This window comes from Myotis myotis, unplaced genomic scaffold (assembly GCF_014108235.1).
Source record: "Myotis myotis isolate mMyoMyo1 unplaced genomic scaffold, mMyoMyo1.p scaffold_m19_p_18, whole genome shotgun sequence".
Taxonomy (NCBI): Eukaryota; Metazoa; Chordata; class Mammalia; order Chiroptera; family Vespertilionidae; genus Myotis; species Myotis myotis.
In genome coordinates, this window is record NW_023416322.1 from 31,585,377 (window position 1) to 31,644,727 (window position 59,351).

Genomic DNA, 59,351 nt, shown 5'->3' on the forward strand with positions numbered 1-59,351 from the left:
CTCAGGGGATGTTGGAGAGCCGGTTTCGGCCTATCTCACAGGCCACTACCCTCGGGAGGGCGCCAGATGCTCTCCCTATTGGGACTGATTGGGCACGAGCCCACGGCATGTGCAGTGGGGCCGGGATGAGCGTGAATGGAAGGTAGAATGTGGGTTTCAGCCTGATCCCCAGAGGCCACCCAGAGGGACCCACCTGTGCACAAATTCGTGCACTGGGCTTCTAGTTTCTTTATAAGGAGAAGGAGGAGGAGGAGGAGGAGGAGAAAGGGGGGAAGACTCCTTTTTGTCTTAGTTACCATGACCTAAAAAACAATGTCAATTCTAATCTGTTTTCACAGTTTGTGAAATAAAGGTGAAGAAACATCAGACAAACTACAAAATACCTAACCAGCACTCCTCAACATGGTCAAGTTTAACAAAAACGAGCAAATTCTGAGAAGCTGTCATAATCTAGACAGGCCCAAGGAGACATAGCAACTAATGTGGCATCCTGAACAGGACACTGGGATGGAAAAAGGATGTTGGAAAAAAACAACAATTAAATCCAAATAAAGTATGGACATTAGTTAATAATATAGGCCAATACTGGTTCATTAATTGTGACAAATATACTACAATAAGGTAAGATGTTAACAATGGGAAAAACTGAGTGCAGGGTACATAGCAATGCTATACTATTTTACTATTTTGCAACTTTTCTGTGAATCTAAAACTATTCTAAAATTAAAAGTTTACTTTAAAATTTCTTGATTAAATAAGAAATAGCTTTCATGTTTCTAAGCAGGAAAATGCAAAAGCAGGAAAAATACCAATTCTCCCCAAATTAATTTATAAAACGAATGAAATTCTAATCAAAATAAGTATTCTTCTTAGAAGTGACAAAATTATTCCAGTTTATTTATACAAATAGTCAAATGATAATAGCCAAGAAAATATTTCCCCCCAAAAAATTAGTGGAAGGGGACTTGTACTGATAGACATCAAAGTGTTTTATAAAGCAATAAGAATTTAAAACACAAGCATAGAAAAAGACATAGAGATTAATGGAACAGAGGAAACAGCCAAGAAACCAACCAAGAATATAGAATTTAGTCTATCGTAATTAATTGACAAATAATTTTTTAAAGTGGGGAAGTTAACTATTAAAATTACAAATTAATTTTATTAAAAGTCTAAAGGTAAAAGTAAAAAATTATTAAAAAAATTAAAAATTGCAAAAATATAGGTAACATCTCATGGTAGGCTTTTCAGTGTATAGCACAGGCAAGAGCAACAAGGAAAAATACAATTTTCATGTCCATAGATAGAAAGAAAATTGAAGACCTTACTATATTAAAGAAATCCATAAGAAGTCTTGTACCCCACTAAAACAGGGGGGGGGGAAAGCATGAACAGAAAATTTACTAATGAATGAAGACATCAAAAAATGCTTATCACTAGTAATTAAAGCAGTAAAATTAAAGCCTATCAGATTGGCAAACAATGAAATAATAAGGAATGATAACACCCAGTATTGACAAAGGTGTGTGGAAATAAACGCTCATACAATGCTTGTGGGAGTTAAATTGGGACACTCTTTCAGGAGGACAAGTTGGCAATGATAACAACAATAATAATAGCTGAGAGTTTTGTGCTCACTGTGCACAGGCCAGGATCTAAGGGCTTACCATGTATTGAGCCATATGCATCGCATAGCAACCAACCCAGTAAAGGAGGTTGTTAGTATTCCAACTCACCAGGGAGGAAGCCACGGGCCTGCCAGGCCCTCCAAGGCCATGCGGCTGGCTGATGGCCAAGGGTGTCAGTCCTACGTGGTCTCATTCCAGAACCTGTGTCCTTGCCTGTGCATAAAACATATGGACGTGCTGTGACCCCGGGATCCTGCTTCTAGGAATTTACCCTAAAAAAACGATGGGCAATGTTGAAGAACTTAGATATATAAGGACACTTACTGCAACAACTGTATGAAAGCAGGGAAAAGGCAATAATGTAAACCATCAGCAATAGAACACTGATTAAATAAATTGAGGTATATCCGTGCAATGGAATATTATTCAATCATTAAAACATGGTATAGAAGAATTATGTTATTGTTAAGTGGCTCTTTAAAATAATAAATACAGAATTACATGCTCAAAAATAAACACCAGTGTAACTTAGGCCCACAGGCTTATTTTATTTTACATTGATGTATTCTATATTTTACAAAATGTTCTAAGTAAGCATGCAAAATGTTCTTTGTAATAGAAGGTTACATATACTTTGTTCATTGTTTTAAAATGATAAAGAAGCCCTAACCGGTTTGGCTCAGTGGATAGAGCATCGGCCTGCGGACTAAAGGGTCCTAGTTTCGATTCCGGTCAAGGGCACATGCCCGGGTTGTGGGCTTGATCCCCAGTGGGGGGTGTGCAAGAGGCAGCTGATCAATGATTCTTTCTCATCATTGATGTTTCTATCCCTCTCTCCCTCTCCCTTCTTCTCTGAAATCATTAAAAGTATATTTAAAAATAAAAAAGAGCCCTAGCCGGTTTGGCTCACTGGATAGAGCGTTGGCCTGGGGACTAAAGGGTCCCAGGTTCGATTCTGGTCAAGGACATGTACCTTGGTTGCAGGCACATCCCCAGTAGGGGATGTGCAGGAGGCAGCTGATTGATGCTTCTCTCTCCCTTCCTCTCTGTAAAAAAATCAATAAAATATATTTAAAAAATAAAAAATGAAACTGTTTGTTTCCTGTATCTGATCTGTCATCCTTTCTTTGGTTCTGGTTTTCTGTTTCTATTTCATAAATCTTGTAACATCAGCAGCCTTTGCTATGGGTTCGAGGACGGTATATTAGTAAACAAATAATAATAAACAGTTTTTGACTAAAGCATCACAAGAAACAAAGATAACCATTCATCACAGACACAAACCAGTGAATTCCAACTTAAGTCATGAATACCCCAGCTCTCCCCATGGGCTGCTTCTCAGCACCAAGGAGATGGGGCCAGTCCTCAGTCTCACCCCAGGATGAGGGGCTGCAGGGACCTGGCCTTCCTTTGCTAAGCATCCTCCCAGCCCAGGAAGGGCACTGTGGAAGGAGCTGAATGGGGTGAGGGGGGTGAACCCACACAGCTTGTGAAAATTGGGCAACCAGTAGTGTTCTGTCTGAAGGCCCAGATCCCCAGTCATCTGATTTAAGACCTGTGGTGGGGCAGTCACAAGTGACAGGTTTCCTAAACCACATGGGGTAATGTCATCCAACTTTTGAAGTGTACTGAGCCTTTACTCCTGCCAGGATGGCCCTAGAGCCGTGGTCAGCAAACTGCGGCTCGCGAGCCACATGCGGCTCTTTAGCCCTTGAGTGTGGCTCTTCCTAAGCCTTAGGAGTACCGTAATTAAGTTAATAACAATGTACCTACCTATATAGTTTAAGTTTAAAAATTTTGGCTCTCAAAAGAAATTTCAATCATTGTACTATTGATTTTTGGCTCTGTTGACTAATGAGTTTGCTGACCACTGCCCTGGAGACATGTGGCACTTTCTGGTCTATCAAATACACTGATGCCCATTATGCCATTAGATCCTGCACCAGATCCGCGTGGCCACGTTCTCTGCTGTCTTCCCAGCATCCAGAACTGCACCTGTGTTCATTGAATGGCAATGGACATGGCATCAGATGGACATTCATGGTAATGTGCATCATATATTGTTATCCGGCAAATAAAGAAATCAGTACTGCCCTAGCCGGTTTGGCTCAGTGGATAGAGCTACAGACTGAAGGGCTCCAGATTCAATTCTGGTCAAGGGCATATGCCCAGGTTGCAGGCTCAATCCCCAATAGGGAGCATGCAGGTGGCAGCCGATCAGTGATTCTCTCATCATCTCTCTCTTTCTCCCTCTCTGAAATAAAAAAATATATATTAAATAAATAAATAAATCAGTACCTACTTCTCAGGGTTATTGAGGAGACAAAATCAGGTCCAGTTGTAAAACCCTCATCAAGGTGGCTGGCACACTGTATGGGATAAGTTAAGGTATCAGAAGAACCAAAGAATTCGGGTAGAAGGCATCCCACTCTCCGAACCCCAGAGGTGCGGCTGCCTACAGAGTTCCCAAGACCCAGGGTCCTGCTACAGCAGGCAGCCCTGCAGGGTGGGGTGGGGCTGGACCCCATTTCACCATAGTCCCCTCCACCCATTGATTCCTACAGCTGAGTGGTTAAGAAATCCCTTTTTTTTTTCTCATCACGGAAACTGCAGAAGAAAGGCAGCCCCTGAGGGGCCAGGTTGCCCAACTGCTGAGTGTTACTGGCAGTCAGGCATGTCCTGGGAGCGGTTTTTCCAGAAGGAGAGATGGATATGTGCTGATCTAGGCTTTCCCTTGTGATGAAAGCCATGGGCCCCTCATCTCCCTACCAACCTGGGGGTCCACCCTGCTGCCTCCGCCCTGGGGGACAGGGAGCCTGGAAACACACAGGCTTCCTGGGCCTCCCCACACCCTCCTCCTCAGCAGACACCGAATGGGTATGAGAATGAGCATTCCGCAGCTGCCCAAGGAGATGCTCCAGGGGAAACTGGGCGTCATAAGCTCCACTCCCTTCCCCTGGCCCTCGAGGATGAGGACCAAGCCGGGGCCTGGACCCCTCAGGGCTCCACATGAACACGCACTCACACCTGCCCGGCCGGAGGCACCTCCTCAGCCACCCTGCGCCTTCATTTACTCAGCTGCACGATGGGAGAAGCAATGCCAAAATCACAAGTTAGTTTAAGGATTAAGTGAAGCAGCTCTGTGCTCGTCAGGACAAAGGCATTCAAGGATTTGTTTGTTCCACAGGACATGGTCAGACAGGCCAAGGTCACCAGTCAAACCCGGTCATCACTTCCTGGGGCCCCCGCCAGCCCTGCCTGGTCCCCAGCTCCACTGTGCTCTCTCTCTGACAAGCCCACTGCCACCTCATTCAGCTTTTCGCTGGGATGCCAATATTGGAAGAGACAGCTTGGTTTGGAAATTTAAGATATAATCATGCTTCTTTCTTTCCTAAAAGTCCTTGGTGGCTGTTTGTATCCTTGAAGGTAAAAGTCAAAACTCCTAAATATGGCTTTCCGCCCCCTCCGTGATACGACTTGCCTTGCTCTCCACCCAGGCATGTGCCCTCCCTAAGAGCTGTCCTGCAGGATCCTGCAGTGGCCTGTAGGTGTCCTGCTGCGTCACACCCAGGCCTTCGTGCCTGCTCTTTCCTCTGCCTCGAATTCCTCCCCCACCCTCATAGTCCCTCTGACATATTCTGGGCTCAAACTCTATAAGGACCCCACCACACTTTGTATGTCCTTGTGTGCCAACCTGTAGTGCAATCATTGTTCTAATGTCCATCCTCTGTGCAATAATGGGGGATCCTGGAGGGGTGGGGCGGAGAGAAGTGTGCCTTCCTCATGTCTATCTCCAGCTTCCATCCCAGAGTAAATGTTGTGAGGGCCTGGGTGCCATTTCCTCCTGGCCCCTGTAGAATTTGCTGGGTCAGAAGGCAATTCCTCTTTAGTCCGCCTCCAACACGCCAACAGCTCAACCCAAGATCTCTCACCTTCAAGTCTCAGGTACCGGGCCCCCCATCAGTCTCTTTCCTGGGCGCCCAGCATAACTCAGCTCCTCCCCCACCTGCTTCTGCTCCAGCACAAGTGGGAATTTCTATGCATCCATATTTGCATTTAACTATATTTGCATTTATGTTATGTGTGTATAGACACCGGGTTGCTAATTATGACAACCTATGTCCCCTCAAAGTTTAAGAATGTGGTCTGTGGCTATAGAACAGAATAGGGTAGATTGTTCAACCAAGGCTTGACATGCCAGTTTCCTTACCATTTTGTTAACAGAAGCAAAATGAACGCCCCAGACATGAGCTCCATCACCATCTGAGGGTAGTAAGAGTAAAGGTAACCATAATTCTCTGGCCCTAATCATCACCAATAGCCCCAGAATAATGCTAGCATTTATTGACTGTTTTATATGTGCTGATTGGAGTACTAAGAGGATACATGGACTGACTTAGCCTCCCCACCTGTGTAAAGGATCTGTCACTTAGGGCTTGAGACCCCAAGTAATTGCATGGCTTCTTTCTGCCTCCATTTCCTCAAGGGTAAAATGGGGACCCCGGTGGAGAGGTCACCCAGTAGGAGTGTGAGGCCATATCCCAGTGGTGGAAGAAGGCCTCACCAGCCACACCTGGCCCAACACCCCCACAGACACCGAGCCCTGCTGAGGGACACTTATCCTGTTCTGCCAGGCTCAGGAATCAGAAAACAATTTATTTAAAAGAAAAACAATCGTTGTGCCTCTAATGGCCTGTCCAAACAGAGTAAACACAACAGCCGTGGCATCTCTGGAACTCTGTGGCATTTCTGAGACTCATTCCAGCAAAGACAACAAATAATTTGGACTTGAACCAGGCTAATTCCATTTCCATCAGCCAAGGGTTTGGCTGAAGCACCTCTATTGTCTCATGTTTGATTCACTGGGGAATTAGGCACCATTAGCAGCAATTAATGTTACCCTGCTCTTGTGTCTTCCTGGTGCCTTCCTCTGGATTGTATTAGGTTTCCAAGACCTAATGCTACGCTGAAAAAGGCCTGGGTTAAGTGTGGCATCTACTCTTATATGTCCTGTCTGTAGCCTAGTCGTAAGTGGTGATGATAATGATGGTAGTGGCACCAGGATGGGCTCCCAAGCAGGGCTGGATGACTTCCTCACCAGGGCAAGCTCCTCTTCCAATGAAATAACATTCTCCTGGGACCAAACGCAGATACATCCTTGGTTATGATGTCCCCCATCAGTTTGTTTAACCCACACTTATAGGACACCACTGCATGATGGACACCGGACTAAGTACTAGAGGTCTGATGATCTAGAAGTTTCGGTTCTACCCTCAAGGAGTTCTTAGTCCAGTGAGGAAAACCTACACTAATATATATTGTAAATATATTATGAAAATGATTATTTTTCCTTAAATAATAAGCCCAGAATGTTATAAGGGCTCAGGAAGGAGTCACATAACCTAGTGTTGGAAGAGGCTTCTTGGAACAGGTAATACCACGCGTGGTGGGGAACCTCCTTTACATTCAACCCAAAGCAAGAGTAACTGGGAGTCCGAAAGCCTGGGCTTCCCCTGCTGACGGGAGGCCCAACAGTCTCCCCTATTCTATTATGGAAGCTTAATACACCAGCTTTAATTTCAGTTTCTTAGGGTTCCTCCGAGAGCTCGATCTGGAAGATCCCCAAGACTGATGGACCAAACCAGCAAAGTGACCTTCGGACCCAAAGTTGTCTTGGGCTGAACTCTCTACATGCTCCCTCAACCCAATGCCAGTGGCCTCAATGTGAGAAGATCCACCAAACAAGGGGCCAGTCAGGCTGTCAGCATTTTTGTGCGAGGAACTCTAGGATTTTGGAAACACTAGTTCTTCCCTCATGGAGTTCACAGTCCTACCAAAGCGAGGGGGAACTTTGGAGATGAGCCATTCCAGACCTCTCACAGTGTAGATGAGGAAGCTGAGGTCAGATAGTGTGGAGTGATCTGCCCAGCATTTACATAAAGCCCAGTCCTTGTCCCCACTGGGCTAGAATGCGTTTCACAAAGGCAGGGGAATGTCTGTGTGTGTGCATGCGAGTCTCTGTCTATACCAGCGGTTCTCAACCTGTGGGTCGCGACCCCTTTGGAGGTCGCACGACCCTTTCACAGGGGTCGCCTAAGACCATCGGAAAATACATATATAATTACATATTGTTTTTGTGATTAATCACTATGCTTTAATTATGTTCAATTTGTAACAATGAAAATACATCCTGCATATCAGATATTTACATTACGATTCATAAGAGTAGCAAAATTACAGTTATGAAGTAGCAACGAAAATAATTTTATGGTTGGGGGTCACCACAACATGAGAAACTATATTAAAGGGTCGCGGCATTGGGAAGGTTGAGAACCACTGGTCTATACGATTGTGTGACAGCTAGACAGCTCTCAGAAAACATCTGCTGACACTGACGCTGGTGCAGAATTGTATCGCACGGGATAACAGAGTTTCATAAGGATGGAGATGGGAGCCAGACAGACCTGGCTGTAACCCTGGCTCATTTACTTCTGAGCATATCACTTTGGGCAAGTTCTTTAAGCTCCTCAGACCTCACTTCTGTCATCTATAAAATGCAATACTAGTCCCACAGGTGCTCAGGGTTTTATTTTATTTTTTAAATCCTCTCCCAAGGACATGCTTAGAGAGAGAAAGGGAGGGAGGAAGGGAGGGAAGGAAGAAGGGAAGGAAGAAGAGAGAGAGAGAGAGAGAGAGAGAGAGAGAGAGAGAGAGAGAGAGAGAGAGAGACCAATCAGTTGCCTTCTGTAAGTGCTCCAACAAGGGATCGAACCTGCAACCTAGGTATGTGCCCTGACAGGAATGGAATCGGCAGCCTTTCAGTATACAGGACGATGCTCAACCAACTGAGCCACTCCGGCTGGGCGGTGATGAGGTTAAATGAAGTAACAGGTGGAGAGCAATTAACATAGTGCTTGGCACACAGTGTGTGCCCAACAAACAGTAGTTGCTGTCATTAGTAACAAAAGCACTAAGTACTGAATGAGTGCCTCAGAGAAGAGCATAGAAGAGAATTGGACAAAGGGGACAAGGCTAGCCAGACCCTTAATTCAACATCAACCACCGGGAAGGGGAAGGCAAACCCACTGGAGAAAATCTGCCCCTGAAACATTCCTTTGGTCAATTCTCCACCCTCAACCCCTCATGGACACCTGACATTTTCCCATAAGATCATCATCCTTTTGACTATAATTCTGAACCTTATAAATTGTGTGCCCCTGGATGAAGGCCCACTTTTGCTTGTTTGTTTTTCATTTTAAGAAACACATCAAAAAGAAATGCATTAGTTTTTTCAGCTCTTTCCATTTTAATTATTTTTCAATTATGAAGCCCCACTCTGAACTACTACCCAATGTCTACACTCTAATTTAAATACACTCAGTTCACCATCATTTAATTAAATACCTACTATTGTTCAGCAGTTTTTCTTAATAATAGACCTTGTTTAATCCTTATGACATCCACATAACATAGGCAAAGGAAATCCATTCTACACATAAATAGTTTCAGAAGGTTGAGTAACATGATGTGTGGGCCCATGGCTAGCGAGTGATAACACCAGGATTCCACCTGTCAGCTCCTGAATGGCCATCTCCCTCAGGTCCAGCGCCCATCTCAGCAGGGAGAGAGCTGGGCTTCTGAACCTTCCCCTGCCCACAGGTGAGCATGGGGTAGGACTCCTGCACCACAATCTGATTTCCCAAGGGGGTATCTGGAACCTCCAAAGGAAAACAGCAGGGCCCGTGTTGTAGTCGAGGGTTTTGGAAACCTCAGTCATTCACTTCCCTCCTTCAGTTTTTCCCATATTCCATGTACCACCTGTATTATTATTTAACACGTTTCTCTAGATCAACTCACTCTTTTTTTTCCTTCACTAAATTTATTTTATTTATTTATTTATTTTTTTAATATATTTTATTGATTTTTTACAGAGAGGAAGGGAGAGGGATAGAGAGTTAGAAACATCGATGAGAGAGAAACATCCATCAGCTGCCTCCTGCACATCTCCCACTGGGGATATGCCCGCAACCCAGGTACATGCCCCTGACCGGGATCAAACCTGGGACCTCTCAGTCCGCAGGCCGACGCTCTATCCACTGAGCCAAACCGGTTTCGGCCACTAAATTTATTTTAAAAGGTATATTACTGAAATATTATTCCTTTTACCTCATTCTAAGCAATAGTATCCATTAAAAGTATAAATGATAAAAGGTGTTTGTTCTAATACACATTAAAAGTGGTGCACTGGGCCCGGGCCAGGTGGATCAGTTGGCTGAGCATCATCCCATACACCAAAAGGTTGCAGATTTAATCCCCGGTTGGGTCACAGGGAGGCAACCAATTGATGTTTCTCACATGTTTCTTTCTCACTTTAATGTTTCTTTCTCTCTCTCCCTCTCTCTCTAAAATCAATTTAAAAAACACACCAAAAGCATATCCATGGGTGAGGATTTAAAAAAGTGGTGCATAGCTATAAACATTTCTGGAAAATATATCAAATTTTATAAAAATATCACCTTTATATACTATTCACGGCTTGAAGAGATAATAAAGTTTTACTTTGACAATCTATCCACATTAACAAATAAATGAAAATATTAAACCCATTAAGATCTTTCAAAGATCAAAAATAACTTTTTAATAACATTTTATTCATTCCCTTTGCAAAGTACCATCCATTATTTTACATGTGTAAAATAATTGTTTTCTCCCTCTATCCACAGTCTTCAAATGTAAATAAATCCTTTTTTAAGGGAGGGGCAATGGGGAGGACTCTTTTTTCCTCCCTATTCATTCTCAAATGCTCAAATGAGTGGTTTATATTTCCAGATTCCATTTCCTAATCTTTTCTCCCAATTAGAAATGTCCACTCCATAGCCCAGGGTTGGAATTTAGTTCTCTCCTATATTGACCCAATAATTGTGAGGTTGGTATTATTTTATATCCTGTTTTTTGATTGGATTTATTGGGTGGCATTGGTTATATAGGTTTCAGGTATAGGATGCTATAATACATCATCTGTGTGTAAATTGTATTGTGTTCATTGCCCCACATATTCTGCATTAAGGTCACGTACTTGCTCCAAATTCCAAGACTAACAAGAAAAGAACTCAGGATTCAAATACCTGTTCTAGCACAAACTCTACTGTTCTCCTAAAGAAAATAAAAGAAGTGATGCAGAGCTATTAAATAAGGAAGGCTGTGATTCGCCCGGGCAAAGCACACCTCACTTTATGTGACTCTTCCATAATCCAGGGGGATTATGAGGAATGAAATGTCCTAATTAATCATGGAGAGCAATTAAAACCATGAGTAAGTCAGTCAGATGTTAATATCACAGTCATCTTGATAATCAAACCACACCAATAATTCAGAAAACCTTTCTGACATCCATGTAAAAACTTCTAAAACTATGTAGTCTCGATTATCTCCCCCCTTTGGGGACCAAACAGGCCCTATAAAATTTTGGAGTTGCCAGAATTAGATCAGAAAACCCACAGTTGGGGAGGATGGGAAAGTCATTTATTCTCACTAAACTTGAACCAGTGGCGTTACAAATCCTGAAACAAATCTGTCCTTCCTCTCCCTCCCTCTCTTCTCTACTTCTTTCTATCTTTAAATTTTCTTTCCCAAACACAGTTTACATCCAATATTATTTTGTATTAGTTTCAGGTGTACAGCAGAGTGGTCAGACAATCATATACTGTACAAAGTGTTTCCCCTGATATTTCCAGTACCCACCTGGTACCATCCATATTTATTACAATATTGTTGACTATATTTCCTATGCTATCTTCCTTCCTTCCTTCCTTCCTTCCTTCCTTCCTTCCTTCCTTCCTTCCTTCCTTCTTTCTTTCCTTCCTTCCTTCTTTCCTTCCTTCCTTCCTTCCTTCCTTTCTTTTTCTCTCAATGAATATTGACTCAGTGCCTGGTATGTCCACAGGCTCCAGGTTTACCAAGAGCTGCAGGCCACTCCTGCCCTCCAGGGGCAAACAATCTTGTCAGGGAGGTGAAAATAGGACAGGCGCTTAATGTCCTCCCCACCTAGATTAAAATACCTGACATCCAGGCCACTGAGGATTCCAGAAGTAGGCATTCATTCATCCATCCATCCTATCAGCATTCACTGTGGGCTGCGCCAGGCCTTGTGCTGGATGCTGGAGATGCAAGACAATGATTGAACAAGGTTGCCCTTCCAAGGAGACCTCAGTCTAGTGGAAGACAGGATCCCTGTGCTGGAAGATGCTCTCTCCATCAAACTGGGTGTTAGGAACGGCTTCTTAGAGGTGATATTGGGTGCTGTATTGAAAGTCAGTCGAAGTTAGACAAATGAAGGAAAGAAGACATTCACAGATTCGAGGAAAAGCTATGAAGGCATTGAGTGCAGCCTGGCTCAACGGGGGTATGGGTTGTCTGGAGCAGAATGCTCCTGTAGGGAACTAATCAGACGTGGGCAGAGCCTGGGCCACAACGGGCCTTTAGGACTAAGAAATCTGGGTTTCAATCTAATGTGGGGGCACTAACGATGTTTAGCAGAAGAATGACATAATCAGGGCAAATCCACTGCCACGGAGAATGATGTGAGTTAGTTCCACACAATGCAGTTGCTGTGGGCACCGAGGGCTGGCTGACAAGTGAGAATCAGAGAGCATCCCTGGGGCTTGGGAAGAGTGCCCGCAATCCCGTGTCTTCCCAGGAAAGGGGGGGCAGGTTCTGTGAGAAAGAGTCGGGTGTGAGGAGAGATATTAAACCCTATGGAGGGCAGGGCTTTGGAGGAGAGAAGACAGACCTACATATACACACATCACACACACACTTACACACATACTCACATGTACACACAACACATAGATATATACATATGCACACATATCACATGGAAGCATACATATGCATACATATAATGGCAATATGAGAGCCAAAGTCCAAACCCGGCCAAACCTGCCCACAGTTTTCCCTGCTTTCCGATCCTCACTCTAAGCCCGCTTCTTCCAAGGTGCTCCCAGTTGCTCTTTTCTCTGCATCTCCTTGTCCCGTTGGCTCTTGGCTGGCATTGCACTCAACATCCTACCTGACTTCTCCAAATTCCTACTGAACTGTTGACTCCTTCTCTGCCCCATCCCCATACCTCCTCACATACACTAAACAGTTGCTTCTGACCACACAACCCTAGGAAATCCTGGACCGGAAGTCTGTGAAGAGATGGCATTTGAGGAGACAAGATGAAAACAACCTTTGGGGGAAAACGATGACTCTGTGGTCTTAGAGAGTCTTGGGGAAACTGAGTCACCAGGTTCTGCACAAGGAGAATCAGGGGAGACGAGAAGTAAAGGGTTGGGGGTTCCTCATATAACAAACCTTTCTCCTCACTTACTATGTGGCCACACTGTGCACCTGAAGGAAGATAAAGTCCCTGAGAGACAACCATGACATAACGAAATTCAATAACAAGTCCTCAAGGGTACAGAGGTCAAGGGACAACTGGAAGGTCTAAGTGCTAACAACAGGAGTGGGCACTAGAGCACAACCATTAAAATGAATGGTTACAGAGACTATGAAGGGACATAGAAATATGGGGGTCACATGGAAAATGTCACATGGAAAATCAGCACCCAAAATCGAGCGTTTATATATAGGGGAAGTATGCATAAAAAGAAAAAAAGAGCAATGTAAAAAGAGTTACCTAAACTTTAACATCAGTTGTATTTGGATACTGGAATTATGAGTGACTTTTTTTTCTTTGCTTTTCAGTTTGTACTGAGGCCACCTTTTCTTTCTTTACATTTTTACAGCAGAATGACCTCCTAGAAGATTAGGGGGCAGTTCCCCCCACCCTAGGGGAATCACTGCCAAGGAGCACTGAGGAGCCAAATTAATCCTTCTCTGGATTCAAAATGACATAGACTAATTATAGGAAAATCTAAAGCAACCCAGCCTGCCCACATGCCTTTCTTAACCCCCTGCAATTATACCCACCTTGGGTAATGACACTCTGCAAGGTTGCTCATAACCCAGCCAACTTTCCTCACCGGTCCCCTTGCTGCACCCTTCCCTCCTCCTCCACACTCAGCTCTGGCCAGGAATCCTCTTGGAGAGAGAAGTCCCCCTAATGCCCCTGATTTGAGCCCGAGGTTGGCGCCTGGGGAGGATGAGAGTCTGTGCTCTTTCCCAGCAGCTCATGGTCTTGTCATCCCATCTGGTTCCTTCCTTGTCACTGCCTCTGCCCCTCCTCATCTCTCTTTCCTCTGTTTAGAGAGGGGCCATGGGAGGAGGGGCCCAAAGGAAACCTGCAGGGAATAAGTCAGATGGCCTTCATAGGTGAAGACGCTGAGGCCTGGGAGACAGCGCCTTGCCCAAGCTCGCAGGCCATTGGCGCTGGGGCCGGGTTTAGAGCACAGGCCCGACAGGACCCCAAAACCTTCTCAGAAGAGAGAAGATTCTGATCCCTCCCGTTCAGAACACACCGGAGGCTAGCAAACCTCACAGCCTCCCTGGTGCTGCTTCAGGTCCGGCCAGAAAGCTGACCACTGGGCCGTGGGAGGACAGCGTCACTGGAAAGCCATGATCCAAGAGATACTCTGAAAAACAGGAAGCAGAGACAATGGGAGAATCAGGCACTTTGGGTGAAAGGTGGGGGATGGACAGGGAGAGCAGTTTGCCATGGACAATTGATTTAAGCTACTTTCCATGGAAAACTAAATCAGATTACATTTGTCCTTGGATATGAGACCAAATTCTCGTCACCTCTTTGGCTAATCAACAAATATTTAGCAAATATTCACGTGGAGGCCCAGCCCTGAGTTAGATTGGAATAATAAGATTTAAACAGGATCTGCTCTTGCCTGGATGGCCCTTTTAGCCAGAAGGGAAGGCTCTAGAAATCTGTTCCATATTTGGGCAGTGGCTTCATAGGCCATCACCTCAGAAGTCTCTGAGCACATGGAGAAACCCAAAGGAAGTCCATAAAGACCTAGCAACCAAGTCATTACAGTTTCCACCCTGTTAAGCAGTGGGAAGATTTGTCCCAAGTCATCTACCTAACTTCCACAAGTTCAGCTATTGAAATAAGGAGTATCATTTGAAGAATGAAGGATAACCAGCAAGTCAGAGGAACAAGGTTTACTGGTCAAGACACAGACTGGATCCAGATTCTGGTTTTCAGTAGTAAATTCTAGTTACCAGTCGGTGGGTGAGAGAGGAGTCACACCACAGCCCACAGCAGCCTCAGGGGGATTCCCAAATGCAGCACTTAAGGATCAAAGTTGACTTATGACCTACCCAAAGGTCATGACTACAGGGATGATAACAGTCTAAACATTTTTATTCATTTTCTTTTTGCTGGACAACTACCAAATGCTGTGGTTAATTTTTGACATCTTCCTTCTCCAAAACAGATATTCCTAATAGGAAGCCTGTAATAATTGAATGTGCTCATCTCATTTGCTTCTTTTTTCCCCAAGAGGGCCACAGTGGGAGGAAGAAAATGAATTAAGAACAAAAGTGAAAGCATTCCATGGGTGTTTGTGTGAGAACAGAGAATAAAAATGTAAGAAAAGGGGGAAAAACGTTGTGAACTTCAGAGATAGAAGAGAGCGAACATCGCAGTGTGGTATAGAGATTCGGTGGCATTTTTATTTCTTTTGTGAATCCCATTTTACATCTTAAGAGAAGTCCAGGCTTCAATCAGTTATACTTATCTCCATCATTCAAGGCATTTGCATCTTTTTTAAAAATTGGGTTTGAAACCAAAACAGAAAGGGCACTTGTCTTGTCAGTGACCCAGCAAAGGAGAAGCACATTGACGTTAGTTATCTCTGTTAAAGCTTTAAGCCGAAGAGCCTAAAAGGCGATGGGTTTCAAGTGTTTGTGCTTTTTCTTTTGTCACATTGATTACCAGATTCCATTGCCTCGGGATCCAATTAAAACAGCATGGATTAGCCACCCCTGGATTTCAGTGGACTGGCTGGTCAAGGACTGGCTGGTCAAGGAGCCAACATTCTTGGACCACCCTGCACACAATCCTGCGAGGCCTCATGAGACCCTGCCTGACCAAGAGCAGGACTGGAGCCCACAAGGACTGCTCACTGCTCCTCCCTGTTGGTAAAGCTTGCGTATGAGCTCAGGAGGTAGGCCCTGAGCCTTCAGGCTCTCCGCAGTTGCCCATCTGTGAAAGGGCCTTGTGAAATCAGCAATTTACTTCCAGGCCCAGAGGCTAGAGCGCCCAGGCCCAGCTCATCAATAAATACTTTTACTGTCATTTTTAACTACTCCCTGGTCTCGCTGCCAACACTGGAAGTTCTCTTGCCAGGAGAAAGCAGAAAGTCACACCCTGAATCTATAGTGGATCTCGGGGAAGGAGGGGGAAGGAGGAGGTGCTGGGGAAGGGGAGCTGAGATCCTGGTTTAGTCTTAGCTTTGGGAAGTAGTTTAGCCTGTCTGGGCCTTGAGTTTTTCATCTATCTTTGCAAATGTTGGGCTTTCTTGGACGATCTCTGCATGTCCTTCCAGCTCCTGAGTCTCCCAGTGCATGGAATTGTCCCTCAGGAGCTGGGAGCATCCATGAGAGCAAATTCTGTTCCCTGTCTCCCAGAGGGCAAGGACTGGAGCCCGACTGGGCATCATCCCTTCATTCTGCCTATACTGTACTGACCTAAAAAGAAGAGCTACAGAGTGCTTGCAAAAAATGCAAAGTTTAAGATCAGAAGATATGAGTCTGAATTCTGGCTTTGCCACTTCACGGCTGTGGGAGTTTGAGAATCCCATTAGCCTCTATGAGCCGCTTCCCATTTGGGAAATGAGGATATAATATCACTGAGCACACAGGACTGTTGTGAGGAATAAACAAGACACACATGTGACAGCAGTCCATGAACTGAGAGTCTGTCCACATGGGAAGCAGCTGAGCCAGGCAAGCACGTCCCAGGGGCACTGCTCACCCTGCATGCTAGCCCACAAGCCATGTGGGAACTCATGAACCACTCAGCTGTGGTCCTCCTCCACGCAAAGAGCCACGGGAGAACCTGAAAGGGTCTCAAGAGTCCACACGTTCTGGTCAAGCCCCAGGGGGTATAAACTCTATGAAACTTAGGCCGCAGAGTAAAGAACCAATGAAGACCATCCTCTCAAGGACAGTTATAACTTGAAAAAGGAGACAAGGCTACTCTGGGTGTGTGATTTGCAGGCTGGAACCAGTACACTTGTTCCTTACAGTCCTGAAGAGGGAAAGTGGCCAGGGAGATGGAACCAGTGGGTGGGATGAACCTCTCAGGAAGCTTCCTGGGGAAGGAGTTCCAGAGCTGTCAGCCACTCGGGACCTGGCCTCTCCCAGACCTCTAAGCTGCTCTCCCCACTTAGCCACTGTTATGCCCAGATTTCAAGACCCCCCAAAGATCCACCAGGGAGCACCAAATCCGATGCAAAAGCAGAGAGTCTTTAATACAAGCTCGCTTGGTCCCCTCCCCCCCCCCCCCCGCCTCCATTACTGGATGCAAGAGAGAGCCCCGAGTTCCAAGAGAACAAAGGTTATATAGGGCTAGTTATTTGGGTGGGCTTAGGGGGTGACGTGGGTTACAGAGATTGGTCATTTAGGTCAGGGTTTTTCATCAGGGTCTTACAGCACAAAGGTCAGGAAGTTCTGAGGCTTGGGCCGTCCCCCACTATAGCCTTATCAGGACTTTAGCTGCATTCCTGGAGCTTCATTGGTCCACTCAGGTGGTGGTTGGGGAAGTTAGGTCAATACCGGCATTCTTGTGGTCACTCAGAAAAGGAGGGGGCTTGGGCTGAGGGCCCAGCCCTACAAGGCAAGATAGGGGAGAGAGAGGGGAGTATGTTTCTGCTTTGTCCTTTCACCACCAGAGTCAGCCACCTCTTCACACTGCTCACCCAGGAGGGCTGGAGAGAGGGGAGACAGGGAGCCAACAGGGGGCCGAGCTCTGAGATACCTCTCAGGCCCAGCGTCTAAGAGAAATAAACGATGCTACAGGCTTGCAAACTCTACGCCTGCCCTGTGTTCATTTTCTTTACAAACCACCTGTTGCCATTTTCCCCTCAATTACGACTTTGTGAGCATTCGTGCATAGCTTTAGATACTCAAAGACTGTGATGAGTGGGCTTCTATCAGATTGAGGGTCCCCAAACTTAAGAGCTGTAATCGTCCCTCAGACAGAGGATTGCCTGGGCACAGTGACCATGTGTCCCTCAAACCCGGGCTGTTAGCCAACGGGAAGCCAGAATCCCCTTCAACTCCACCAGGTTTTACAGAGCGCCTATGAATGCCTCGCACCACACAGGGCACTGTGAAACATCTGCTTTACGGCTGTCCCCTCTAAGGACACATGTCCAGGCAGGAATTGTGTCCTCCTCTGTCAGGCTGCAGCTCTCAGACATGCCCGCAAGCACATTGTAAGGTTACATGTCTAAAGGCCATACGTCGTAAAAGCCTGGCCTGCCAAGTCTTACAAAACTTCAAATACCTAAGTGTAGTAATTCTACAAACTCCCATCATTTCCTCACTGATATGCTGCAATGAGATCACCAGTTGCTGTCCACATAGATGGCCCATTGGGACTTCTGGTCCAGAGGGTAAAATGGGGAAGCAGGGTCGTGTAGTCACAACCCAGGCAAGGTTAACTCAGGCTGAGAGCCACAGGGCCAGCACTGCTCTCGGCACTATGTTATATCAGCCTTTTCTGCAAGTTAACAAAGTAAATGGACTAGTTAGGTTTTTCTTATTATATGCTCTGTAGGGTGGCAGAGGCACACAAGGAGTTACCCCCTACCCAAATATACCAAGGAGATCCATGCACAGCTTTGAAAGCCTTCGGCCTCTTCCCTGATGCTTAGCGTAGTGCCCAGTATACTGGCGTTGGCTATACTCATGAAAAAGCATTAGGCTCTTCAACCTGATAGAATTAAAAAAAAAAAAACACACATATCTTTCTTAGAACATAAATCCTCCAAATTAGCATGGGTAGTTTGAAGATTATTAGCTCTTTGAGGTCACCTGCACTTGAGGTGCCTAAACTTTTTAAAAAATATATATTTCTTTATTCATTTCAGAGAGGGAAGAGGGAGAGAGAGATAGAAACATCAATGATGAGAATCATTGATCAGCTGCCTCCTGCACGCCCCCTACTGGGGATCGAGCCCACAATCCAGGCATGTGCCCTTGGCCAGAATCGAACCTGGAACCCTTCAGTCCTCAGGCCGGTGCTCTATCCACTGAGCAAAACTGGCTAGGGCAAGGTGCCTAAACTTTGCAATTTCATAGAGAAATAACATCACTCTCAATATATATATATAATTTTTTTCATTTTTGACAAGGACATGAAAGAAACAAGTACAATTTCCTAACACTTTTAAAAGAAATGATATTTTAACAACAAATAAAGGTAGGAAGGCCATGATTTCAGAATGAAAGGTTTTCCTTCTCAAGCACGCACTGCTGACTATTCTTTCCCTTACATTTCCCTGAGAACTAAAGAACACACAAAGGGACAACATGGGCCCACAGAGCAGTACTAGAACCATGGTTCACACAGGCTCCTCTCTCCAGTACAGCCCAACTGAAAAAACTGTTTTGTACCCATGGCAATCATCTATTTGGCAGCTGTTTCCCTCCAAAATCTCCATGTGCTTCAGCTACAAACTAAGAAACCTGCCTTTTCAACAGGCCCTACCATCTCCCTCCTGCCATTATCTAAGGAGGGAGTCCCTGTGTTCACCGGGGTTCGTGCTGTCCACACGAAAACGGGTGCCACCAGTTTCTAAAGGTCTTAATCAGGATCATTTGCTTCATTAAAACTCCACCTTAATTAAGCACCAATTTATTATTGGAGCTGTCATTGCAACACATATTGGGTGGAACAAAGTTCAAATGCGGCATCTTAAACAATAGCAATTGAGTTCCAGTGATGAAAGAAGGGGGAGCATGCTGTTCTGCATACACAGAGCGATGGTACCGGCCCAGGGTCAAGAGGAAAGTTTTATTTTCCTAGACAAGAGCTTGCCTCAAGTCATCCACGGACTCCCTCCTGAGCTGGGGGTCCAAGGGTAGTCCAAGTTAGAGGTAAGAATGTGTTGTTATGAGAGGAAACAATAAAAAGAACAGCATCACCCCCACACTTTGCATACAACTATGTTCTCTTGACAAGCCTAGGAAACAGGTGTTACTATTCCTATCTGATGGGCAAGGTAACTGAGCGTGTTCATTCAACAAATACTTACTCAGAGTCTCCTGTGTATGCAGGCGCCAGATAAGGTGCTGTGACTTTGTCAAGGTGACACAGCTGGCAAGTACCAAAGGGGGCACCTAAACCCAGACACCTAACCCCAAGTTTATTCATTCCATGGCTGTCTCTTAGGCTGAGGTCATTGTTGCCACACAAGACCACAGGACACCAAAGCCAAAGGGCTGTGGTGGCAAGGACCACATGGTTGATCTCTAGCTGGCTCCTTTGCAAGGAAAGTCAGTATCGATTACCAATTGTCCCAGGAACAAACCGAAGTAGCCACCAATGTCCCATTACAGTGGGGCCTTGACTTACGAGTTTAATTCATTTCGTGATGGAGCTCATAACTCAAATTACTCATATGTCAAATCACAAAGTGAACGAGTGAGACACGTGATGCTGGGCTGATGTTGTGGCGTTCACTGTGACGTTTGCTGCGCCAACTAGCGGTGGGGTATCTGAAGCTGGCTGGTAACCCGAATTTTAGCTCGCAACTCAAAGCAAAAAATCGGCCGAGAGATGGCTCATATCTCGAAAAACTCGTTAGTCGGGACACTCGTAAGTCAAGGCCCCACTGTAGTTACAGCAGTATCCACGGTGTACAACCCCGAATTGGGTGCAAGGATTTCATTCACTGTCTCAAGCCGGTGGGCAAGACAGAAACATCCCAGCAAAGCACAGGAGACCCTGGGGGAGAAACATTTGTCAAAAGAGGAGCAAGCTCTCTTTAGAGTTATGAAGGTTTCCTAGCAATGGGATCAGAAGCCAAACTGTGGGATTTGAAAGGTCCCGCTCCTTCGGCCAAAGACTGAAATCTCCAGTGTGATTCCCTTAGGCCATGTCAAGAGGCAGTCAGGGACATACTCCTCAGGCATGGCCCTCTGGTGATGGCATGCACCCTGGGCCAGAGGATTTGAAAACAATGTCAGTCATCCACTCCGGCTGGCCGTCCCCCTGCCCAGCCTGCGGCACAGTTGCATCAGAAAGGGGGCCAGTCACTCACTAGGCTGCCCATTTCAAGAATGCCAAAATCTCTATGAATGTGTGCAATCACAGGGGGGTGGGGCGACAACCTGGGTCACGTAACAGGCCAAACACAAGAGACTGGCCCCGATCAATAGATGAGTCACAGCTAGAGTATAAAACCTCAGAAGCTCCAGTGTTCCTCACACAGCCAGCATCTCCCTCTTCTCACTCACCTTCCTTTGGGTAAGTGTGGGTTTACTGGCCCTGGTCTTTTCAGCGGGTCTGGACCAGGCCTGCATAGGCCAGAGCAGGGGATGGACAGGCGAGGTCTCTCTTTGCTTTGGGAGCTACTGGACCTCTGGCTTCCCAACTGCATTCGTGCTTAGAGGGGATTCAGGCAGGAAAGAAAGGGGGGTTGGGTTGATGCTGTGGAGATGGTGTTGCTTGCCTTCTGGCCGGAATGTAAACTTCACAAGGCAAGACTATCTCCTGTCTCTCAGGCACCTCTGTAGGGGCCAGGCCTGGTGCTGGGCACAGGGAGACACTCTATGGAGACTGTCTGAGACGGCCTGGGACTGGGTTGTCAGGAGAGGCGGAGTCTACTCTCATGAAGTAGAGGGAGAATGAGTCAGAGAATGCTGCTGATGGGAGAGATTTTAGGAGCCATCAGAACCCCAAAGCTTGTTTTACAGAGAGGGAGATGACTTGTGAGATGCTGGGATCCAACTTCCTACTAGTCCAGGCCCCTAGACCAAGGTTGGACTGCACAAGTGGTAAAGGCGGTGGCTGACATCATCGGGTGAGAGATGGTGGTCCAAAGGACCAACGGAGTCCAGGCAGGACCACGGGGGAGCCTCCTTTTTCTGATAACTGTCCCAGATGATGGCCAAGCTCAGCGGGATAGACCAAGAGCTTGAACTAAAAGTTTTTGCAGAGAATATGCTACTGCAGCTTTCTGATTTTCCAACAAACCCTCTGTTGTGCAGGGGATGAGTAAAATCCCCACCCTATGTGAAGGTCTGTAGTATTCTTCTATTTGCACTTATTGATTCAGTGTTGGGACTGGAAGAGACCTGAGAGATGAAGTACTCCAACCCCTCACTTTACAGGAAGTGAGGAAATAGGAGAGAGTGTGGGTCCTTCGCTCCAAAATCACACAAGAGTCCAGAGGCAGAGCTGGGGAGAGAAGAATGGGCACCACTAACCAGGCTATATAGGTAGAGCTTGGAAAAAACCTCCTGCGAGAGGACGCAACTCTTTCCCAAAAAGCACCACTCCTAGGAATCCCAGCTGAGAGCTCTCCAGATCTGAACAAGGAGAGCATGAAGCCTGCTCAAGCAGGCTGCTCCTGGTGATGGGTTGCCATGGCTACAGCTGCCTCCTCCCCTTCATCCTCTCTCCACTGGTCCATAATGCTCTCTCTGCCCTCCTTCCAGGGTTTCCTTCCACCTCAGAGAAGATGTCTCAGAAAAAGCAGCCCACCCCCCAGTGCCCCGTGTTCTGCGGGAAATCCTCCGGCGGCGGCGGTGGCGGCGGCGGCAGCTCCGGTGGCTGCGGTGGTGGCGGTGGAGGCGGCTCCGGTGGCTGCGGCGGCGGCGGCAGCTATGGTGGCGGCTCCGGAGGGGGCATCAAGTATTCCGGGGGCGGCGGCTCCGGCGGCGGAGGCTCTGGCTGCTACTCCAGCGGCGGCGGCTACTCCGGCGGCGGAAGCTCCGGTGGCTGCGGCAGCAGCGGCGGCGGCGGCTCCGGAGGGGGCATCAAATACTCCGGCGGCGGCGGCGGCGGCGGCGGCGGCTCTGGCTGTGGTGGCGGCTACTCCGGCGGTGGCGGCTACTCCGGAGGCGGCGGCTCTGGAGGGGGCATCAAGTACTCCGGCGGCGGAGGCTCCGGCTGCGGCGGGGGCTCGTCCGGCGGCGGTGGAGGCTGCGGCGGCTACTCCGGCGGCGGCTCTGGCGGCTCTGGCGGCTGCGGCGGCTCTGGAGGGGGCATCAAGTACTCCGGCGGCGGTGGAGGCTCCGGCTGCGGCGGGGGCTCGTCCGGCGGCGGTGGAGGCTGCGGTGGCTACTCCGGCGGCGGCGGCGGCGGTGGCTCTGGAGGGGGCATCAAGTACTCCGGGGGCGGCGGCTCCGGCGGCGGCGGGGGCTCATCCGGCGGCGGTGGAGGCTCCAGCTGCGGTGGCTACTCTGGTGGCGGCGGCTCCGAGTGCGGTGGCTACTCCGGCGGCGGCGGTGGCGGCTCCGGCCAGCAGATCTGCCAGAGCTATGGAGGCGGCTCCTCCGGCGGCGGCGGCGGCGGCTGCGGGGGTGGCTCCTCCGGCGGCGGCGGCGGCGGCTGCGGCTACTCCGGTGGCGGAGGTTACTCCGGCGGCGGCGGCGGCGGCGGCTCAGGCCAGCAGATCTGCCAGAGCTATGTAAGCGGCTCCTCCGGTGGCGGCGGCGGCTGCGGGGGCGGCTCCTCCGGCGGCGGCGGCGGCGGCTGTGGCTACTCCGGTGGCGGAGGTTACTCCGGCGGCGGCGGCTGCGGTGGGGGCTCCTCTGGCGGCGGCGGCGGCTCTGGCGGCGGCTCTGGCGGCTACTGCCAGCAGACCTCGTGCGTCCCCCAGCAGTGCTACTACGGGGGGTCGTCTGGCGGCGGCGGCGGCGGCGGCTGCGGAGGCGGCTCCTCCGGGGGCGACTGCTACTCCGGCGGTGGGGGTGGCGGCGGATCCGGCTGTGGCGGCGGCTCCTCTGGGGGCGGCGGCGGCGGCGGCTCCGGGAGTGCCCAGTGCGTCCCGGTCTGCCACCAGACCCAGCAGAAGCAGGCGCCCAGCTGGCCATGCAAATGAGGCCCGCGGGACGCCACGGAGGCGCGGGAGCTGGAGGTGTTCTTCGTGGGCGCCGACGGGCTTAGTGTTCTCGTGATAATGCCATGAGGTTCCAAAGCCTCACCGTTTTAACCCCCCTGGAAGAAGCCATCGAACCCTCCAGCTGTATCTTGTTCTGCAGTTTTCCCCTTGGCTTCTGCACCACTACCTCCCAACCCCAGTGCCTCCTCAGCCAATAAATTTGCTGATCATGAGAATTTCTGGGTATCCATGAGTCTTTGTAGCTTCCAAGTTCATTCATTCTATTCTTCTTCTCTCTTTTCTTCCATTCACTCACCCATAGGTGTACATTCATTCAACACATCTATTTATTCTACTGGGGAAAAGGGACTGGATAGATGGGAGTCACCAGGGGTGGGAAGAATGCCTGGCAGCCAAAGATAGGAACTCTGATTTGGAGCTTAAGATCGAGAAGTGCTCCCCAAACACAAACATCTTGGGGAAAGGTTTCAATAAACAGCCCCTGTGCATTGAGTAGCCACCATGGGTCTCCTCATGGAGCCCAATGATTTTTAAAGACAGGGCTGCCCTGGGCAGATGCTCTCTCACAGTTCAGAGCCTACTCTGCAAGGTCTGAAAGCAGGGCAGCTGTACCGTGGGGCCACCAAGCTTATGCTACCCAGGAGAAGGCGTCATTGTGTCAGACGCTTATGAGCCTCTACAGTGTGAACACTGTTCCTGGGCACTTTAGGGACAACAGGTAGAGGAGCCCTTTCCTGCTGTCTTGAAGGAGCTTCACTGAACTTAGGAAAACACAATATAAGTGTGTGAGATGTTAAACACCAGAACCAGAGGGATCATGGGGAAACACGGGAAGCCTTCCACTTAGCAAGAAAGATGATACAGTGACTCTGTTAATTACGTAATACAGAACATCAAAAGGGATGGAGAACATCAGCCAGGTCAGGAACTTTCTAGGCCAGTGGTTCTCAACCTTGGCTGCACATTAGAATCACCTGGGAATCTTTTTAAAATCCTGACTTCTGGGCCTCATCCTCCGGAAATTCTGTCTCTTTGTTACTAATGTTGTGGCCTCAGCCCATAACAAAGAAACAGAATTTCCGGAGGATGAGGCCCAGAAGTCAGGATTTTAAAAAGATTCCCAGGTGATTCTAATGTGCAGCCAAGGTTGAGAACCACTGTTCGAGGCCCTATTCTATCTGCCATAAGTAAATGCCAATGTATTGACTTACTCAATGAAAATCACCTGCTACATGAATAAACCAAGGCATTCTTCCTACCCAATCACGGCTTGAGACAGAAAGAAAAATCACCCCTCCCCAGCTCTTTTATTTACAGTCACTGCCACTTTCATCATTTTACAACAGTCATTTATGGAGATCAAAACACATATAATCTTTAAAGATCAAATAGTCCAACCACTGCATTGGACTTCTAAATTTATTTAAAATTTACTTCTTTTATTAGGTTGTTAAGAGTTTTTATATGGTGGTTGAAAACTGAGGTGACACCATGGAGTTTGTTCTCTAATCTATGAATAGAGTGAGTTATATTAATATATTTTTTCCATGTTGAATCAACTTTGCATTCCTAGAGTAAAATTCAAGTTATTTTACATCGTTCTCATGCATTTTTGGATTTAGGTTAATAATTTCATTTAGTATTTTGCATCTGTATACATAAGAGATATTGGTTTGCAGTTTTTCTTTATTTTACTATTCATTTCTGGTTTTGGTGTCAAGGATAACAGGCAGCTTTACAAAATGCATTGGCATATGAACCTGTCTTTTTATACTCTGTAAGAATTTTTATACACCTAGAAAAGTCTATTTCTGGAACACTAGTAGAATTTGCAAATAAAACTGAGCTTGATGTTTTGTTTCATGGGAAGAGTTTAAATTCTTTGGTTATATAACCATTCAAAATTTTTATTCTTAATTCTGTTTTGAATATTTACATTTTTCTCAGAATATTTTCCATTTTATTGTTTTTATATTTGTTGACATAAGGTTGTTCATAATATCCACTTACTGTTTTAATCTTTGCTGCATCTTTAATTATATTTCTTTTCATCCCTAATAGTCATATATATATGACTTTTTAAAATTTATCTTCTGAAGATTAGTCTATTTTATTGGTCATTTCAAAGAACCAACTTCAGGCATTTTTAGATCTTCTGTCTTATATCTTTGTTTTTTTATTTCAATAATGTTTGTTCTCTTTATCATTTGCTTCTTATTTAAGTTTATTCTGTTGTTCCTTTTTAGACTTAAGTTATATAGCTAGTTTCATTATTTTCAATCTTACTTTTTTCCTAATGCAACCAATTAAGTCTTTATATTTCCCTCCAAGAACTGCTTTGTAGATAAACTGCTCTCTCAGAAAGCTTTCTGTCATTTTACTTTATCTTGGGAGTTCTGACATTTTATATGGATTTGTCTAGGTATTGGTCTTTTTATTATTATCATTAACATCTGATAGGCCCATTCAAACTGAAAACTCATATCTTTATTCAGCTCAACAAAATTTTCTTCTACTAGGTCTTCATTTAGTTTTCCCACCTTTCACTGCTTCTAGAAGTTCTATTAAACAGGTGTTACACTTTCTTGCTCTTTCCCCTATATCTCCAAATCTACTAACTTTTAGCTTAAATTTTCAATTGGGGGGGGGGGTATTATAAACTATACCTACAAGAGAATTTAATAAAAATTCATTAAAGTTTTATGAATACTAGAAAAATGGTGGCCTACGCTTTTCTGGGAGGCAGAGGCCCCCTTGCCCTGCAACCCTGTTCTTTATCCACATGGGGACTCTGCCTACTCTAGCCTCCAATCTCTCCCACCCCACAGACTTTTCAACTGCCTTCTGACTCCCACGAAGTGGTCACTTTCCCTGCCAGGTGTCCTTTGCCCTCTTGGCCTCTAAGTCCTATTGAGCTTGAAGTTCCCCAACTCTGAGGTACGTTGGGAAGTCCCCAGGTCTTAGTCCTAGGTCCCCAAATCTCAGCCGTTACAGACCATCCCACAAGTCTGAGCCCCTCAGCCAAATTCAACCAGCAAGTCCCCAGAGTCACTCTGGCTATCAGAGTCACATTTCTCCAAAACTCAAACTTTAAATCCACCCCAATCATAACCATAAATTTAGATTCCAGGTTCTGAGGTTACCAGATGCAGATGTCACCCTATCAACTACCAGTCCTCTTGACTCCATTCCAGTTTCTGCTCCCATACTTCCACGTTACAGCCCTAATCCTTTAATCTCACTGATCCGCTCCCCAATCTAGGTCTCAGCGTTCAGACCTTCAAAATCCTGAGCCCAACCCCAGGTTCATACTTTCAAATACAAACCTTAGTGGAGAGGCACCTTCCCTTTCCTATTTTCATCTTCATCTTCTTCTACCCATTCACCCCTTGCAGCGAGGCTCCTGGTCCTTGTTGCTTCCTCCCTCCCTCCCCACACTGGTGCCTTCACCGCCCCCCCCCCATGGGACACTTCCCCTTTCATCTTTGGCCTGAAGGATGCCATGGAGAAAGCAGGAGGACCCACAGGGCAGAGAAAATTCAAGGATGCCAAGTGGCTTATGAGATTCTCCAAGGCCTCTTTCATAAATAACCTGGAGAAGTTCCTTACCTGCCCCTCCTCATCTAAGAAGTCCCTCCATGCAGGCGTGTGGCTTTATGGAGAGCAGTACTCCAGCCTCCTCACCCCTGCCAGGGGCATGGCCTTGCATAGATTTATTCAGGTGGCTATGGAAAGGGGCAGAGGAGATGTTTTTTTGTGACAGACATTGACAGACTGCAGAGATAGCACCTTATTACTGGCCACCCTACAGAATTGCTGGGTCATAGAGTATGCATATGTATTTGTTTCTAGGGTTGCTGTAACAAAGCACCACAAACAGAATGGCTAAAAACCACGTACATTTATTTTCTCACAGTTCTGGAAACAAGAAGTAAAAAAAATCAGGGTGTTGACAGGGCCATAGTCTTTTAGAAATCTCTCAGAATGAACCTTTTCTTGCCTCTCCCAGTGTAGATGGGAGGACGTCACTGTTGTGCTTTGTGATCTCAACCTACCTGAGAGTCCCTGGCTCAAGAGTGCCCTGTGCCACCTGCATCGCACATGTGGTGAGCACAGGCAGGCTCTCGCGACCCCTGCTGGTGAGCAGCAGTACTGCACCTTATCCATAGCCGCTGGCCCTTTCCAACAGGAAGGTTTGAGGTTTCCTGAGTGAGCAAGCATCAGTCTTAGCTGCCCAGGTTGCCTTGTGGGTGATCCGTATTTTCTGAATCCCATCAGAGTTTCCACAAAAGAAGGGCACAGGGTCCCTGTATCTCTGGACATTAGACTACAGGGAAGTGCACTGACTTTGAAGTTAGGCAGGCTTGAGTTTGCAGGCCCTGCTCCGTGTCCTTACCAGCTGGGCCACCTTGGGCTCCTAATTGGCACTTCTTGGTTGTCACCTTTCTGAAGCCACTGGATCTTATAAGAAAATACCATAATATTAAGAGATAAAGTGTGTTAGTTGAAATCAGCAATTACGTATTATTACATATAATTTCATGTTATGAAATAAAAGACTCTCAGCCGTACGAGAAATAAAGAGCCTGATGTGACTAATGAAGAACTTGGGTAAGAAACGATGGCAACATTCACTCAGGCCATAGCATGGGGAAGGAAGGAAGGGACAGAGTCAGGAGCCATTTCTGAGATCAGAACCACGAGACTTGCAGCTAATTGCTTGCAAATTTTAGTTAGTATCTGTTGAGTAATGTTGGTTAACATTAGTCATTTCTTCTGCATTATCCCGTTCAATCTTCACTCTAGCCTTTTAAGTTGTGTATGTGTATAGCGCACTTTGCAGGTCTGGAAACTGAGATCTGGTCCCAGTTCTGTCCAGCTTCAAAGTACAAGCACTGAGCTAGTAACAATACTGCCTCCTGCGGTGGGTGTAGATGAAGAAGAGGAGGAAAGAGTGAGCTGAAGTTTTACTGCTTGGGAAAGGCTTTTGGAAAAAGGAGATACATTCACTGCTGGACATGTGGGAGCCGGGATGGCCATTGCACAGCCGTTGCATGTACGAATCTGCAGCTCTAAGGCCTTAGAGCTGGGAAGTTAAAACTATGATGGTGGATGAGATCATCAGCGAAAGAGCAGAGAACCAGAGAAGAGAGAGGAGGACAGAGCTCTGGGTGGAGGAAGAGCACCTGGTAGAAGAGTGATACGAAGAAGCCAAAGAGGCAAGAGGAAGGCCAGGCCCACCATGTTCCCTCCCTTCCAGTGGTTTTTGTGGAGTTGGGTTTTCTCTGCCAAGGAAAGCTTGGTTTACTCTGCAAACCTGGATTTCAGAATCCAGTTCCAACTGTCAATCAAATAAACAAAAAAACACATCTGACCTGACAGCCCCTTGCTGGTTCTCTTTTGCCCTCAAGATGGAATTTCAATGAAAACACTGAAATTACACCAGTCTAATTCCAGGGCTGATCTCTCAGAAATATCACTTTTTACTATGACCTCAAAGGTCCCACACAAACTGGCTCTGTTAGTTGGAGTCTCATCCCGTACACCAACAGGTTGTGGGTTTGATTCCTCATCAGGGCATATACCTAGGTTGCGGGTTCGATCCCTGGTCAGGACGCATATGGGAGGCAACCAATTGGTGTTTCTTTCTCACATCAATGTTTCTCTCTCTCTCTCCCTCCCTCCCTTCCCCTACAAATCCGTACAAACATATCCTTGGGTGAGGATTTTTTTTAAAAAAAAGGGGGGGAATTCCCAAGGGTGTGAAAAGGACCAGATCAAGGGAAGGAGTAGAAAAGTGGACCTTACAGAAGAGGGGCTCCTCACCTGCTGAGGCTGATGTGAAGAAAGCTCTGGGCATGTGGTCGCAGGAACATTTGTGAGGTCGCAGGAAGCTGAGAGAGGTCCTGCTGGTGGGCCTCAGTGTTCGCTGACAGCAAGAGGGTGGGGAGGGGAAGGAAGGGATATGTAGCAATATCTGCGAGGAGTGTGGGAGCAGGGGCTGACTAAGAGCGAGGGGAGATTTGTCCTCAGGCAGTGCTGGGCTCATCTGGGAGGCGGGCATGCCTCCTCCTCCACGTCTCAGGACAGGCTGCCTGGCCACTGGAGCCTGATGTGCCAAGAGCATTTTTGCGGGCAGAAGTACCAGGACACCAACACCTGGCACACTCCTGCAGCAAGTGCCCCAGCAAGTTTGCGTCTCCAGCCATTTCCCCCTCTTTCCTGTACACGCACCAGAAGGACATCCCGCCTCTTCACAAAGCAGGTCTAGGCAATCACCCCTGGCAAAGCTGCTCCACCCTACACTCACCAGGGCTTGCCCATTCCCAGCCCTGGTCTGGGAGCTGGCTCACCTGCACCACCTACTGGCCAAGTTAGGGCGGGGACTCCAGTTCTCTTCTGCTGTTCCCTAACCCACCTTACCCCCCAAACAACTGCAGGAGTGTGTGTGTGTGTGTGTGTGTGTGTGTGTGTGTGTGTGTGTGCGCGCGCGCGCGCGCGCGCGCTAAAGAATGAATAGAAATTGGCCAGGCAAAAAAATGAAGGGAGTGGGGGAGAACATTCCAGACATAGAGACAGAGCCCGGAGAAGGTCCACAGCCCATGGTTTTTAGGGCTCTGTCTCACCTCATGCTGGTTCCCTATGGGTCCTCCCCCTCACTTCATTCACACCCACCTCCAGTGAAAACCTCATTGGGAGAAGGCAACATTGGTTGCCATTACTCAGTGTGAGATCATATGGGTATTGTACACTTATTTGTCATTTTGCAAGTTTTGCCTTTCATCTTCAAATAGCAACCCAGAGAATTTCATCATGGCCTCAACTGGACAGAATAACGAACCAAGAGGGTTGAACAAGTATCTTTGGCTCCACTGGAACCAGAATGTAAACCAAGATTGTCGGTGATTTTAAGCAGCAACACCCCCTTAACTTCCTGACACCAGAAGTCTACAAATTGTTGAGTGTTTCCTTCCCACGTCCCGCGTGGTTCAGGGTTCAGGACCTGGAAGTGGAGCCGTACACAAATGAAAGAGAAGAGACAAGAGATAATTTGGGAATATTGGGGGGCCAGGCGGGCAAGTCCAACTCAAGGAGAAGGACTTCCACAGGTGCTCAGGCCTCACCAAGCTTTTTTTGATCTGGGATGCACCCATAGCATAGCCCTTAGGCAGGCGACCCCTGGCAACAGGCAGACTAGCCCATCAAGCAAGGATTTACATAATAATAAATGGGGAAGTTGCTTCAGCTACCACTGTCTGGACAAACAGAGGTGGCGCCTAGCTCCGACCTTTGCTAGGGCTTCAAAGGCACCCAGCCTTGGGGGGTGGGGGGGGAGGGAGTTTCTCTGTCGATGCTTATCAGATAGTGAAGGCAATAAACAGTTTCCCACAACAAATTACAAAGCTCTGTTCCCCCTCCACACGCCAAGCCAGTCAGAAAAGTCCTCTACTCCTCACCTTTGGGAACTATAGAAATACAACATCTCCTATGTGCCAGCTGGTGTGTCCAAGTTAACTCATAGGATTCCGCGGCCATACCCAGGTCAGATGGCCAGAATCCCAGAAGATGCACGGTTGAGATGTCAACCTCATTACATGTGTGTATAAAGACTAAGAGAGAGAGAGGGCCATGAAGAATGGAGTTCAAGGATACACTTGCCTTTTAGTGAAAAACAAGAATAAGAGTTTCAGATTGGAATTCATAAGAATATTGGTGATAACGGAAACGATTACTGTGGATGTTCAACAATAAAAGTGGATTGATTAATAGTAATGAACAGTGGCGTTTATACACCGCGTGCGCCCTTGTGCACACACACACGTATTTCACACAATCCCTCTCTCCCTCTGGCAGTCTCAGAATCACAGGAATCGAACGATAGATAGTTCCTGACAGATAGATAGTTCCATTGGTGGCCGATGCACCACACGCAGAGACCTGTGGCTGAGGGTCACTGTAATCCTAGACGTAGATTTCTGGAAAAACTATGCCAGGCAATGATGGTGCGGGGAGATGGGCGCGCAACCTGGGCTCTTGAGCACATGTCCTCAGTTACTCACCTGTGAAATGGGACCACAGTGCCCTGGGTTCTTGGGAGGGTCAAACGGGGCGATGCATGTGGGAGTGCCTGGTGCTCATTGCCCAACGTGTGTGAGGGATGGTAATGAAGGATTTGAATAAAAATGCTGAAGATAAAGAAGTGAGCGATAGCTCAGAGAGGATGACAAAATCAAATTCAGAAGGAGTTCAACACATTTTAAACGATGAGGAAACACTTCTCATGGGGCGCTTCATCAAGGCGAACCAGAGTCCCGCACGGGGGTGGAAACAGGGCCTGGTGATGCGTGATGGGGTGAGAGAAGGGGCGATAGCTGTTGTGATGGAAAGACCCACCAGGCCAGTGGGGCCGACCATGTGACCAAAGGGTACAGCAATCCCGGATTGCATCGCTATTATTATTATTATTATTATTATTACAACCTGAATTCAGAACTGGGCCATGTCCATGGGCTTTTACACGTATCGCCTTGTTCACTGAAGACTGCAATTGAATCGAGGGGAGTAATTACTTCCGTGAACTCTGAGTCAGGGAACCCCTTCCCTTGGTGTTCTGTCCACTTCCAGTCACCAGTTGTGAAACGAATGCGAGCACAGGAGGACAGCCCGACAGTGTGGGACCCGGGACAGAAGCTGCTGGGCACGGGCCTGCGCTCCCTAGCTGGGGGGCCTCACAGAGTGGCCTCATCTCTTCAGGCCGGGCCAGTTTCCTCAGCTGCCAGATTGGAACAGTAGCCCCTGCCCTGCTTGGATGAAATGAAATCACAGATACGTGCCCAGCGCAGAGTTTGCACAGAAAAATAAAGTCACTGTGCGTTATTAGGCATCAGCCCTCTCGATTATCCACTTACAATGTGCGCGCTGGGGGTCTGCTGTGCCCTGGTTTGATCCCAAGGGGCGTTTCCTTCCCTCCCTCCATCTTCACACCAGGGCTACTTCCCCTTCCCCACCCCTCCTCTCCCCCAGGGGATGAGCCAGTGGGAGCTCAGCAGGGACAGGCCAGACAAGCTACCTGCACTTGGCACCTGCTCCAGGACAAGTCAATAGACAATCAAATCATTGCACTGGCTCCCAGACTTTGTGATCACACCTGTCTAAACCCTCTGCTTAGCACCCACCGTGCTCCAGGAGCAGGCACGACATGAATGGTGAAAGCACGCTCCCTACCCTCGTGGCGCCTATAATCTAGTGGGAAAGTCAGACAATAAAAGCTGGAGAGAGAGAGAGAGAGAGAGAGAGAGAGAGAGAGAGAGAGAGAGAGAGTCAAAGAACAAGCGCCAAAGAAGAACAGAATAGGAGAATGCTCACCCAGGAGCGTCAAAAGCTAGACTCTTGGGAGAAGGAACCTGTGAGCTGAGCACTGGAGGATGAGCAAGAAATACGTCCCTCTTCCCTCACCTGGCAACATCAGTCTTGGGTACCAAGTGCTCTGGGCCATGCTGAGGGGGAATCCTCGGGTCCCTACCATGGTACCATGGGGAGGCACTTCTCACTCCAGCCCCCTGTGGAATGTCCCCCAGAGTTCCTGCTACACCTCCCAGGAGCTCCCGCCCCCACCACCCCTCCCAGGTAATAACACCCTCCCTCTTTGGGAACCTGCTCTTCTAACCAAGGCCCTGCCCTCAGCCAGCCCTGCCCAGCAGAACCTGCTGGGCCAGAAACACACCTGTCCCACTGCTGTGTGACTAAGCCTCTGGGAAATATGTACCTTCCCCAGAGCAGCCTCATCCTTGGCCTTCTGCCCCCCCTCCAACCCGCCCCCCCCCCGCCCCGCCCACATTCCTGGCAGCCCTGGGACAGGTAGGGCTTGGTTGGGGGGCTGAGTGAAGCCCATTGGTGGGAGTCCCAGCCCCCTTGTCCCACTGTTACTCCCATGCTGCCATATTCTAGATCAAAAGAGGGAGGCAAAGACAGGACCAGCCACAGCCGCAGAAGGGCAGGCAGAGAGGAGATGAGGAGCACTGAGGGGCAGCAGGTGAGGCAGCCTGAGAGGAAGAATGTGAGAGACAGCAAAGAGGTGCAAGGGAGGCAGAGGTAGAGACAGAGGCACTGAATGGGGCCTGAGATGTGGGCAGAAAGCCAAGGAGACAAAGGAAGAGCCAGTGGGCACAGGGAGAAGGCGGGCAGGGGCCTCCGGGGAAAACCTTTCCTGATGGGCCAGCTGCCACTGCTGCCTCCAGGCTGCGGTTACCGGTTACCATGGTTACCAGTTACAGGTGAGAAGGTCACAGAAACCTTTGATGGGAGTGGGGGAACCTGGGCCCCAGAGAGGGTCTTCCCTCAAGTCCCACACTGATGTGAGGGCCGGGGAGAGTGGGAGCGGTGGGTGGCCTGGAATTCGGATGGGACTGACCTGTGAGAAATCTGACAGGCCACAGTGTGGGTGGGTTTCAGGCAGCCTGCGGACACCTGGGATTTTCCACTCGGTGACAAATGTCCCAAGAACAGCTGGGGGAAGAACTGCCTCTGCTCACCCCACCCTGCGGGGTGGATCTTACCCCTCCATTGTGCAGACACATCGGTGACCTCCCCCCACTCCCTCGTGATCCAGGCCTGCGGTGGACCTGGGGATACAGCCACCAGGAAGGTGCAGGCACAGCCTTGAAGTCCAGGTCTGGAGGAGGATGCGTGACCAGAAGGACCAGGCCAAGTCCATGGGCACCCAGGGGAGGGGGTGTCATTTCCGGTCTGGAGGAGCAGGAAGCCTTCAGGAAGGGCTCCTGGTGGAGTTGGAGAGGCCAAGAGGGAGGCGGGACAGTGTGGGCCACGGCCCCAGTACTGGCAAGCCCAGGAGGTGAGCCGGTGAATTGCCCACTTGGGCTCACTCTGCGGAAAAGGAGGGGTTGGAGTGAGAGTGTGGAGAGACTTAAATGCTGCTAAGATGGTTTACTTCATTCTGCCATAAAAGGAGGGGCCATAAAGCGCCTTTGACCAGCGGGGTGCTAGGAATGTGCCGTGCCCAGAATCTGAGAGTTCCTCCCTTTCCTTAGCTCACTGGTGAGCTTGAGCAGGCCGTCTGTGCCCTTTGGGTGGGATTTTCTGTAAAATAGGGGGGCTTATCCAGGTTAGTGTTCTATTCTGGAACCAAAGAAAATTCATTTGGCATCATTTGGTTTTTCAAGCTTATGATTGTGAAAAACAACTGACAAGATGAGCTCTAGACACACACACACACACACACACACACACACTGACAGGGGCGCCCTGACACCTGCCTAACCTGTGGCCCCGCAGGCTGCCCCCTGCTCATATCAAGGTTAGCGTTCATCCTGCCAAACTCCCCCAGGGCAGCTGAGACAGGTGCCCACAAAGGCAAATCCTTCCATCCACAGGAGAGTTGTAGCAACAATCGCAACAACAGCAACAACAGTAACAATACCTCTGTTGACTTTAATGAAACCACTATTCTAGGCCAACTGAAAATTCTAAGACCCTAACACATTTAATTCACTTCATCCTCATAACAACCCTCTGGAGCAGGGTGATGGGGCCGGAGTTCAACACTTTAAATGATTAAGGGGACCTGGGCAGGATCTCTTTACACGAATGAGGCAGAAGAGGCAGCAGTGAGGCTGTGTGCTGAGTTTACTTTGACTGTGTCTTTAAGACCAATAAAAAGTGCATAACTTTGAGAGGACAGTATTGCAGACCATGCAGTGTTGTTGGTTTGAGGAGGCCTTGCTGAGTGCTGATGGAGGTGGAGAGTTCACGGCTTCCTTGACCAAAGCCTGCCGGGCCCTCACTGTTTGAAGTGAGGCCAGGTGCTGATGATGTTGTACAAAGCCTTCCCAGGAGACAGGATCTGGCTAACGTCACTGTGCCCCACCAGCAGGTAGTTGGGAGCCAGGTGCCCCTGGTCCACCGCACACTGGATCAGGCTCTGGGCCGCCTCCAGCGCTGCGGCATTGGGTGGCTTTTCTGCAAAAACACATACCCCACCAACCATCAGAGCCTTGCTTAGGGCAGGGGCAAGCATCTGCATTCCAATCTACCTCTGCCCAACCCCCACTCCCCGCCATAGCCAACAAATTCATCTGTGGCAGCCAGGCACAGAGAGAAAACAGGGTTACTGTGTTCCCTGATTCCTCTTTGCAAAGCTTCTTCTGGAAGGTTCAGAACTGCGCTGGGTGAGAACCACAGCACAGCACACCACCTCTCCACAGGCACCGTGAGGCAGACAGGGCACCACTGACTGTCCTCACTCTGCCATAGAAGGCAGTTATGCTCCTCAACACTGTTGCCATGGTTACCAAGGAAGAGGATGCATTTGCTGACTGAGCCATATAAGTACCAAAGTTTGCAAAAGATTATGTTCTAGGGCAGTGATGGCGAACCTTTTGAGCTCGGCGTGTCAGCATTTTGGAAAACCCCTAACTTAACTCTGGTGCCGTGTCACATATAGAAATGTTTTGATATTTGCAACCATAGTAAAACAAAGACTTATATTTTTGATATTTATTTTATATATTTAAATGCCATTTAACAAAGAAAAATCAACCAAAATAATGAGTTCGCGTGTCACCTCTGACACGCATGTCATAGGTTCGCCATCACTGTTCTAGGGCCTGGTTATAAAGACAGATGGAACTGGGAATGGGGATGGGTGGATTTGGGGGAAACTTTCTGTCCGGGAGGGACTCCTGGGTGACCTGCATCCTGTATTGAGTTCCTGAAAGCTAAAATTTACCCCTGACATTGTCAGGCACCACAAGGTTGCCTTTCCCCCCATGCTCCCCTGACATTCCACAGGAGGTTTCATTGCCCGAACCCCACTGCCCCATGCTCACACCTTACCTACAAAGTTGCCTATGAAGGCAATTCCTAGGGCGATATCATTGTATCCATAGGTGTGAGAGCCTTGGATATTCCAGCCAACGCCTTCATACACACCGCCATCCTGGCCCACCAGGAAGCTAGGAGTGGGCAAGAAAAATGGAGAAAGTCACTCTTGGAAGAAGAATTGGCTTCATTTACTCCTTGAATCATTCATTCATTCTCCCATTCATTTATCAAATGTTGACTGAACATTTCTTATGTGCCAATGTGCACAGAGACAAAACAGAGAAGCAAAAACCAAAAGACAATCACAATCTCTGAACCTGAGAAGTGAGGTCAGACCATGACAAGCAATAATAACAGCCACTTCAGTCCCCCACTGGAACATGGACTTTCTCCCCACAATGCCACGGAATCTGACCTCCCCAAGGTGACCAATGACCGCCTCAACGCTAGTACGGTGGAAACATATTTTTGATCCAGATTACACTGACCCACGTCACCACTCTCTTCTTGAAATGTCCTCTTCCCTGAGAATTTGCAAAAGCTGTTGTGATTAAGTCATAGATGAATGATTGCAATTTGTCATCCTCTAACCTTACATCCCTTCTATGAAATGCCAAGGCATCTTCTATTTAGCTTCTGCTATTCCATTAGCTCAATGAGTTTTTTATGATAGATCAGGCGTTAAAGGGACAAAAAGAGAACATTCTGATTTCGCTCTCTATCTTCAAGTAGATATGGTATCGTTTTCCCAATTGTAGAGACGAGGCTAAAGAGGCCCCGAGAGGTTAAAAGATCCCATGTGTATAAAGGGGAGTAACAGTACCAGAGGCATTGCAGGGTTCTAACATCAGAGGGGGCAAGTTGGGGTTGGGCCAGACGGAGGAAGAGGCTGAGCAGGGCCTGTGTCTCTCAGTGTTGGAAGGGGATACATAAAAAGGCACAACCCTTCAATGGTCTTCCATGAGGGGCTCACAGTTTTGCGTTTATCACTATTGCTTCTGATGTCTTCTTTTCAGAGTCTTCCCTAGAGGAGAATATTCCCAGGAGAGATAGCTAACCCTTAGCCATGTCTGAATGATAGCCCAGAGTCTTGCACAAATAAAAGACGCTGCCTTATGTAAAGCCCCTGGTACAAAGGAAGGGTTCAGTAATGTCGGTTCCTCCCCCAGCCTGCCTTCCTGTAGCCTTGACCTCACTTACTGATATCCAATGTCACAGAAGTCCAGTCTGTCCATGTGGTAGGACTGTATGTCTCGGACGCGAGTCTGACAGTCTGCGGATGTGTTGCAGGTCGTCCCAGCCGTGTGGATGATGATGACGTATTTGGCTGGGAGGCTCATTTGAGGGCAGTGTGTCTCTCTGGCTTCCCACTCTGACCGTGGGATGATGCTGGGGCAAGCTGTGGTGAGGTGAGAAACCAAGACCATGGGTGGGTGGAGGTGGTAGAGGGCATAGAAGGGATAAAAGATGATGGAAAAAATAAATTTAAAGTAAATTTGGAAAAAAAACACCCATAACAACAACAAAACCAAGGCCATGGGAATGCTCCTGTGCCCACACATGGACAATCATACCACTGCAGCCAGGGCTGCTCCTCGGTCTCCCCACCCTCGGGCACCAGGGGAATATCCTAACATGCGTTCAGCTGGGGGGCTCGGGAAAAGGCCACACAGGGATTGTCTGGGTCAAGGGGCTGTAGCCAATGGACAGAGGCAAAAATCTACAGGTTCTGATTACAACTATGGAAACCGGTGTGTGAGCAGAAGGGGAAGAACCGTTGATCGCAGCGTCATGGCCATTTTGTTCAAAAAGCAAAGTGCACCTCCATGCTTGAATATGCACTGCGAATACATGCAGTGCGTGTGCTTTTTATGTAACAGGACCAATATGCAGAAATCAGCATCTCTGAACTGATCACATGTATATGACAGTATTTTGAAATCTATAAAGAACTACAAATGTGAAGAGATTATCATTACTGAAGATAGCATTTGTCTGAAAGCAAGAAAAACTTTATTTAGAGATGTTCAATTAAAAAGAAAATAACAAAAATATCCTTGTCCTGGCTGGGTGGCTCAGTTGGTTAGAGTGTCATCCCAAACGTGGAAAGGTTGGGGGTTTGATTCCCAATCAGGACACACACCTAGGTTGCGAGTTTGATCCCAGGTCAGGACATGTATGGGAGGCAACCAATCGATGTTTCTCACATTGATGTTTCTCTCTCTCAATCAATCAATCAATCAATCAATCAATCAAACATATCCTTGAGTAAAGAGCAATATCCTATATAATAAGAGCCTAATATGCTAAGTGTCTGGTCATCCAGTCAGCTGTTCAACTAATCAAAGCATAATATGCTAATAATACGCAAAGGCCACTCAACCACTCATTATGACGTGTACTGAACACCAGGGGGCAGATTCTCTGACTGGTAGTTAGCTTGCTGCTGGGGTCTGGCCGATCGGGACTGAGCAAGATGGGCTAGACATTTCCTGGAGCCCTCCTGCAATCCCTCCCCAGCTGGCCAACCTCCTGCATCCTTCCCCGGCCCCAATCATGCACTGGTGGGTTGCCTCAGCCTGGCCCACTAGTGCACAAATTCATGCACTGGGCCTCTAATATACAGTATATATATATATATATATATATATATATATATATATATATATCTCCTTGAGTCCAAGAAAAGATCCACTTTAGCAGAGAATGTGCTAAGCTATTGAAAGTGCTTATTAATTGTACTGGTTTTAGGCTGCTACTTGCTCATTCCAAAATAGGTTATGATTTTTATTATCCAGTTTCTTGAAATATTCACTCTGATGTCAGCATAATCTGTGAAGTCAGGTTTTTTTCAATGTTGGGTCATGTTGCAGGTTGGCTGAGTTTTGCATTTAGAAAGGTGTGTTTGTGTGTGTGTGTACTCACATAGTATACACAAATATATATACATGTTTACTGCCCCATGACCATGCTTTGTTTTTCTCCATAGCCTTCCTGCCACCTGACATCATATGCATTTTACTTGTCAATTTCTTCATTTTGGGTCTTTCTTCACTGAAATGTGAAGCTGTCTGTTTTGTTCATGGTTGTATCCTCAGTACCTAGAAGAGTGTCTGGTATTCAGTAAATACCTGTTGATGGAGTGAAAATGTGTGCACTCATACTGGTGTCAAGAATGGCCCCATGGCCATATCATTCCAGTGGGAAGGAGAGGAGGCCAGGAAGGTACCCTCTCAGAACTTTCTGGATCTCGGCATGAGGTGTTCTGGGTCCCAAGAAATCGATGAACACCAACAGGAAAAAAAACCTTCCCTGGTGTCTGGGTGTCACTGGGAGGGGGAGGAGGTGGGATGGAGGACCTCACCTTTCCTGGGCATTGCTGGCTGCTGATAGGCCAGGCACATCTCTTCTTTCAAGAGTAGTGGCTGAATATACCAGGGGGACAGGTGTCCCTTCTGGATGGCGTAGAAGATCAGGTCCTCTGCGGCTGATAAGGCAGCCGGGCTGGGACTGTGGCCTGAAAAAGGATGACATGGATCACCAAACTGTCAGCAAGAGACTCCAATCTGGTCTAGATCTGGAGAGAGGGTGAGGTTACCTCCTGAGCCTGAATAACTGATGAATGGGAAGAGAGGAAACTGGTCCAGTAGCTAGGACAGCGGTACTAAGAGGCAAAGAACTACTTGGACACCTGTTGGAGGCCAAGTTTGTGACCTCTTTCAAGGGCCAAACTAAGACTTGTATCCACTCTGTCTCTAGGTGGAAGCGTTGGGAGGCAATACAATTTACATGCAAAGAGAGGCCCACCTGACCAGGTCAGGTACACCTCGCATGGAGAAAAGTGTGACAGTACTCACTTAGCAGCTCCCACAATCATGCATGTGGCAACTGCTCTTCTCACCCGTTCACTCATATAACTCTCACAGAAACACCTCTGTGGTCCATGCTGTGACTTCATCTACTAGCTCTCCACTCCACCTGGCCCTGCACTCTCCTCTGTTTTACAGAGTAAACACCTACAAAGGACATTCCTCAGACTTCCTTGCCTGCCTGCTTCTCGGTGGGTCCTCCCAAAGGGAGCCACTGGAGGAAGAGAGAAGGCTTGCTTTTCTGCCTCTGGGCAGGCTCAGTGTCACACAACCTCAGACACCGAGGTGACGGCAACACTGTGAGCTCACTGGTGGCGTCAGCAACCTCACAGAGTGCAGACCAGAGAAGTGGAAGAGGACATAAAGGACGCCACGCCATCGAGTCCAAGTGAGGAAAGGACTTCAGGAGAGTGTGGTGGAGGCTGAAACGACAGGCGTGCGGGGAACGTTTGAGATCTTGCTCCCCAGCAGAGGTGGTCAGTTTGGCTCAAATAAATTCTATAAAAAAATTTTTTTTAAAAAAAGAGAAAGAAAAGAGAGGAGTGTGGAGACGATGAGCGAAGGAAGAGAGTATAGATAACGCTCCAGCAGAGGGTCCAGGGGGAGGACTGTTACCTTCCTTGGTGCCAAAGAAGGCGAGGCCCAGGGAGACTTTGTTGTAGCCCTGGGTGTGCAAACCCTGGATATTCCAGCCGACACCTTCATACACCCTGCCATCGTCCCCAATCAGGAAGCTGCCAGGCAAGGACATGTGGATTGAATGGCCAATACCGGTCACAGGAACCCTCTCACCCATCCTCAGAAGGAGGGGCAGCTGTGTTTTAACATTTTGTACTTATTTTATTTAAAGCAACATGAAAGGGAAGATGGGAGAAGAGAGAAGCGCTGGTCAGAATCTCTTTGACTAGCGTAACTTGAGTATGGCTCTTACTTGTAGGCCAAGTCGCACCAGCCTTTGGTGTAGACGGAATGGGCCTGAAGGCCCCGTAGCTTCTCACTGCAAACGTTCTGCTCCTGGCACTCCATCCCCGTGAGCTGCTGTGTGATGACATAGGCCACAGGGGGGGTCAGCTGGGCCCAGCAAGTCTGAGATCTTGCTCCCCACTCCTTGCGGGAAACAATGGTGGGGGCATCTGCAGAGGGAACGAAAGGATGGCATGCAGCAGCTCTTACCCAGTTCCCCTGGCCCGCTGCCCACGCCACCCTCATCCTCCTGTTTCAGGGCCTCTCCTGCCCTTTGATGATGGGACAAGCCCTGGGGTAGGCCTTCGCCACCCACAGCCGCCCCTTGGCATCTCCATAGTCTGTTTAGGCTAAAAACATTCCTCATTGGACTCTGTATTCAGCGTGGAAGTCAGATTGCTTTGTTCTCCAAACACTGGCTTCTTGTGCTTCCCTGGAAGCTATCCACCCTTAACTCCTCTCTGGCCGGCTTCACCCTCCGCCTCAGAAAGCAGCCCCAGCAACACTCGCACCCAACCCTGGTCCTGAGCTGCCTTCTCTTGAAGGCCTCACGTAGATGCCTAGGGTGTGCTGTCCTCACTGGCACTGCCCGTGACTCTGATTGTGTCTCTGATTGTGTCTTTGGCCTGCCCCTCCCCCGCAAGGTGACTCTCAGGAAAGTCCGCCACTGCCCTCAAACTAGGGAGCCCCGGGTCCAGAGCGCCAGGAAGCCCCATGAGCATCAGGTATGTAGCTTCCTCTCTTTCAAATGAAAAGTCACTGCGGGCAGGGCTGTGAGAGGCCCACTAGGCCCCCAGGTTCCCCGAGGCTCCCTGTCTGTGTCCATCTTGGGGACTCCAGGAGCTCTCTGAGGGGCAGGGGGTCTCCACCCTACTGCTGGGTTCTGGGAACCAGGGCCTGATCTCTTCCCCAGGTCTTCTCCCCTGCCCGGACCTCACCTTTGCCTGAGGGCTCAAGTCCTCCATGCCACTCCTTGGCGAATGCCCCTCTTGGGACTCTACCCCACCCACCCACCAGCCGCAGGGAAGTCCTGAGGAACATTCTGGACACCTAAGAAGCCCCAGTCAACCCCAAGTCAGCTCACCATTGCGACCCTTGCGAATTAGCTGTGAGATGCCCACAAACAGGTCCACAAGCCGCTCTGACACTTCTCTGGCTTGGGTTTCATTCCAGGAGAACTGAGGGGAGTACCCTACAAAGGAACATTGTGCTTGGTGCTAGTTCTCAGAGAACACCTGGACCACCCCAGAGGCATGGGCTCTGCCTGCTCCCCCACCCCCCACCCCCCACCCCCCACCCACCCCCAGCACCCTCTCCCTTCCCCCCCAACCTTCCACAGTCCCCCTTCTCAGTCTCCCCAAGTCCCCTGACTTCCTCCAGGAAACAAGGCAGAAAGGTCTCAGGCCTCACCCTGCCTCAGCCTCTCACATCTGCCCCAGTGAGGCCTTCAGGTTCCCACCCTCCCCTAACCCTCCCCCTTTCCAGGGGCTCTGCAGTCTCTCCATCCCCTTATCTGAGTGGCTCAGCCCTTACCAGTTCACCTACTTACCTATTAATAGATCAGAATCTCTCTCTCTCTCTCTCTCTCTCTCTCTCTCTCTCTCTCTCTCTCACACACACACACACACACACACACACACACACACACACACAACCTATTGGTCCAGGCAAGGTTCTAGAAATATAGAGAATTTCCAACTGCTGTGACTGCCCTCACAAACTAGATGTTTTCGATAGGATTAATTGAGGGTTAGTCATTACAAACATGGCTCATCCCCCTCTGCCTGGCCAGCATCTGAGGTCATGGGATCAATAACCACTAGAACCAGCAATGTCACCAACATCACCTCCCACAGGCCAGCTCTGAAGGTTACCAAACATTTTCAAGGGCACTGTCAGGTTTGTGACTTAAAACAACTTTATAAGATAAGCAAAGCAACTTAGCTACTTCTTCTACACAGATGAGAAACTAAAGCTCAGAGAAATTAAATGACTTGTCTAAGATGATACAGGTTTTAAGCCATGGACTTGGATTCTGACCCAAGGTGCCTGGCTCCATAGCCATGTTCATAACCACTACACTCTGCAGCCTCCCCAAAGTTGTCAGACGACCATGGACAGATGCCCTTGTCACTGCCACAGTGTGGCCTGTTTCTCTGTCTATAAGACAAGGTCAGTAAGGGTCTCCACAGAGGCTGAGATCCTGCTCTTTTGTAAAGTCACACCCATGACCGTGACGCTGAAGATGAGGTGTGCTGGGCAGGCTGGGGAGACTGAGAACTAGAGCCCATCTCAGCAGGGAGGAGGGACCAGAGCTGAGCTCGAAAGGGGAACATAGGACTGGTGGGGAAGAGTGATAAGCCTGGAGAGGACAATTTGCAAGGGAAACCAGCTGGGGCTTATGCCAAAAGCACTTCTGACCCCACGAAAAAAACATACCCCAGGCCTGGAGACTCAGAGCCGAGAAGACAAGCAGCCACAGCAGCATCCCCACGTGGTCCCGGAACACCAATGAGAAGACTGTGGACCACGGCCCTGGGAGAGACACTGATGGTTAATCCAACCGCTCTCACTCTTCAAGTGGGGCGCACCATTGCATGGTGCCCTGTCTGCCTCCCAGGCCAGCACCTGGCCAGGCTTCTCATGGTCCCCAACACAGGGCCTGACCTTCAGCTGGGGATCAGGAAAGGTGAGGGCACCCATACCTCTGTCTAGCCACCACCTTCACCCACCACCTGTGACCCTGGGAGCTTCTGATGCCTCAGGGGAGCACAATGCCTCATCGTAGGCTTTCCAGTATAGACAATAACAGTTTCTAAAACCCTTTAGTAGCTGTAGATGTTTTTACATCTAGTTCTCTGATTTTATATTTAACCAGAGGCCCGGAGCCTGGATTTGTGCACTGGTGGGGTCCCTCTGCCTGGCCTGCACCCTCTCTCAATCTGGGACCCTTCAAGGGATGTAGTAATGCACCAAGCGGCAGGCGGCCTGGGAGGAGCCCGAGCCTGGGCTGGGCGCCATGCTGCTCCTATACATCCCGGCCCCACTGTGCCTGCCACTGCGGAGGTGAGAGAGGCTTGCTCTGCTGCAGCTGCACTTGCCAGCTGTGAGCCCAGAGTCTAGCGCCCTTGGTCAGCTGAGCAGTGCTCCCACTATGGGAGTGCACTGACCACCAGGGGGCAGCTCCTGCGTTGAATGTCTGCCCCCTGGTGGTCAGTGCACATCATAGCGACCGATCATTCAGTCGTTCGGTCGCTTAGACTTTTATATATATAGATCCTTAAAAGTTCCTATAAGATCTTATTAAGCCCACTTTTATAAGTGAACACAATGAGGCTCAGAAGCAGTAAACTATAAATAGGGGTAGGACTGGCTTCATCTCTAGCTCTATTTAAGAGTCAGAGTTATGGGGTACTTCACTCCCCAAAATTCTGACAGATGCTAATTACAGTAACAATTACCACTTACTGATCATATCCTATGTTCCAGGTATTTTGTAAAGACTCCACAGACATTTCATTAAATTTCCTCACAGTGCCCTACAATACCCGCTCTTACCATCAGGAAACTGGGCCTCAGAAAAGGAGGCAAGTAAGACATAATACATACAGATTCAGGGCTAGAGAGAAAGAGAAGAAATTGGGTAGCAGTAAACCCAGGACCCACAGCCAATAGAGAAAATTTTCTTTTTAGGAGAAAGGATTCAAGAGGGGAGGGAGATCAAGGCAGCTTTCTTCACTCTGTTAACATTTTAACCTGATAGAGTCCAGATCCTTTCAAGAAAGAACACTCGCACCCACACACAGAAATACCTGGGATCTCATGCAGCTCGGGGTGCAGGCAGCTCACCCCTTATTGGCTGGCAGCTCCTCTCTTTCGGGCTTGGCCTCTGCCCTGCCCTCCTTCAGCAGCTGCCTCCTCTGCCCTTCACTCTCCCTTCACTAGAGAGCTCTCCTCCTGGGGAGGGAGCCTGGGGCTCTGGCCTCCCAGAGAGGAGGAAAGCTAGGTCCCTATTGAAGGTGGAGAGAAGGGCAGAGTTCTGAGGCTCCGAGCCTGCTCCCTCCACAGCACTGAGAAGGACTGGAGAAGCCAGACTCGGTCGAGAGAAGGGACCCGCCCTGTGAATAAGCCAGGTGCCTCCTCCCTGGGAAAGAGCATGATTGCCCAAGCTCCCTGCGCTCCTTCCTCACCCCAGCACTCAGGAAGCCAGCCCACTGGGGATGCCCATGGGCCCTGGGAGTCCTGTCCCACATCTGGGAACTTCCTGCCCTGTGTATAGATCTGAAATGGGTCAGCATTGGAAATTAGAATAACTCAGTGAATGATCACTTCTCAAATGACCACCCATGAAGTTACAAAGTCATGCTTGGCTAAAGGACCTGTTCACATTTCCTGATAGACCAATGGATTCTAATTGGACAGAGAACAAAGGATTCATTGATATGGTTTCAGATGCCACATTGCACCTAACCTTTAAGAAACCTCCGCTTGTTGAGTTTGGGGGAATTATTAAAAATAATATCCATGATGATATTTAAAGACTATCTTACCTAATAATAGACAAACATGCAAATTGACCATACCTTCGCTATGCCCACCAGCCAATCAGATGAGTATGTAAATTAACCAAACAAAGATGGCTGCTAATTTGCATATGTCGGCACCCAGCGGCTATTGGAGCCTGCAATCAGAGCTGAGAGGTCCCTGCCCAGGCCTAACGCCTTGGCCAGAGGCCTTAGGCCTGGGCAGGGGTGAAGCCAGTGATCGTGGGGACCAGGAGCAGAGTTGGGGGTCCCCTGCCCAGGCCTAACGCCTTGGCCACAGGCGTTAGGCCTGGACAGGGACAGAGCTGGCGATGGCGGGGAGCTGGAGGTCCCCTGCCCAGGCCTAATGACTTGTCCACAGGCGTTAGGCCTGGGCAGGGGTGGAGTGGGAGGTTGCGGAGAGCTGGGGGTCCCCTGCCCAGGCCTAACGCCTCAGTCAGTGGCATTATGCCTGGGCAGGGGTGGAGCCAGCAATTGCGGGGAGCAGGGGCGGTGTCAGCGATCATGGGGAGCTGGGGGTCCCCTGGCCAGGTCTAACACCTCGGTCAGAGTCATTAGGCCTGGGCAGTGGAGGAGCCAGCGATGGTGGGGAGCAGGGAGGGATCCGGTGATGGCGGGGAGCAGAGGCAGAGCCAGGGATCATGGGGAGCAGGGGCGGAGCCGAGGATTGTAGGAGCTGGGGTCCCCTGCCCAGGCCTAATGACTCGGCCAGAGGCGTTAGGCCTGGGCAAGGGCCGAGCTGGCAATTGGTGTGAACTACAGAGGAAACACCTTTTCTGACTGCTCCTTGGCTAAGCTCCCTGTATGCCACTGGTAATATTCTTAGTAACTTGGGTAATAAGAATCCAAATAGGTGATCTAGAGATTTTTACCACACTCCTGGAGAAAAAAAGGAAGGTCCGCTGCTGGAGGGCTAAGAAATGTCATATCCTGTCCTAGCTACTTTTGCTCAGTGGATAATGCCTTGGCCTGCCCACCGCAGGGTTTGGGTTCAATTCTGACCAAGGACATGTACCTAGGTTGCAGGCTCCTCCCTGGCCCAGGCCCAGGTCAGGGCTCGTGCAGGAGGCAACCAATCAAAGTGTTCCTCTCACTTTGATGTTTCTCTCTGTCTTTCCCTTTCTCTTCCACATTCTCTAAAAATCAATGGAAACATATCCTCAGGTGAGGAGAAAGAAAGAAAGAAAGAAAGAAAGAAAGAAAGAAAGAAAGAAAGAAAGAAAGAAAGGTCATATCCCATGAAAGACACATTTGAAAATGCCTAAAGAAAGTTGTCATTTTTTCATGGCGAAGGGACTGGAGTCCGTGTTGATGAAAACACCTTGGTGGTTGCGGTGACTGGCAGTGGCTGCAACAGTGCGGTGATGGGGCTGGTGCCTTCCCCTGATCAGCTCAGTCACCTCCCACAAAGGGAGGCCAGACTGTGGCTTAGGCCCGCTCCCCAAGGGGAGCAGGGAGCAGGGAGTAGGACATCCCCTGAGGGCTCCCAGCATGTGATAGGGGGCAAGCCGGGCTGAGAGCCCCCCCCCCCCCCCCCGCTCCAGTGCACAAATTTTTGTGCACCGGGCCTCTAGTTAATATATATTTCTCCATTCTCCAACTACTTATCTGTGTGAGGCTGGATTTTCTTCCTATTTTCAAACTAAACAACATACACAATACATTGAATGCAGAAGTGGATATGAGAACCCAACGATCTTACTTTAAGCCATATATTGAAGAGGTGTGCAAAAATTTTTTTTATTTATGTCATTCTTCTCACTGGCATTTTTTTGAAAAAATATAATTATTTTGAATTTTAAAATTTAAAAATGTGTTACTATAAATTGAGTTTACTAATACTATTTTAGGTGAATTAATAAGTATTTTAAAATGCTAAATTTATAAATATTAATAAACGTAACTGACAGAGACAAAAGCTTTTTGAGAAACTCAAGTGCAAAAAAGGCTTGAGAACAGAAAGATTGAGAACCCAGGCCAAGGATTGGCACAAGCTGTCCTGATGCAGGAAGGCCACAAGGGGGCAGCACGCACTCTGGGAATCTTCCCCCCTCTTCCTATCCATCACAACCTCCCACTTCCTCCTTCTCTGCGTTCTCCTATGCCGCACTACTTCCTAATTACAGGAAATAACAATCTTCAAGCATCGAAATCCAGGCAGTCACATGTTAATCTGCAAACGTTTTTCAGCTGTCTCTCATAGGCCAAGCTTACCATCCAGGGCTGAGAAAGCACGGGAACCCCCACGCTCAAGGAGAGGGTAATCCGAGACCCACCCAAAGGCCGGCAATTAAAATGCCGACACGGTCAAGTATGTGCGAGCCCTTCGTTGTCTATACAGGGCCCTATGCTTCCAAGGGATTCCCGAGAGGCAGAGGGAGCCAACAACAGACACTGAGATAGTCGCCAGAAATTTCTGGAAGAATCTGGAACCTCGGGGACTTCATGAGGACAAAAACTAGGTTCCGTAAGATATAGGGCAGCAAGGAGGAAGGCAGGGGCTGCAGGAAGAGTCAGCAGGTTGAGTGCAGCTGGAAGGGGCTGGGCCCCAGGCTCCACTGCCCTGTGGGGAGGGGGACCTGCCTTCCCCTGCTGGGGAGCAGCAGGTGAGCCCCCAGGCCTACAGCATTCATGGGGCCCACCAACATCCCATGGAAACCTGCCGTCAGCGCTAGACAATACCCGAAGGCCAGCTGACTCTCCTCCACACGGAGTGGGCAAGAAAACAGAAGCCCCGACATGGAAATAGCTTCCAGACCCCACCCGGCAAGTCGGGCAGAGTTAGGACTAGAACCTAGCTTCCAGGCCCTCAGTCCACTGTGAGCTTTCAGCCAGCTTCCCTCCCACAGGCTAGAGGCAGAGCCCAGGGAAGGCCCATGGTGTGCCCGGCATTACACCCCCCTTGTGACACCTGCTATAACATGGACAACTCAGAAGGGGAAAAACTTCCTGAAGGACAACAGCAGGGGCTCAGGGAGGGCGAAGGGCTGTGGGAGGGGAAGGGGTAAGGGGAGAGGAAGGGGTGCAATGGTTGGGGTGGGGTTACAGAAGCTTTGCCTTCTCACTTGTGCACTGATTTGTTCCTAACACAGCCAAGGAAGCCATACCTTTTCTCCCAGTGGTAGCCTCAAGAGTCACTGTCCAGAACCAGGAATATTGCCCCAATTTATGCCCTAGCAGGAGGCTCTGCGTTTCCCCTCTTCTTACCACCCATAATTCCAACCTCTGGCCTGGGACTGCAGCGAGAAGGCCAGGTGGGGGTGGGGTGGGGCACTTGTTGATGGAGCTAACAGCAGCTTGCCTGGGTCAGGACCTCCACGGCTCAGCCCTGGCCTCCCCTGAGCCTGGGCTAGCCTGGAACCCTGGGGCCTGCGGTGGCCTTCAGACACGAGGGAACCCACTGCCCACAGGGGATCCTGTCTATTTGAAAGCCCTGCCCAGCTGCTCCCTGCCACCAGCTGCTGCTCCTGGTCTCCCCGCCCACCCTCACTTTCCTTTCATCCTGAATCAACACTGTATGGTCACAAGCCATGGCACTGCAGAGTCACAGGGCAACGGAGCACTGTTCTTTCACGGTCCCTCCTTTCTTCCTGCGGTCGTGTGCTCCTGCATTTATTCATTCAACAAACGTTCATCCAGTGCCCACCCCGCCGGGCCCTGCCCTGGGACTGCAGCGGTGAGCCAGGCAACAGAGCAGGGATGATGAGGGCCCCGAGGCCCAGCGGAGGTTACACACCGCCCGCTGCATCATGCTCTGTCCGCCACACACCATGCATCCTTGTCCGTGTCCTGTTTCCCTTTAAAACCAGTTGACAAATTTTATAAGCAGGAGTTTTCACATAGAATTCCTATTTCCTGGACCTTCGGTGGGCCCAGCAACACCTGTTCCCATTTCCCAGGTGGCCACCGTGGCCTGAGGCTGTGGGCCAGCTGTCCTTGGTTAGGAAGGCTCCCACTCACCGCAGTCTTCACCCTGCCCTAGTGTCAGTTGCCACAGCTGCCCTGCAGGTGGTGCTGTTGATGTTCTCGGGCCCAGCCAGCCTCACCAGCTTCCTCTGGTTACCTTGTTCCTGCAAGCTGTCTGAGAGCCTCGGTCAAGGGTGAAACGTGCTTCAATAGAGACAGCAGAGGGCGCTGTGGGCGCACAGAAGAGAGGTGCCCAGGTACCTGCTGGGATTGCCAGAAACAAGATTTCCTAACAGCCTGAGGAGGGAAGGTTCCTTGCTGCAGTGTGTGCTTCCTCCATCAGCTCAAACAATAGAGGGCCAGCCCCATTAGGGAGATCCCCGGAAATTTCCAGACGTACTCCTGAGCCAGACTTGCACTGTTCACTCATTCACAGGTGATTAACACATCCATTCAAGCATGCATTCAGCAAACATTGATTACATACTTGCTGTGTGCTTGGCACTGTGCCATGCCCGACCTTAGCTCTCTTCCTGTAATGATCTTTTCTTTACTGATAAGGAAAATGAACCAGAGAGGCTAGTGAATTGCCTTAGGGTCACACAGCCGGTCTGAACTCTAAACAACTATTCCATGTGCCATGTCAGCAGTGCAAGACAGAACATGCTCAGGGCCAGGGCGGGCAGCACACGGGCTCCCTCCGGCTTTCAGAGGGCAGTGTGGCCAGGAGGGGCCTGGCAGTGAGGGGAGGCTTCACGAGAACATGACAAAATGACTCCTGGAAGTGGACCCGGGGAACCTACCTTCCCTGATGAAAGGGAGAGGCTGGAAGGTCCTTAGAGTGGGTTCTCTAGACACACTTCCTGGGTCATGGGGAGGGGTGCCAGTAAGGACATGATCCTTCAGCAAATGTGAGGTCTCCCTGGGCCAAGCCCTGGAGGACATGAACATGAACGCGGATTCCCCTTAGGATCTGCAGGCAGTGATCAGACAAGGTCAGAATTTGCAAATGCCTTCACTCCAGGAAAGGAAGCGCTGAGAGCCAGGAGTGGGGGCGGGGAGTGATTGGCCCAGCAAAGAGACTGTTTCCCATTGGGAGGAACAGAGCAGCTTCCCGGACCAGGTAGCATTGAACTGAGCCCTGCAGGGTGGGCAGGACTGAAACGGATGTCAACTGAGTCCAGTGTCCAAGCTACCTGTCACCACCCAGACAAAGAGCTGGGGATGGAAGTACAGGTGCACATTTAATAATATCAGTGCCAGATATCTGGGAAGGTGACTGGTAAAAACCCTAACATCCACCTTCTCCGTAAGCTTCTTAGGGGAAAGCTTATATAGGGGAATTGGGGGAAGGGAATGTGGACGGAGAACGTGGGGTATAGGGGTTCTGGTGATTTGCAGCCTTGGAATTTGAGTCCCTGCAGGGTCTTGGGTCTTGAATGCCTTCATTATGGTCCCCAGATCAGGATGGTCAGAGTTCTGAAACAGGGCAAGTGGGGATCCGGTGTGGATCACCCTGTGTTTCTTTTTCATGTTTCAAAAAATATTTTTATTGATTTCAGAGAGGAAGAGGGAAGGAGAGAGAGATAGAAACATCAATGATGAGAGAGAATCATTGATCAACTGCCTCCTCCACGCCCCCTACTGGGATCGAGCCCAAAATCCAGGCATGTGCCCTGACTGGGAATCGAACTGGTAACTTCCTGGTTCATAGGTCAACACTCAACCACTGGGCCATACCGACTGGGCTACCCTGGTGTTTCTGAAACCTAACTGATCAGCGTCCACATTTCTGGTGGCCAGGCGTGTGAGTTCGGGGCTGGGTTAAAAGTCTCTGTTTTGGTCTGGCAACTGACAATTGCAACAAAATCTTCACCAGGACATAAGGTTAAGCATAGACAGTTGATTCATCAATTACACGGTCTGTTAGTAAAAGCGTGGGAAAGAGAGAGGAAGAGAAGAGGAGGAAAAAATAACAATCATGTTTAACCTATCCTTGTACCCCTATCAGGACTGCACCCCATCATGGGGGAAGGGCACACCTGGGGTGAGAGCACCAAAGACAAGGGCTCGTGGAGCGGAGGCTGATCAGGCCAGGCAGGGCCGTTCTTCCCTGGGAGAGGGGGAGCTACGGGAGGTTTGCAGCCTTGCAGCTGGAGCGGGCAGGCTTGTCCAAGAGGCTACATCAAAACAGTTGTCCTGATGCTATAAACTCTTGAGGGTGTGGCTCTCATGTTGGGAGCAGGATTTACATGAATAATGCTGACAGCCTATGCCCCAAGGAGCTGTCACTTAGACTACAAGAGGGAGGTGTAATCCGATTACCCTTAACCCGGAACCTGGATGTCTGAGCCCAACTCCTGCTCTGTCACCAGCCAGCTATGTGGCCTTGCTCTGACAGCTCTCTGGGTGTCAGTTTCCTCATTTGCAATATCTGAGAGGTTGACCCCCTACCCTACACCACCCCCTACCCTTCTGACCCCGATTCACCCCCTGTGAATCTAAGACCTCCACTCCAGCCCCTCACAGACCCAAGAAGGGGAAGGCTCAGCCATCCTTTTTGGGCTGCCCACTTTGGGGAGGCAGAGTGGGTCCGCCCCCACCCAGGGGTCCTCAGCCCATCACCAGCCTCTGGCTATCAGGTGGGAAGTGGTCCCTCAACAAGAGGGGGTTGGGGTCAGAGAGAAGGAGGGGTGCCAGAGGAGAGGCAGCTTGCTCAGGGAGGGCAGGGGTGGGGTGAAGGGGAAGTGAACTAACCAAGCAACTTCCTCCCCAACCAGCTCCAGGCCAGAAACTGGGAAATTCACAAAAGTACAGAAAGATCTGTGTGGACATTTCCTGTTCCACCCTAGTTCCCCTTCCTGGCCGCCCAGGTCTGGGTTACCACACTGCTCACCTGTGAGGCAATCTTCCCACTAGAGGGCTGAGTGTTCTGGCCAGGAGAGGCCTATAAATGCTGGGCCCACAAGACGCCGTCAAACCCCTCTGTGTGACTCTTCAGCTTAGGTAAGTGAGCTGCCAACTTCCCTGGGTAGCAGCCTGCCTGCCGAGCCTTTCTTTACACCCGCTACCCATCTGCCTTTCCAGCCCTCCTCCGGGAAGCCCTCCTTGATTAACCTGCTCACTTTAAAGCTTCCTTCTCATTCTGTTGGAGCCTCCTGCTCTCAAATCCTCTGCTTTTTTACATTCTCCAGATATTCTAAAAGTTATTTCTCCCATGTCTGGGTCAGGGTCCTTTCCCAGTTCAATGCCCCTTTCTTTTTCTTCTGTGTCTGCCCCCGCCCCCCGCTTCATTTCTGCAAGCAGCCAGGAGGAGGTGTCTAGGAAGGCTTTTTCTTCTAAGCACCTGACCCTTTGCTTCTCCTCAGCTCAGAGTACAGGAAGACAAGGACAAAATGTCGCAAACTCTGATGGAATGCAGCGTCGAGACCATCATCAACATTTTCCATCAGTACTCCACGCGCCTGGGGCACCCAGACCGACTGAACCAGAAAGAATTCAGCCAGCTGGTGAAGAAGGAGCTGCCTAATTTCCTCAAGGTAGGGCTGGACTCCTGGCCACTATGTGCCGAGAGGAAGTAAGAGAGAAGCTGGGGGAGAGTCGGACTGGGCGGGGGAGAGGCGACTAGTTAGGTAGACAAGAAGGTGACATTTGAGCTGAGACCTGAATGTGTGAGAGGAGAGAAGCGGAGGGAGGAGGAGAGACACTGTGGGGGGAGGAGCCTTGGCAGAAGCCAGGAGACTGAGCCCCAGATGGAGGCGGGAGCCCCGAGGGCACCCTTCTGATATCTGGATCTCCCGTAGGAAACAAACCCAGGGCATGTGCAAAGCCCCACCCAGCACAGCCTGTACACAGCACTCGGGGCGTGTGATGTACTTACTGATCTAAAAGGGATCAGGCAGTCCTCGGGAAAAGAAGGCTTGGTTCCAGCAGACCTGTTCTGTTTCCTTACACTTTTGGGGACTTTGGGGAACAGAGGCCTGGACTAGGAAGGGTGGCGCACCTGGGTACGTCTCAGGTCCACTCCTGGAGCGATGTCCTGGGGCAGGTGGCCAGCCCAACCTGGAGCCGGCCCCACCTGGTGGGGTGGGGGGTTGCCACAGTAGGAGATGTTAGGGATGCTGACAGCTCCCCGTAGTGAGGACCTCAGCAAGCAGGACGCTGGGTCAGGCTAGACCGCAGAGGGTGGTGCTGGCGAAGCTTCCTCCGTGTGAGGCCTGTGCCTGCCCCTCCCCCCCCCCCCCCCTTCCAGAGGCAGTGACAGGCCAGGTGGGGCAGCTGGGACCTTGCCAATGGGCTGCTACCCATTGGATGACTGGTCTTCCCCAAGGCAATGGCAAGCGTGCAGAAAGAATAGACCGTGCAGAGGCATAGCAGGAGGGAAGGCCTGGGAGAGGAGCTGGGCACCCCCAGGTTCTGGAGGGGACTTAGCTGCCATGCCCAGGCCAGCGAGTGGCATAGCTGGGACTCGCTGGAGCTCGCTCTGCCTCGCCAAGATCCTCACCTCCGCGTGCCTTCCTCCGCACACTTTATCTCACCCTTGGGTCAACGGAGCACCCACGCTGCTCCCTGTCCTTACACAAGGGCCCGATCATCTTGTTTTCCTCAAGTGCTTCCTGCTACACAGGTTGAAATGAGTGTCACTAATTTGTGACTGTGAGAGGGAAGGGAGAGGCAAGGAAGGGAGGGGCCGGGCCGAGTGGACAGGAGCGGAGGGGAGGGGACGAGACCGGTTCTGAGTCAGCCCCGGGCGGTGTGCGGGATAACTGGAAAGTAAACGGCGCCCCGTCAACGGTCATTTTTAATTTGGGGTTGAGGCCCAGAAGCCGGGTTTCCCAGTGCCTTTGCCATCGGGTCTTTGGCTGTGCTGCCCGCCCCTGGCCCTGGCCACCCCCAGCCCTGACCACCCTGTCTCCCAACCCGCAGAAGGAGAAGAGGAATGAAGCACTCATTAGGGACATCCTGGAGGACCTGGACACCAGCGGAGACAAGGACCTGAGCTTCGAGGAGTTCATCACCCTGGTGGGCAGGCTGACGGAGGCCTCCCACGAGGAGATGCACAAGAACACCCCCAAGGGGCACGGCCACACCCATGGGCCAGGCTTCGGGGCGTCTGGCCGCAACCCCTGCAAAACCCAGGGTGGCAACCAGGGTGGCGGCCACGGCCACAGCCATGATGGTCACGGCCACAGCCATGATGGTCACGGCCACAGCCATGATGGCCACGGCCACAGCCACTAATCAGGAGGCAGGCCACCCTGTCCCTGCCAATCCAGGGCCCCAGGCTGTGTGCGCACAGCTGAGGCGGTGGCCTGAGCTGCAGGGCTGGGGTTGAGATGAATAAAGAGTTCCTCCAAGCCAGTGCTCTGTGTACTCCTTCCACCCCCTCTGCAGCCTGTCCTTCCCAGGGCTCTGGCTTAGACTCCATGCCCCTTCCCGGGGCCGAGCCCCTTCATTCAGCCCTTCGTTCACAGTCACAAGAGGAGAAGCCTCAACAACGTGGTCCTATTCTGAGTCCCTTGCGCTCGCCTCCCTGACCATTTTCTCACCTCTGACCTCAGGCCCTGCTGCTTAGGGCCTAGTCACCCCAGCCCAACTCAGGACTTCCCTGTGCAACCTGTCAAATGGGCCCTGGCCACCGCAGAAAGCGAAAAGGGGGCACCCCATCCCCTCGACATGCCAGCCGCCACCACACCACCCACCCAGGCACAGCCCTTTTCACCAATGCTGCCCACACTGCCGTCTCTCTGTGGCTGGAACCTGGTGCCTCTGGGAGGTTCAGACAGGCCCTGGACAGGCTGAGTCTGAGGAGAGCCCTAGAGTTTGGGCATTGGAGACAGGGCCAGGTTGGGGATGTTTGTCCATCAATGAAGTTCTGAGTCCACGGGAGCAGTTGGTGCCTCTTGAATGAGGGGTCTCTCCTCTTCCCCATGGACACTGGGGCAGGTGTGCACGTGGGTGAAAGTCGGGAAGTCCAGCCCATGCCCAGCAGCCCCGTGAGGAGGTTGGACTCTGGGTCCAGCGAGCCTGTCGGGCCTGGTTCCAAGCCTGAGAGCAAACTGAGCTCCCCAAGGTGGCCAGGTTCCTGCAGCCCCAGGTCAGCAGGCACTTCTCTGCAAAGCCTGTAGTCGGGCCTGGCTCCCTGATTCCGCCTTCCACAGCCTCCAGACCCAACTGCTCACTTCAGAGACATCCCAGTGACTCCTGCCACCAGCCCTGCCCTGTGGCCGGAGAGCGCCAGCCTGTGCCCTTTCCCAGTTCATCTCCAGGCTGGGGTGCGCCCTCCAAAGACCACAGCCCAGACCAAGGTGTCTGCCCTGCCCTGTCCTTCCACAGAGAAAAGACAGACAGCATTGGGGTCGGGGAGAAAGATCCACAGGCATCCATCCCCCGAGTTACCATGAAGAAAGCCAGGTGCAGAGTGGGGAGGGACCAGTCCAGAGTCCTACGGTGGTGGCGCTGGCCGAGACAGTGCAGAGAGGAAAGGGCCTGCAACCATCTTCTCCCCGGGCTCATCTCCCAGCTCATCCCCAGTGCTGAGCGTGAAGAAAGGAGCTGCGGGTCGGATGGCAGATGGCAGCTCTCCCACTTGGCCTGGCTGCAGCGGGCCAGGCTGACCCTGCTCTAGGGTCCAGGGGCCTCTGCCATGGGGTGCAGATCTCAGGGCTCCTGCTGCAGGGCAGAGGGTGTTTCCAGCACTGCTCCAGACTGTGAACTGGGGGAACCATTTAGAAGCACCCCCGCAGCCCCTCTCCCCTCCCCACCCCTTCCTTCCCTGCCTGTCTTGGAGACCTGACCACTGTAGACACTCAGCTTCTGAGGGCGCTGCTCAGCCACTCTCCTGCCCGCATAGGGGTCACCCCTCTGCCTACAGCTTGGTAGGGGCAAGAGAACTGCCTGGGAGCTGGAGGCCTGGCTTCTATCAGTGGCTTTGCCAGGACTCCATGTTTTGGGTAAAGTAGGATAGGGTAGGAGAGGGAGCAGGAGAGACGGGGAGAAGAGGAGCAGGGGAAAGGGGCAGGGGCTGGGAGGGGAAGGGAATGCATAAATATGTCTGTGACTGCCTCCCACTAGACCCGTGGTTGGCAAACCGCAGCTTGCGAGCCACATGCGGCTCTTTGGCCCCTTAAGTGTGGCTCTTCCACAAAATACCATGTGCGGGTGCGCACATACAGTGCGATTGAAACTTCGTGGCCCATACGCAGAAGTTGGTCTTTTGTGGAAGAGCCGGTAGTTTGTGGAAGAACCACACTGAAGGGGCCAAAGAGCCGCATGTGGCTCGCGAGCCGCGGTTTGCCGAGCCGCAGTTTGCCTACCACTGCACTAGACTGTGAACTCCAAGTTGGTGCCATCTGGCTTATTCTCTGTTTTTTCCCCAGCACCTGGAGTGATGGCTGGTACATAGCAGCTTCTCAACAAATGTTGACTGTACAGATGTCCTCAGATTTCTGGAATGTTCCATGCTCTCTCCTCTGGGAAGGGTGTGGAGAAAGGAGGGTTGGATTGAATTCACAGATGGAAGATTTCTGGGTGTCATCGTGGAATTCAAACGGGCAGGGTAGGGGCAGCAGGGTGGCGGGGCCTGCAGCCCCCTCCCAGCTGTGTTCCATCTCACCAGCCTGCATCTGCTGCACACTACAAGTTCTGTTTGAAGGAAGGGATTTGTCTGGAGAAAACGTTGGCCAATTGTTGATTTAACCCAGCCTGCCCCACCCCACGCTGGAGTGATTCTCCGCAACGTGCCTGCCAAGTGGTTGGCAGGGCCCTGCCTGTGCCGCTCCAGGGAAGGGAGTTCCCTCTTGGCACTGCCACTTAGAAAGTCTGTTCTTACACTAAGCCTGAACCTGTCTCCTGGTGCCCTCTGGGCGTGAACGCCACTTTCCCTCCCCATCCATGGGGGCACAGAAAAACCCTCACCCTTCCATCTACGCAGCCGCCCATCCACGTCTTCAAAACACTTCCCTTCCTGGCACCCAGGCTTTCTCTGGCCTCCACTCCTTTGCACCAGGAATGCCCTCCCCACCCTGGGGTCTCTGTGTCACTGTCTCCATGACGACTTCCCTGACCAGCCCCCTTCCTCGAGCATATAGAGGCTCCCTCGGCCAGGCCCATGCAACTCTCTGGTACTTCTACCCCTGCACTTCCAATATGGAATTGGAGCCCCTTGCCAGCAAGTCTGACAGGGCCCTGAAGGCAAGGACTATGGCTGATTGGCAGCATACATAGCCCAGGTGCCAGCAGGGTGCAAGCTGAGTGAGCCTTACTGAGTGAAGGTGGGTGGTCCTAGGCCTGATGGAGCTGGAGGGGGAGATGGGGACAGCTTTGGACATTAGGGGCACGCCCACGTGGGACCTAAAGGCTGGGAGAGGGTGTAACAGCAGGATGACAGGCGACAGAGCTTCTGGAAGCCGAGTTCTCCCTTTGCCTCGGTGCTCTGCTAGCTCATTCTGAGAGTAGGAGATTGTTCTAGGCCCAGGGGAAGGCCTGGCAGCAAGCCCCTTTACACAGCCCCGTGGGGTTTTCCTTAAGCATGTTTAAGAGATCTGGTCACGGTGCGAGAGCCCCTTCCATCCCATGAGCCCCTCCCATTCCAAGAAAACTGATTCTGTTGCATAGAGGAGAGCTGGCCTCTTCCCTGAGACAGGGAGCAAGAGTGTCAGGGTCAAGGTTAAGTAAGGTTCAACCCCAGGTGAGAACGGGTGGCTACCCCTAGGGTTTTTTTGTTTTGTTTTGTTTTGTTTTTTTTTGTGTGTGTGTTTTTTTAAATATATTTTATTGATTTTTTATAGAGAGGAAGTGAGAGGGATAGAGAGTTAGAAACATCGATGAGAGAGAAACATCCATCAGCTGCCTCCTGCACACCCCCCACTGGGTATGTGCCCGCAACCAAGGTACATGCCCTTGACCGGAATCGAACCAGGGACCCATGAGTCCACAGGCCGACGCTCTATCCACTGAGCCAAACCAATTAGGGCTACCCCTAGGGTTTTTAATGCATCCTTTGGGAAATAAGAACTTTGGGGTCTCCCTGGCATCACATTTTCTGAGGAACAGAGAACCTGTCATCAGAGGGCCCTGCTTCCCTTCGCTGTGGAACCTGAACTTCTGGATGGCTTTTGGGAGGGATGAGGAAGCAACAGTCGCAGCCTAAGCTGCAGGACTCTGCCCAGACGCTCCGAGGCCTGGGCGATGCTTCCGGAACTAGGGGACAGATGACTGAGCACATTACTTACTTGTTGGTCCACTCATTCACTCACTCAACAGGCACTAATCACGCTCACTGTATGTCAGGTGCTAGAATGCTCAGAGGGGCCCCAGAATGAATAAGGCTTGTCCTGTCATTAAGACACTCCCAGGCCTGCAGGACAGCTCCTCAAACAAGTCTGACACAGAAGAGGAAAGACCAGAGAGGCGAAAAGTTCCCTAAGACTTTGAGGTGGGAAGGCTGTCCTTCATCCGGGCTGTAGTGGTGGAAGGCAACAATTAGAGTAGCTTCAAGCGTGGGGGCAGCAGGCGTCCCCCCGCAAAATCATGCAGGTGCTCGAGACAGAGAACATGTGT

At 50.0% G+C, this 59,351-nt stretch overlaps 3 protein-coding genes and 2 long non-coding RNA genes across 11 annotated transcripts; 2 read left to right on the top strand and 3 right to left on the bottom strand.

Annotated features, from left to right (window-relative positions):
• Positions 1 to 566: 566 nt before the first annotated feature.
• LOC118673777 lies at positions 567 to 14,200 on the bottom strand. 2 transcript variants are annotated; one of them, XR_004973468.1, is made up of 3 exons: positions 11,687 to 14,200; positions 3,931 to 3,997; positions 567 to 1,900 (listed from the first exon to the last, which is right to left on the bottom strand). It is a non-coding gene; the product is annotated as an uncharacterized LOC118673777 (long non-coding RNA). The 2 variants fall into 2 exon arrangements; XR_004973469.1 differs by lacking the exon at positions 11,687 to 14,200 and adding an exon at positions 4,656 to 4,868.
• A 6,745-nt stretch (positions 14,201 to 20,945) lies between these two features.
• On the top strand, positions 20,946 to 23,883 carry LORICRIN (loricrin cornified envelope precursor protein). Of its 2 annotated transcripts, none has more exons than XM_036344580.1 (2): positions 20,946 to 21,066; positions 22,260 to 23,883. In XM_036344580.1, the coding sequence occupies exon 2, from the start codon at positions 22,283 to 22,285 to the stop codon at positions 23,645 to 23,647; it is 1,365 nt and encodes a 454-aa protein (XP_036200473.1). In that variant the 5' UTR covers positions 20,946 to 21,066; positions 22,260 to 22,282; the 3' UTR covers positions 23,648 to 23,883. The 2 variants fall into 2 exon arrangements, with proteins under 2 accessions (XP_036200473.1, XP_036200474.1); XM_036344581.1 differs by lacking the exon at positions 20,946 to 21,066 and adding an exon at positions 21,073 to 21,622.
• A 3,684-nt stretch (positions 23,884 to 27,567) lies between these two features.
• LOC118673364 lies at positions 27,568 to 30,058 on the bottom strand. The gene is made up of 3 exons (XR_004973357.1): positions 29,495 to 30,058; positions 28,910 to 29,009; positions 27,568 to 28,587 (listed from the first exon to the last, which is right to left on the bottom strand). It is a non-coding gene; the product is annotated as an uncharacterized LOC118673364 (long non-coding RNA).
• A 5,235-nt stretch (positions 30,059 to 35,293) lies between these two features.
• LOC118673441 (peptidoglycan recognition protein 3-like) lies at positions 35,294 to 45,430 on the bottom strand. 4 transcript variants are annotated; one of them, XM_036344205.1, is made up of 9 exons: positions 45,190 to 45,430; positions 43,780 to 43,875; positions 42,425 to 42,532; positions 41,309 to 41,510; positions 40,993 to 41,111; positions 39,873 to 40,025; positions 37,709 to 37,907; positions 36,521 to 36,639; positions 35,294 to 35,644 (listed from the first exon to the last, which is right to left on the bottom strand). In XM_036344205.1, exons 2-9 carry the CDS (start codon positions 43,826 to 43,828, stop codon positions 35,466 to 35,468), a joined length of 1,128 nt encoding a protein of 375 aa, XP_036200098.1. In that variant the 5' UTR covers positions 43,829 to 43,875; positions 45,190 to 45,430; the 3' UTR covers positions 35,294 to 35,465. The 4 variants fall into 4 exon arrangements, with proteins under 4 accessions (XP_036200098.1, XP_036200097.1, XP_036200101.1 ...); XM_036344204.1 differs by having other exon boundaries at positions 45,153 to 45,430; XM_036344208.1 differs by lacking the exon at positions 42,425 to 42,532.
• A 7,206-nt stretch (positions 45,431 to 52,636) lies between these two features.
• Positions 52,637 to 55,151, top strand: S100A9 (S100 calcium binding protein A9). 2 transcript variants are annotated; one of them, XM_036343652.1, is made up of 3 exons: positions 52,637 to 52,796; positions 53,159 to 53,329; positions 54,717 to 55,151. In XM_036343652.1, exons 2-3 carry the CDS (start codon positions 53,186 to 53,188, stop codon positions 55,029 to 55,031), a joined length of 459 nt encoding a protein of 152 aa, XP_036199545.1. In that variant the 5' UTR covers positions 52,637 to 52,796; positions 53,159 to 53,185; the 3' UTR covers positions 55,032 to 55,151. The 2 variants fall into 2 exon arrangements, with proteins under 2 accessions (XP_036199545.1, XP_036199544.1); XM_036343651.1 differs by lacking the exon at positions 52,637 to 52,796 and having other exon boundaries at positions 53,118 to 53,329.
• The last annotated feature ends 4,200 nt before the right edge of the window (positions 55,152 to 59,351 follow it).

What these genes read in the sequence shown, in the direction of transcription:
- LORICRIN (XM_036344580.1), top strand. Translation starts at nt 22,283, where the DNA reads ATGTCTCAGAAAAAGCAGCCCACCCCCCAGTGCCCCGTGTTCTGCGGG.
- LOC118673441 (XM_036344205.1), bottom strand. Translation starts at nt 43,828, where the DNA reads ATGCTGCTGTGGCTGCTTGTCTTCTCGGCTCTGAGTCTCCAGGCCTGG. An exon ending in GCCAGCAATGCCCAGGAAAG is followed by an intron (nt 37,908 to 39,872) that starts GTGAGGTCCTCC and finishes ACCTCACCACAG; the next exon opens with CTTGCCCCAGCATCATCCCA. An exon ending in CTTCATAGGCAACTTTGTAG is followed by an intron (nt 35,645 to 36,520) that starts GTAAGGTGTGAG and finishes GTGTTTTTGCAG; the next exon opens with AAAAGCCACCCAATGCCGCA.
- S100A9 (XM_036343652.1), top strand. Translation starts at nt 53,186, where the DNA reads ATGTCGCAAACTCTGATGGAATGCAGCGTCGAGACCATCATCAACATT. An exon ending in AGCTGCCTAATTTCCTCAAG is followed by an intron (nt 53,330 to 54,716) that starts GTAGGGCTGGAC and finishes CCCAACCCGCAG; the next exon opens with AAGGAGAAGAGGAATGAAGC.